The sequence below is a fragment of the Mesoplodon bidens genome (assembly GCF_964165515.1).
Source record: "Mesoplodon bidens genome assembly, chromosome: 3".
Taxonomy (NCBI): domain Eukaryota; kingdom Metazoa; phylum Chordata; class Mammalia; order Artiodactyla; family Ziphiidae; genus Mesoplodon; species Mesoplodon bidens.
Genome location: NC_138178.1, coordinates 63,245,163 through 63,314,007, shown reverse-complemented (window position 1 = coordinate 63,314,007; position 68,845 = coordinate 63,245,163). Strand labels below are relative to the sequence as shown.

Sequence of the window (68,845 nt, the reverse complement as noted above, 5' to 3'; positions counted from 1 at the left end):
ACCGGGGCACGAACCCGCGTTCCCTACATCGGCAGGCAGAGTCTCAACCACTGCGCCACCAGGGAATCCCTTCACATTCCTTCTTGCTATTCCTTAAACATGTCACGAAGTCCTTTAGGGTTTTTGTACTTGCTATTCACTTTGCCTGGAATGTTCTTTCCCCAAGATATCTGCATGACTAGCTATACACACACACACACACACACACACACACACGGGAGACTTCATATTCCCCTACCTTGCTTTATTTTTTGCTTCTACTGTAGTAGTTTTTGCTATACTACATACTATATTTTTAATTTGTATCTTTTTTGTCTCCCTGCTAAAATATAAAGCCATTAGAAAAGGGACCCCTGTGCCCTGCACCTGCCAGACACATACCTTTTGTTCATTATTATATCAACCTGGCACACGGTAGGAACTCAAAATTATTTGGTGAATGAATAATAACACGAGAGGGCGCTGATGGGAGTTAAAGCATTCTAAGGTCCTTATATTGTTTGGAAGGAAGGTAGCAATATTGATTAATTTTAGACTTTGCTAAGCTAAATGTGCACGCTACATTTTTCAGGGTTACCACTAAGAGAACAGAAATAGAACTGTGACTTCAATGTCAATAAGAAGGGAAGGGCAAAAGAGAAAATTTCAGCCAGCGGAAGGCAGCAATGAAGAGAAAGCAGCAGAGATATGATAAAAAGAAATCACGGAACTTCCTTATTCCTGTAGAATAATGGCAGATGCCTAAATCCCTTCACAATCTTCCAAAACCCACACAGATCAACAAGGAAAGCAAATTACATCACCCCAGTCCTCACCTACAGCATCCTAGGAGAGGGAGAGTACCTTGAGCCTCAATTTACATGTAAATGGAGAGAGAAATATCTGAAACCAGCAGAGCCACAACATCAGCTAGAATTATCCCAGAGGGATAATTGTGAATCCTATTGTGAGAGGGGAAACACTGAGGACAGGTCTGAGACTCGGTGGATCAGAGCACTGGCTACTGGGTAATCGAAAGGAACATTTGTGGAAATTGATGACATATTAGGTCGCAAAAGAAAATCTCAGTAAATTTATTTATTTATTTATTTTAATTTATATTTTACTTTTGGCTGCATTGGGTCTTCGTTGCTGTGCGCCAGCTTTCTCTAGTTGCGGCGAGCGGGGGCTACTCTTCGCTGCAGTGTGCAGGCTTCTTACTGCAGTGGCTTCTCTTGTTGGAGAGCACGGGCTCTAGGTGCACGGGTTTCAGTAGTTGTAGCACGTGGGCTCTGTAGTTGTGACTCGCAGGCTCTAGAGCGCAGGCTCAGTAGTTGTGGCACAGGGGCTTAACTGCTCCTCGGCAAGTGGGATTTTCCCGGATCTGGGATAGACCTGTGTCCCCTGCATTGGCAGGCGGATTCTCAACCACTGCGTCACCAGGGAAGTCCTCAATAACTTTAAAAAGAGCAATAATATAAACAGCATTCTCCAATCACAATGCAATAAAAGTATAAATTAATAACAAAATTAAAAGCAAAAAGAAACTTTCACCTAGAAAATTTTAAAACTCTGTATTAAGCAACTCTTGTGTTAATAAGATAATACAAACCAAAATTGCAGAATTTTATAAAATAGCAATAATGGAAACGCAGCTTATCTGAATCTATGTGATGCTGCAAAAGTAGCTGTTAGAAGAATATTACACTAAATATCTAGGTAGAATTAAACATCAATTTAAAAGCTACAAAAATAAAAGCAAAGCAAACCAAAAGAAAGCAGAATGAAGGAACTATTAAAGATATAAACAGAAATTAATGATTTTGAAAACAGAAAAATAAAATAAAAAGAATAAATAAATCCAAATGCTAGTTCTCAGAAAAAAAGGAAAAATCAGTCAAATGGACAAACTACTAGCTAACCTAATCAGGTAAAAAAGGGAAAGAGCATGAGTATGCAAGATAAGAAATAACAAGGAGGAAATAACCATTGAAAGAGAAGAAAAATTAAAAATCTTAAGATACTACTTTTCACGAGTCTAGACAAACGCATCTGAAAATGTAGATTAAATAGATAACTTCCTAGGAAAATATTGTTTACCAAAATTGACCCTAATAAACATAAAAATTTTAAGCAAATTAAATAATTACTCCTCAAAAATTCACAAGGCCCAGAAGAATTCATAGGAGAATCTACCAAACCTTCAAAGCTACTTAAAAAGTTCCAGAGATAGAAAAAAGAAACTCCCACATTATTTTTAAATAGCCACATGCAATTTAAAGAAATCAAGAGGGAAGAGTAGTCTTTGACGTTTATCCACATACTTACCATTTCCGATGCTCTTCATTCTTTCCTGAAGATTAAAGTTTCCATCTGGCTCCAGGCAAGAAAAGGAGAAATAAGTGAAAAGGAGAGAAGTAGTGATACTTATAAACAGAAAGCAAAGCTTTTTGAGATATCTTTGGGAGAGTTTTGCTTATGTCTCAATGGCCAGAAAACTTTGATGTGATTTTTAGATGGGCACATTGTTTTCCTAAACAAATTCAGGGTTCTGATGGTAAAGAAGACATGGAGAATGCTTATTGGGTAGAAAGAAAGCAGTGACTGCCACAGTCCACCCTTTTGGGTATCCATCCTTCCATATACAGAATATGCTCCCTCCCTGATGGGGACAGTTCCAAAGTCTCAGCCAGACACTGCAGCCATCTCAAAAGCCAGAGTCTCTATCCCATATGCAGTTTTCTCCACTTAGCCCTGATGTGAATCCTTATACAAAGTCCAGTAACCTACAAACTAAAAGCCAAGTTATCTTCCCCCAACATATCCCATATATAATATTGGAGAAGGAAAAAAAATAAACTCCCACATGGGAAAGGGAAGAATGGGAAACACATCAAAGCTACTGCAAATATTAGAGCTATGGGCAAATACCGGATTCTGCTAGACAGAAGCAGCCAGGACTCCCTGCCGGACAGTAATTTCCTTACTCAGCCAACCTACTCTCTGGGTGGAACTTTTTCGATTGTGCTCCATGGTCCAAGTTCCATCTGCTTTTGAGATGACTTCTTGTGCATTATCCTCTTTAACCATATCTGAAGTATAACTTTGGAGTGGATGCTCTTTCTGTTGTGTGTGTTCGGGGGCCTGGGGTTGAAAAATGATAAGGTTTTGCTGGTCAGGTCCTTAAATTTTCATTTTTGGTGATATGATTCCCTCAAAAATGTTGTAGGCTTCCAGTCTATTTGCTTCTTCTTCAATCCTATGTTGCGAGTAACCACAGCTGAAGCTCCTATGTAGCCATAGTCTGTAAACCTGAAAACCCTCCTCTATTACGTGTTGGCCTCTGTGCTCTGCTTATCCTTCTAGCCTTCAACTTAGTGCTCACTGACTTGAGACAACTGGAAACAAAAGGCTCTAGGAGGAGGAGAACACTTTGCAGACCCCACTTCCTCTGTGGAGTGGTGATTCTTAAAGGAAGGTGCTTAGGAAAGGCCCAGGACACCAGTCTCATCTTCTAAGCTATTGCTTGGTGGCCACCACTCTTATTTGGAGAACAGAAGCAATGATCTTTTTCAGCCCTGCAAGCCTCCAAATTATGAGATATTCACTCAAAGGAAATTTGCAGGCCCTAGCCAGAGAGCCTTCCTTAGTGAAGCAGTACTTCCTTACCTTTTTTATTCAGCCTGCATAACTCTAGCTCATTGGTCTCTCTCAGGACTTTGTTGAAAATAGAACGAAGTCACCAGCTCGTGCAAACATTCTGAATCATTCCAGCTATTTTCCCTAACACAACAGACTTGATTGGCATGTGGGGTATCTCCCATAGAAGAACAAATTGACGAAATGTTCCACCACTGACTAACAAGGTCATTGGTATTCCAGTATGTAACGCATGTACACTCAGAACCCAAAAGCCCATCTCTACCACTCAACAAATCCACGTTTCAGATTATATTACTTGCAGCATCCCACTTCAGTTACTGAATTCTCTAAGTGATAGAACTGCATTTGGCTGCATTTAACAGAAACCCAACAAAGTGGCTAAACCTATAAGGGGTTTATTATTCTCATGTTACAAGGAGTCTGGTATAGGCAGTCTGGGAACTGGTACAGCTGCTCAAGGAATCAGGCTCCTTCTATCTTCTTCTGCCATCTTTAGTGTGTGTCTTTCGGCTTCAAGATCATAATTTGGCTGTTACTCTTCCTGCTTTGAAGGCAGGAAAAAAGGGGTTGGGAAAGGCACAATGCATGTGCCAGTTGAATCTGCCCTCTTTCTTTTTTAATCAGGAAATAAATCACTTTTCCAGAAGTATCACCAGGGACTTTCAGTAGTATCTTCTTGGCCACATTGCCATGCTTAGCTCCAGGGGAGTAGGGGAGACAAATTTTTTTTTTTTTTTTTTTTTTTTTTTTTTTTGCGGTACACGGGTCTCTCACTGTTGTGGCCTCTCCCGTTGCAGAGCACAGGCTCCGGATGCGCAGGCTCAGCGGCCATGGCTCAAGGGCCTAGCCACTCCGCGGCATGTAGGATCTTCCCGGACCAGGGCATGAACCCGTGTCTCCTGCATCGGCAGGCAGACTCTCAACCACTGCGCCACCAGGGAAGCCCAGAGACAAATATTTTTAAATTACTAATAAAAAGGGGGTTCTGTAAGTAAAGAAGAGACTAGGGACTTCCCTGGTGGCGCAGTGGTTAAGAATCAGCCTGCCAATGCAGGGGACACAGTTTCGAGCCCTGGTCCGGGAAGATCCCACATGTCACGGAGCAACTAAGTCCGTACGCCACAGCTACTGAGCCTGCACTCTAGAGCCCGCAAGCCACAACTACTGAGCCCGCGAGCCACAACTACTGAAGCCTGTGCGCCTAGAGACTGTGCTCCGCAACAAGAGAAGCCACCGCAATGAGAACACTGCACATCGCATGAAAGAGTAGCCCCTGCTCGCTGCAACTAGAGAAAGCCCACGTGTAGCAACAAAGACCCAACACAGCCAAAAATAAATAAATAAATAGATTTATTTTAAAAAAAGAGAGAGAGAGAGACTAGATATTGGATAATCAGTTAGTTCTGCCAGACAAATGAAAACTGTTTTACACAAGAAAAGGAATATCTTGGATCAAGTAACTAAAAAGTCCGGAAGCTGTGCTTGCTTGATCCAATGGCTTAAGAAAATCACTAAGACTCCGGTTTCTCTTCAGCTCTCCACTCTGCCTTCCTCCATGTCAGAATAAACTGAGGCTGATTCCCCTTGTGGTCCTCAGATGGCTCCCAAGGCCACAAGCTTTCTCATTCATGCCCAGTGGGAAATATAGAGTATCAGCATCCCAGCATCTGTAGCTGCTCAGTCCATCACTGAGCTCAGAGGATGGAATGCACGGATTGGCTTGGCCTAGGTGGTGAGCTCCAAACCTACATCTAGGATGGAACCATTGCAGGAACTGCAAGGATCGGATGCCCCAATGGAAAGTATGGTCTGTTGAAAGGGGGCCAGGGACCTCTGGGGAAGGAGGTGGGGAAATGGATAGTAAGAAGACAACCAACATATGTCCTTAGGGTAGCTAAAGAAGAAGGAGTCAGTCAGAAGGGGGATTAGTTAACAGTGGAAACTGAAAAAAAGGAGGGTTTCTGAAGCGACATTGTCATTGTTCATCTGAGCATTGGCTGGGGAGAGGGAGGTCTCATCCAAGGTCATATCCTGTCCAGTTCCAGTGGCAGATCCATTTTTACTGTGAGGGTCTTGGAAGCACACTCCTGCTATTCTCGGCCCCCGACTCCCATTCTGGTGCTCTGGTTTCAGCTCACCATGCAGCCTTCTGATTATATTTGACTTCCCAAGTTGTTTTCTTACAGGGAGTGAGTATCTTAATCAGAGACGAATGCTTGGCAATTCTGGTTCATGATGGGAATTAATACATCAGCATTCTGATTTTTAAATTTGCTTTTTTTTGGCTGCACTGTGCGGCTTGTGGGATCTTAGTTCCCCGACCAGGGATTGAACCTGGGCCCTCGGCAGTGTAAGCATGCAGTCCTAACCACTGGACCGCCAGGGAATTCCTCAGCATTCTGATTTTTACATTAATTGCTGACTCCCTGTGTCAGCAAAAGCTCTTTTCTGAGCCTGTGTGGCTGAGGACCAGACCCCGAAGTCCTGGTGTTTCCAGAACATCTGACAACTTGTGAGTCTATTAGCAACAAGCCAATGGGTTTTCCTTGAAGATCCCCACATTGCATGCGTCCAACCCATTGTCTACTACTTGCGTACTGATTTGAGGTTTCCTAGAGTTCAGGGTCTTATGCTGGAATCCCACTGTATCATTCCTGATGCTGGAATGATGCAAAGGCTGGGTTAGAGCTGATGCAAAGTTCTTTTTCATCTTCAGGATCTCTTGCTGTGAGCCTCATGACCTGCCTAGCTGCCCTTTTGATCCTACAGTAGAAGAGTCTATGCAGTACAGACTTGCATCTTACATGAACAGACACTTCACACAAGAGGATATACAAATGTTCATATGAAAATATACTCATGCTCATTAGTCATAAGGGATATGTAAATTAAAATCAAAATGAGATATTACTACATACCCATCAGAATGGCTAAGATTAAAAAGACTTGGGGGGCTTCTCTGGTGGCGCAGTGGTTGAGAGTCTGCCTGCCAATGCAGGGGACGCAGGTTCGTGCCCCAGTCCGGGAAGATCCCACATGCTGCAGAGCAGCTGGGCCCGTGAGCCATGGCCGCTGGGCCTGCGCATCCGGAGCCTGTGCTCCGCAATGGGAGAGGCCACAACAGTGAGAGGCCCACGTACTGCAAAAAAAAAAAAAAAGACTTGGGAATTCCCTGGCAGTCCAGTGGTTAGGACTCTGCACTCTCACTGCTGAGGGTCTGGGTTCAATCCCTGGTTGGGGAACTAAGATCTCACGAGCCACACGGTGTGGCCAAAAATTTAAAAAAAATTTAAACTAAATTAAATTAATCATTTATTTATGTATTTATTTATTTTTGGCTGCGTTGGGTCTTTGTTGTTGAGTGCGGGCTCTCTCTAGTTGCAGCAAGTGGGGGCTACTATTTGTTGTGGTGAGTGGGCTTCTCATTGCAGTGTCTTCTCTTGTTGCAGAGCACAGGCTATAGGCATGTGGACTTCAGTAGTTGTGGTTCGTGGCCTCTAGAGTGCAGGCTCAGTAGTTGTGGCACAAGGGCTTAGCTGCTCCGCGACATGTGGGATCTTCCCGGACCAGGGCTCGAACCCGTGTCCTCCGCATTGGCAGGTGGATTCTTAACCACTGCACCACCAGGGAAGTCCCAAAAAATGTTTTTAAAGACTTGACAATACCCAGTGTTGGCAAGGATGTGGAGAAAGTGGGACTCAACATTTCTGCTGGGAGTGTAAAGTGGTACAGCTACCTGGGAAGTCTGTTTGGCAATATGTATTAAGCTGAACATACATTTATCCTATATCCTGGCAATTCTACTCTTTTTTTTTTTTTGGCAATTCTACTCTTAACTATGTATGGAACAGAAATGCATACATATGCTCACCAAAAGACATATGTAAGAATAGTCATTGCAGCATTATTCCTAATAGTTCTAACTGGAAAATAATCCAAAAGTACATCAACAGTAGAATTAATAAATACATTGTGTTATATCCAAACCATGTTATACTATAAAGCAATGAAAATGAAGGAACTACTACTGCTATTCACAGCAAACTGGAAGAATCTCATTAATATGATGTTAAATGGAAGAAGCCAGACACGAAAGACTATATATGGTATGATTCCATTTAGAAGAAGTTCAAGAGCAGGCAAAAGCTAATCTATGGTTAGATGTCGAGGTAATGGTTACCTCTGGAGGAGGAGGTGGGTAATGACTGGGAAGGAGCCTGCGAGCTGCTTCTGAGTGCTGCTAAATTCTCATTTTTGTTTTGGGTAGTGATTATATAGATGTGTACACTCTGTAAAAAATTCATCTGGTTACACAAATGATAATTTGTACACTTTTCTTGGCTGGGCTGAGTGACATGTCCATAGGTCGTCTGATAGCTAACCTAGGCTGGCCTCTTCTAGAGCAGTTTAGGAGACTCAGCTCTGCAACATGTCCTCCAGCAGGCTAGCCCAGGCCTGTTCTCCTGGTGATGGCAGTGGTGCAAAAGGGCAGCTCCCAATGTTCAAGTACATTTCAAGCCTCTGCCTTCGTCATACCTGCTAACATTCCATTGGCCAAAGAAAGTCATGTGGTGAAAGCTAGAATCAAGGGGAAGGCAGGTTACTCCGCTCATGGGCACTGCAAAGTTATGTGGTAAAGGGCATGGATCTAGGGAAGATGATGAATTGGGCCATCAACACAATCTACAACTTGTGGGAGAAAGAAAAATGAAGTTAATGATAATATAGTGAAACATATACGATAATTGAGAGAAGTACAGGGTGCTTTAAGGGTGCAGAAAAGGGCACATTTTATATTTTATCTGATATTAAAATTATTCACGGAAAAGTTTATGCATGGACATTTTCCCTTCTAGACCATGAACTTCTCGTATATGCTTCATTTTCACACCTTCCACAGCTCCTGGCATAAAGTAGGCATTTGAACATTTGTGAAATAAATGTTCAGTCATAAAGGTAGTAATTTCTTCTTCGCCCATTTTTATTTCAGGCTCTAGGAGAAGAAGGAGACCCACATATGCAGCAAGACATATTTTTATATTTTACAACCATTTTAGTGAACTCATAATCTCCATTACAGAATAGGCTCCAGTCAAGCGAAGGGTTGGAGGAGTTCCAGCAGAGAGATGGGTGGAATCATTCAAATTTTGATGTGTTTCCTTTTTCTGGTGGTGGTTGGGTGTCTTCTATGTATTTTTTAATATTGCAGTTAAATATACATAACATGAAATTTACCATTTTAACCATTTAAGTGTACAGTTCAGTGGCATTAAGTACACTCACATTATCGTGCAACCATCACCGCCATCCATCTCAAGAACTTTTTTATCTTCCCAAACTGAAATTCTGTATCCATTAAACAACAACTCCCCATTCTCCCTGCTCCCCAGCCCCTGGCAACCACCATTTTACTTTCTGTCTCTATGAATTGCACTACTCTAGGTGCCTCATAGAAGTGGAATCATACAGTCTTTTTGTGACTGGCTAATTTCACTTAGCATAGTGTCTTCAATGTTCATCCATGTTGTAGCATGTGGCAGAATTTCCTTCCTTTTTAAGGTTGAATGATACTCCATTTTAGGTATATACCACATTTTGTTTACCCATTCATCTATTGATGGACACTAGGGCTGATTCTACCTTTTGGCTATTGTGAAGTAATGTGCAAAGCAAATTCCACCCAAGTATGGAATTCTGGGGTGGAAAGTGCCTCAACACTCAATTTGAAAGTGAGATGAGGGGCTTCCCTGGTGGCACAGTGGTTAAGAATCCGCCTGCCAATGCAGGAGACTCAGGTTCAATCCCTGGTCCAGGAAGATCCCACATACTGCAGAGCAACTAAGCCCGTGTGCCACAACTACTGAGCCTGCGCTCTAGAGCCCGCATGCCACAACTACTGAGCCCACGAGCCACAACTACTGAACCCATGCACCGCAGCTACTGAAGCCCTTGCACCCTAGAGCCTGCGCTGCAACTACCGAGACCGAGAGCTGCAATTACTGAAACCCACGTGCCTTGAGCCTGTGCTCCGCAACAAGAGAAGCCACCGCAATGAGAAGCCCATGCACTGCAACGCAGAGTAGTCCCCACCTGGGCGCAGCAACAAAGACCCAACACAGCCAAAAAAAAAAAGAAAAAAGTGAGATAAATCATAGCTACATTAGGACCATATAGCTAAGACTCATGGCCTGATTAACTTTCACCAGAGTTTTCTGATAATGATACCAGGAAGAAAATAAGGATTACTTTTCTGAGGGGACTTCCCTGGTGGTCCAGTGGTTAGGAATCTGCCTTCCAATGCAGCGGACACAGGGTCCATTCCTGGTCGGGGAACTAAGATCCCACATGCCGCGGGGCAACTAAGCTCACATGCCAGCACAGTCAAAATTAAAAAAAAAAAATTGCTTTTCTGAGGGTGATAAAACTGTCTGAGAATTTAGGTATAGGATGAGACATTAAGCCAAGCTTCATTATTAACCCCAGCAACAATATCCAGAGTGTGGCAGACACCATGATTTCAAACTAGTCTCAAGGGTGGAATGTCATAGGTGGACTGACATAGGCCATTTCTAAGGTTGGTTGCCTCTGCCTGGACACCATTCCCCCGCAACCAAACACCCCTTCCCTGCCTGGCTAACCTCTAACTAATTCTTTGACAGTCACTCCAAACACCCCTTCCTCAGAAAAGTTTTCCCTGACCTAGGCCCTCACCTCAAGCCTGGGCGGGGCTTCTTGCCCTGTTGCTCCCTCACTGCAGTAACTGCCTGGCACCCCTCCATGGCAGGGATGAGCACTGGCTCGTCTCTACCCCAGGAGCTGGACCCCGGCCCGGTATATACATGCTCAAGGCTCAGTCCCCGCTCACAGAATGGATGAGTGTCTCTTCAATTAAAACTGCCACAAGTATTCAAGCCAGGTGGTCAGCGGAGCCGGCTGTGGTCACTGGGTGCAGGAGTGGAAGCCACAGGGACAACTGCCCTTGCTGGGAGCATCCTCTCCTGTCACACTGCCATCCCCAGCTGTTCCTGGAGCAAAGCAGGCCAAGTGGGAAGGGCCTCCAGAGAGCAGAAGCAGGCTCAGTGTCCAAAGTAACTAAGAAGCCATGTGAACATCAGGAGTGGGGAAGACTGACCTGAAGGCTGGGCTGCCCGGAGGCCTGCAGCGCATGCTGTAGAGCTTGGCTGAAGAGATCATTGGTGATGGGCGTCCCTGACTGGACGCCGGATGACACTGGGGAGGTCCCTGAGGAATGGCCCTAGAGACAAACCAGGGTCAGCGCCACGCTCAGAGACACCTCAGCCTCCCAGCGCATACCCACTGCTCTCACATCACCCCAGGGTGCCCCTGGGTGCCCCACGACTGCCTCCCAGCAGGGGCCTGCACGAGACAACCACACAGAGGTACCCCAAAGCTCTCTATGTGGGCAGGAAAGGTTCTGTTCTCTTTTGCTCCAGGGAGATGGAATGGAGCCCCCGACCTAGCCTAGGACCCAGCACTGGGAGAGACGGCCTTGGAAGCTGGAGTGACCGTCACCAGGAATGCTTAAGCCTGTGATGTCTGGCCACTTTCAGGGACAAGTAAGGGGATATTGTGTGACGGGAGGTTCTTCCAAAGTGCTGGCAGGAGTTAATCAGGCCTGTGATGAACCCCAGACTTCTAAGCCCTGAAGGCTGGTGACAGGTGGTCGCCTGAGCTGCAGCGGGAAACCCACCAGGGCTCCAGGTAGAGTTTGGCTCAAAGCAGATCCAGCTCTAGGATCAGCAAAGGTAAATCCATTCTACCACTGGGCCCTTCTCCCTTAGGGGCCTGGCCTTGATCTTCCCGCCCTCTCTCCATACCTGGGTGCCAGGAGTTGGCGTGTGAGAGCTGCTCTCTGGAGTGCTGGCCAGGGCCAGGGCGGTGGCCAGCTCGCTCTGGGTGATAGGCCGGGGCCCGGCAGCTCCACTGTACCCCAGGGAAGCTGGGCGGGAGCTGGGTGTGCTGCTCGAGGGCGTGGACCTGGTGCTCTGAACGAGAGAGGCACCAAGAATCAGGGAAGCAGCCCTGTGACGTTCTCAGATGAACCCCACCCCCGCTCCAGGAACAGTTCTTGGGGAACCTCCCCTAGCTGCCAGGTTCAGACAGCAATAGTATGACATAGCTGGGTCACCAAAGGGCCTCCGATCACCTCCCAGCTGGGGCGTGCCAGGTCCCAGCAAGGGGTGCATCCCCAGCACCATCTCCCCCAAATGGCAGGCAGCCAGGCCACTTACTGGGTGAAAGTCATCCTCATCATCAGAGAGCCCTTCAAACAGGAAGCCACCTGGAGGAGGGAGAACAGATTTCAGGAGGAAGAACAGAAAGGCACAGGCGCAGCTCCAGAATCTCAGCTCTAGTTACTCTCCAAATTCATATTTTCATCTCTCCCCTTGGAAAATTACAGGACAGATGCACTCCTTGACTCAAATTGAGAGTTCCCAAGGAACGCCCTCTGCCAGCACTATACATAGCTGCTGAGTAAAGCAAACCCCTGGACCACCGCCCACTCCCGAGGGGGCCTGCGTTCCACTGTCCTGGGGCTCACCTGGCATATCCCGGTACGAGCTGGAGGGCATGCCCCGGGAAGAGGAGTCGCCCCTGTGCTGTGGCTACGGGCTGCCGGCAGACTTTGAGCCTTACAGCTCTCTCTGGCGTGGCAGCTTGCACACTTACACACTCACCCAGACCCACACGCTCCCCTCCCCGTAGCGACAGCCCTGGACCCGCAGAGCCATTTGCACGCACTTCCTGCGGCGCCGCACACTCCTCACTCACCCAGGCAGCATCTAATCCTGTGTCCCGCCACTTGCGCCACGCTTCCTACCTTTCCAGATAGTAGAGTATAAAATATATTTATAATTTGGTATACAAAATATCAATTTGCAGAGATGTGGATGGACCTAGAGACTGTCATACAGAGTGAAGTAAGCCAGAAAGAGAAAAACAAATATCATATATTAATGCATATATGTGGAATCTAGAAATATGGTACAGATGAAACTTTTTGTAGGGCAGTAATAGAGATGTAGACGTAGAGAATGGACATGTGGACACCGTGGGGGAAGGGGAGGGTGGGACGAACTGGGAGATTAGGTTTGACATAAATATACTATCATGTGTAAAATAGATAGCTAGTGGGAATCCCCTATTTTCTTGAGAACTAGGATTCTCAGTGTGGAAAAGGAAAGAAACATGAATATACAAAAGGTTACATAAACCCCTGTAGTCTTGAATTTGAAGTAGCAGTATAAATTATTTCTATTTCGATCTTTATAAGCATAGATCTATATATAGATATAGATCTAGCTCTCTCCCTAGCTCTCTCCACTGAAGCAGCTTAGAAATAATGACCAATCCAGTAGAAATAGGCATCCCTAGTGCCCAGATTGTGGTTTTGAAATTCAATTTCCCACTAAAACCCATCTGAGCTTTTAATTAAAAAAATTTTTTTATTCCCCCCACCCCCTGTCCCCTTTAGAGCTAATCAGGCTCTAATCCACGTGTAGAGATGTATGCTCAGGCTATGAAGCTCAATACTTTGAGAACTGCCCTGAATGTTCAATTTGGCCCTGGGTTAACCTCAGCCTGTTGGATACCCAGAATCTCTGGTTCATTGAGGGGTGAAGGTTTGTTCACATGTGAGCCTGGAAATGCAATTCAGTTTGGACCTCTTACTGTACTGTACCGTTAAAAAAATTTTTTTTAATTGGGATATAGTTGCTTCATTTATTTTTCATAAATTTATTTATTTTATTTTTGGCTGTGTTGGGTCTTTGTTGCTGCGCGGGCTTTCTCTAGTTGCGGTGAGCAGAGGCTACTCTTCCTTGCAGTGCGTGGCCTTCTCACTGCGGTGGCTTCTCTTGTTGTGGAGCACGGGCTCTAGGCGCGTGGGCTTCAGTAGTTGTGGCTCTCGGGCTCTAGAGCGCAGGCTCAGTAGTTGTGGTATATGGGCTTAGTTGCTCTGCGGCATGTGGGATCTTCCCAGACCAGGGCTCGAACCCGTGGCCTCAGCGTTGGCAGGCGGATTCTTAACCACGTGCCACCAGGGAAGCCCTATAGTTGCTTTATTTATTTATTTTTATAAAGATTTAATTTATTTATTTTTAGCTGTGTTGGGTTTTCGTTGCTGTGTGAAGTCTTTCTCTAGTTGTGGCGAGTGGAGGCTATTTTTCCTTGCGGTGCACGGGCTTCTCCTTGTGGTGGCTTCTCTTGTTGTGGAGGATGGGCTCTAGGTGTGTGGGCTTCAGTAGTTGTGCCACGCAGGCTCAGTAGTTGTGGCTCGCGGGCTTAGTTGCTCCACGACATGTAGGATCTTCCCGGACCAGGGATCGAACCTGTGTCCCCTGCATTGGCAGGCGGATTCTTATCCATTTCGCCACTGGGGAAGTCCCCATCTGAGCTTTTTGAAAAAATGGCTCTTTGTTGTGTTTGGGGCAGGAAATGTAAAGATGAGCCTGGAACTCTTGTCATGCCAGATAGTAAGGCAATGATCAGAAAATTTTAGGTTAAGTGTTAAAATGATGCAGCCTCAAGTTGAAGAGGCTTCACTGTGATGGTTACCATGGATTTCAATATAAGCAAATGCAGGTAAATATATTGTGGAAAATGGGAGCCATTTTGGAGAAAAAAGGCAAAATTATAGAGGAAGGGAAGACTAGAAAAGAATATGTAGGGTTGAATGGAATTTGAAGTATTGGTATTAGAACTTATGTAATAAACTATACTCCAACAAAAATTAATGAAAAAAAGAACATATACATATTATTTCATATATGTAACATATATATGAAACAGAAATATAGATGAATGGGTTTGTGTCTGTAAATATGTATTTCATAGGTCTATCCACTGAGAGGAACTGGAAAATGATGACATCTCAGTGACAATAAACACACCCAGACTTGGATTCTAAATACTATTCACCACTAAAAGGAACCAAAACTGTTTGGATTAATGACTGATATGAGAAACTTTGTGAAAATCTCCCAAATAATTTATGAAAACAGCAGTGAGGTGATCAGTCTCCACCTACCTGGGACAGTTGATGAAATTTAAATTACATCTGTGGATTAGATGGTAGAACTGTATTAATTTCTTGATTCTAATGGGTTGTACTGTGGTAGGTAGGAGAGTGTGTCCTTGTTTTCAGGAAATAGCCACTGAAATATTTAAAGGTAATGGGGCATCATGTCTACAACTTGCTTTCAAACAGCTTGGGGATGGGGTGGGAGAATAATATATATAGAGAGAGGGTGAGAAAAAATGATAAGGTAAATGTTATAAATGTTGACAGTTGGGGACTTTGGGTGGTTAAGAGGGAATTATTTCATACTATTTTTGCAACTTTATTGTAAACTTGAAACTACTTTAAAATAAAAGTAAAAATATCACATTCTCAAAGACAATTTGAGCACATGGGGAAATACTCAAGTTAAGTGAATTATGCAGTTTACTAACATATGCAGTATAATCTAAATTTTGTTGAATATGAAATTTATTTAATTCAATAAAATTATATTTTTAGAAACATTAAAAAAGTTAACAATTGTCATCTATTAGTGATAGAGCCATGTTAAAGCAAAATAAATTTGGAGGACTTATGCTACCAGATGCCAAGACCTACTCTAAAGCTACAGAAATCAAGTTGTACGGTTAGTGGCACAAGGATATAAAAATACATCAGTGGGACAGAATAGAATCAGAAATGGACCAATAGATAACAGTCACCTTATTTATGACAAAGCTGCCAGTAAAATTCAGTGGGGATGGGATTAAAAAAATAGTAGTTCTCATCAATTGATACCCTATGGAAAATAAGAATCTTGATTCCTATCTCACTTTCTACATAAAAATTAATATGAAATTACTCATAGACCTAAACGTGAAAGATAAAATTTACAGAAGAAAGCATAGGAAAATATCTTCATAATTAGGGCAGAGATTTTTTAAATAGGACACAAAAAGCTCTACCCATCAAAATAAAATTTCATAAATTAGACTTTCAAGAAATTCTTTAAAAATCCCATTAAGAGAATAAAAATACAAGCCACGAACTGAGAGAAGATATTCACAATATACATTTTTGACAAGGACCTACATCTGTTAAGTTCTTAATTTTAGTGACAGTACTTCTTATTTCTAAAAGTTCTTTTTGGTTCTTCTCAAATCTGCCTGTTCTTTTTTTTAATCATGTGTTATTCTTTCTTAAGTCCTTAAGTCCTTTCTTAAAGTCCTGATAGCTTCTTCAGTGACTTTTTTTTTTTTTTTTTTTTTTTTTGGTACGCGGGCCTCTCACCGCTGTGGCCTCTCCCTTTGCGGAGCACAGGCTCCGGACGCGCAGGCTCAGCGGCCATGGCTCACCGGCCCAGCCGCTCCGCGGCACATGGGATCCTCCCGGACCGGGGCACGAACCCGTGTCCCCTGCATCGGCAGGCAGACTCTCAACCACTGTGCCACCAGGGAAGCCCTTCAGTGACTTTAATACATTTTTTCATGCTTATTTTACATCTCTTTTTAAATTGACTTCCTAATATCCAACATTTTTGGTGTTGTGACTTGTTTGTTCTGCTCTTTCTTGTTTGTTCTGCTCTCTCTTCCATGAATATTTGTTAATTCTTTTTGTGAAATCTTCAGTTTAGCTTTCTTCTTTCCTGTTGGATGGCATGAGTTTTGGTAGTGTTGCTCCAAAAAGGATTTATATTTGCTTTACCAAGAACCCCAGGACCAATTTCTTTTAAGCATACTTTTAAAAAAATAAATTTATTTATTGAATTAATTCATTTATTTTGGCTGCGTTGGGTCTTCGTTGCTGTGCACAGGCTTTCTCTAGTTGCAGCGAGCGGGGGCTGCTCTTCATTGCGGTGTGCAGGCTTCTCACTGCGGTGGCTTCTCTTTGTTGTGGAGCATGGGCTCTAGGCATGTGGGCTTCAGTAGTTGTGGGTGCGGGCTCAGTAGTTGTGGCTCACGGGCTGTACAGCACAGGCTCAGTAGTTGTGGCACATGGGCTTAGTTGCTCCACATCATGTGGGATCTTCCCGGACCACGGCTTGAACCTAAGTCCCCTGCTTTGGCAGGCGGATTCTTAACCACTGCGCCACCAGGGAAGTCCCAAGCATACATTTTATTGTATGTAAACTATTTCTAAATAATGTTGACTTAACAAAACTTGAGAAAATACCTAAGATAACATTTTGAGGGACATCCCTGGCGGTCTAGTGCTTAAGACTCCACGCTTCCACTGTAGGGGGCACAGGTTTGATCCCTGTTTGGGGAACTAAGATTCTATATGCCACACACCATGTGGCCAAAACAAAACAAAGATAACACTTTGAGCATGCTAACTTATTTTATTTTCATGTCTTTAGTTTTTATATTTTTTATTAATACAGATCTGGTTTTTGTTGCTTTCTGTAAAAGAATGAACTGGATTAAAAATTTTAAATTGTAGACCTCAAGTGACATGTTATTTGCTTTTCCCCCTTAATAAAAAAGCAGACCAGCTAGTCAACTTCACTTACCCAAAAGTCACTGACTACACATTTCCTCCTGCCACTGAATATTTAATTTCTTAATAGAATGCCCTAGTTTAACTGTATGCTAAAATGCAGACCCAGGGACCAATTTTGGACGTTTCTGGGAAAGTTTGGCCACAAACTTACACAAAATACAGGTCTAGGGTTTCAAATTCTCAGGGAAGGCTGTTCTTTCACACGTCAACTCCCCTTTCACTGACCTGCCTTCATAGCCAAGCAGAGAACTTTTCTTATCTTCTCTTAGTGCTGATGCATGGGTTTGGGTTTTTGGTTTTTTGTGCTCTGCCCTTTCACTTAGGAGGCAAATCTTTTAGTTTTTAAAAAATATTTATTTATTTGGCTGCATTGGGTCTTAGTTGAGGCATGCAGGATCTTCGCTGTGGCATGTGGGATCTAGTTCCCTGACCAGGGATCGAACCTGGGCCCCCTGCATTGGGAGTGCAGTCTTACCCACTGGACCACCATGCAAATCTTTTAAAGGTTTAAACTTTATGTAGTGGTATCAGTTTCAGTTGCTCAAGGGCCCAGCCCAATGTTTTGGTGTTAAAAGAAAAATCTCCAAGCAAGGCTTCCAGGACCACTATTCTCTCTGGAAAGGTGCTCATCAGCTTCCAAAGCTCACTGCTTTTTTCCAGTTACCCCTTTATTTCTAGCATCTGAGGATTTCCCATTTCTCCTGTGACCACGGTTACATGATTTTTAATAGATGTATTATTTTATACATTTTTGTTTGTAGCAGGACTGCTTACAGTTGATTTTCATTTGCTGTCTTGCCAGACCCAGAAATCCCCATATTAATTTTATAGTCATTTTAAAAATGCAAATGTACACTTTTTAAAAATAAATTTATTTGTTTGTTTTTATTTTTGGCTGCGTTGGGTCTTCCTTGCTGTGCGCGGGCTTTCTCTAGTTGTGAGCAGGAGCTACTCTTCGTTGTGGTGCGCGGGCTCCTTATTGTCGTGGCTTCTCTTGTTGCGGAGCACAGGCTCGCGGCGCGCAAGCTTCAGTAGCTGTGGCGCATGGGCTCAGTAGTTGTGGCGCGTGGGCTCTAGAGCGCAGGCTCAGTAGTTGTGGCACATGGGCTTAGTTGCTCTGTGGCATGTGGGATCTTCCCGGGCCAGGGCTTGAACCCGTGTCCCCTGCATTGGCAGGCAGATTCTTAACCACTGCACCACCAGGGAAGCCCAAATGTGCAGTCTCATAATTTGTTTTCCAATAGCAAACGATTGGGCAAATAGTCTCTTGAAGGTTTAATGAAAAATTGTCCACCACTTTCTCAGAGAAAGCTAATGAGGGTATATGTCTCCAAATATAGATTGATGGAAGGACTGGGCCTGGACACTTTCTTTTTTACCATGTCTGGTCATTTGTCTTGTGTCCAGACTTCTAATTTTATCTAGAATCTGACCCTTGCATCTGGCCACCGTACCTATTTGGTAAATTGGTTCCCAAAGAACCTGTTTGGTCCTGGGTTATTCCTTCATTCATTTACTCAGTTAATAATTTATCATTACAATGTACAATTCAGAACTTAGAGAGGTGTACCTCCTTTCCTGGGGGCAACAAGCTACAGCAAGACAGCCACATTTGGTAGATGAATTCTTTATTCAACACATATTTATTGCTCACCTACTATGTGCCAGGTCCTGGTCAATTGCTGAAGACAAAGTGCAGGGTAAGATAGTCATTGCTTATTCTCCTATGGAGCTTATAATGAAATGAATCAAAACAAGAAACTCATAAGCACCTAGTATATTCAGTTCTGCTATGAGGAAAACCAGATGAAGACAGGATCCCTGTCTTCTCCGGCAGGCAGTCAAGGCACAGTATTGAACAAAGTTTAATAAAACACTAAAGTATGTGGTTCAGGTCCAAGTACCTTAGTAGATAAGAGAAGAAGGAGCTTAAAGAGGGCTGGATAGTTAGGAAGGATTTCTGAAAGAGAGGTTATATCTAAAAATGGGTAGGATGGGGGAGAGGCTACTTTGGGGACAACTATGAGGAACCTAGGGTTCAGCAAGAAGACAGTGACAGACTTTCGTGAAAATCTCCCGTATTAGAAGAGCAGAGGAGTTACTAGCCTCCAGTGTCAGGCCCTCCGAGACCCTGCAGTTTATCTGCTCCCCTCAGTCAAGCTATCTTGCTCACAGTTGCTGGCTTAGTCCCAGGCTGTACAATGGGACGTTGCAGAGTCATGCTTTTACGTTTGTGCACATCGGATCAGCCTTTAGTTGCTAGGACCAACCTCATTATATTTTTTATTCACCTGTGGTTTTTTTGGGTTTTTTTTGCTTTCCTTAGTCCTTGAATTAATTCCTCGAGTAGAGTCCAATCAGAATAGTTGGCTAATCCTAACCTCTGTGCAAACACCATCTATTCTAGTCGCGCATCTAACAGTCAGCCCTGGGTACCGGCGGGCTCCGCTCGGATGCGGAGGGCCGACTGTACTATGCCATTTTATATAAGGGATTTAAGTATCCGCGGATTTTGGTATCCACGGGGTGGGGTGGGGGTGGGGGGTCCTGGGAGAAAGCCCCCGCGGATACCGAGGGACGACTGTATGCAGTTTCTCTAAGAGTTCAGTGGAAATTGCCCTCCCCGAATTGATTCCCACCATTGCACGCTGGGGCGTAAGAGGAACCCGGCTTGGTAACTTCTCTCAACGAACCAACTTTTGGAGGAAGTCATCGTTGGGTTCCTGGTATGCCCTCAAAGGTAGGGTCGCCACGAGAAGCCAGAGGCGAGAAGCACAGAAGAGGCCGACTTCACCCGAAGGCAGGCCGTTTTCTGGTGAGGGCTGCAAGGTTGAGGTGTGTCTGAAGAGGCCGTTCGGGAAAGGGCCCTCTGGGAGCGAAGGGTCGAGGCGGGAGGGGATCCGGTGTCCGCGATGTGCCCAAGAGCCCGGCAGTGGGAGTTCCCACCTGCGGCGCTGTAAGGACCCGGAGTAACCGAAGGACTCTGCATGCGTCCCAGGACAGTGGGGGAACCGCGGGGCTGTAAACTTCACGCCAAGCCCCGCTCTCGTGACCTGTGCCCTGGAACATTGACAGCTCTAGACTCCTCTCCGACGAAAGCACGAAGACATTCTCGCGCCGGAACTTTCAAACCGCAGAGGAGCCACGCCCTCCACGGAACCGGAAGCTTTACAACTAGGGCCACTGGCAGGCTGGCTATTTATAAAGGGGCGGGGCCACAATAGGAACTGCAACTCCCAGAATGCAGCGCGGAGCTTCCTGTTTCCGGCGAGAGGACCTGAGTGAGTGTTTACGCCGGCGGCCCTGCGGCCGGGTTCCTTCCGCGGGACGGGTGAGGGCGCTGGGTCCTGGGTCGCGCGGGCTCGACGTGTGTTGACTAGTTAGCTGGTCCCGTGGGAGCGGTTGGGTCGTTACCCAAGAGGTAGTGTCCCTGTCCCAATATAAACTATCAGTGACCTTGGGCCACTGACTTCACCTTTCTGAGTCTTGGTTCCTTTGTCTGTAGTATGTAAATGAGAATTCCTGTCTCAGGGAACAGTTGTGAGGATTAAATGAGATATGGTAGATTAAAAGCCCCATTTCCTTCCCTGCCATAAACCTGGAGATGGACGGTTTGAGGATGCCTTAGGGTCTGCTGGGCAGCCTCTGAAGCCTTTTCTTTCCTCTTACAAAGAAGCCACTTTGGAAGCAATAATGATTATAGCAAGGACTTATCTTGCCTTACAAGATTCTTCCCTCAGGTTTTTGATTCATTTTCTGGGCACCCATAAGTACTGGGCATTGTGACAGTAACGACCAAAAATTCTGGTCTTTGCTTTCAAGAGCCTCTAAGAATGGGATGCGGGGGAGATTGAGAAGTAAATAGATATTTGTAACCCTTTGCCATGAGGGAATATGGCAACAATAGAGGGAAGAGAGAGGGGACAGGAGAGGTTGTATTTGGGTTGGTCTTGATAGGAGTTTGCTTAGAGATGGAAGAGGGAAGAGGAGTTACATGCAGAGTTAGCAGATGAGCGGAGGTATAAAGTGGGGGAGAGCTTTGTTTTGAATCCAGGCTTGGGGAGGGGGGGGCAGCCCAGAGCTCTTGAGGAGGAAGGCTGGCAGAGAGAACAGTTGTGAATGTTTTTGAAAGCCAGGCTGTGCCATTTAGACTTATTCATAGAGGTGGTCTGGAGTCATTGGAGGGATTCTAAGCAGAGGAGTGACTTGATCAGATCTGTGTTTTAAAATGATGGCTTGGGTGGCAGCATGGATATTTGGTAGGGAGAGGCCAGAGGCAGGGAGCTTGTTGTAAAGCTGTGTGGTAGTTAAAGCAAGAGTTGATGAAGAAACACGGAGTGTACATAAGGGAGAGTGTTGGATGATCTCATTTGAACCTCACAACATTCCTATTAGCTGGCATGACATTTTTATGTCCACTTTAAAGCTGAAGAAACTGAGGCTTAGCTGAAGTCCCTTGCTGTCTGTCATAGGATGAGTGAAGAGAGGACCCCAGGTTCTAGTTCTGGCCTCCTGATGCTGCATCTTGCACTTTTCCAAGTGTCACCCTGAATTACCTCTCATTCAGCCCCCTGGTGGGGTGGGGGCGGTGTAGGGTGGTGGTCTGTCCTTTAACCACTAAGGCTTTGTTCCTTTACAGGGAGAAAGAGAGAGCGCGAAAGAGAGAGGATGTCTCTCTCAGATTGGCACCTGGCGGTGAAGCTGGCTGACCAGCCACTTGCCCCCAAATCTATTCTTCGGTTGCCAGAGACAGAGCTTGGCGAATACTCACTGGGAGGCTATAGTATTTCATTTCTGAAGCAGCTCATTGCTGGCAAACTCCAGGAGTCTGTTCCAGACCCCGAACTGATCGGTGAGTCTCTGTGGACTAGGGATGGGCTGCTGCTCTGATCTCTTTTGGGGGAGAATAATTCTGGAATTAAAGGGTAAATTAAGAGTTCGGGATTTGTCTCCTAATGTTAACGCTCCAGGGAAGTGATTGTTGTTGGGTGAATAGAAACAGAAATCATAATGGAAGTGATTGTTGTTGGGTGAATAGAAACGCAAATCATAATGAAACTATTGTTGCCATTTTAGTTGTTGGTTATACTGAGCTACTTTATCACAACATTCCTTAACTATGACATTGTTGAATTCTTTCTCTGATAGAGCAAGAGTTTAGGGTAGGGAGACTTCCCTGGTGGTCCAATGGGTAAGACTCCGTGCTCCCAATGCAGGGGGCCTGTGTTCAATCCCTGGTCAGGAAACTAGATCCTGCATGCATGCCGCAACTGAGAATTCGCATGCCCCAACTAAGAAGCCTGCGTGCTGCAACTAAGACCGGGCACAGCCAAAAAAAAAAAAAAAAAAAAGAATTTAGGTTAGGAAGGAGGAGCTGGCTAGGGAAAGCCCCTCAGTATATGGCATTTGAGCTGGGTATTAAGGGGTGGTTAGAAGGATTTTTGGTTGGTTGGTTGGTTGGTTAGAGGGAAGGCAGTGAAAAAGGACAGATGGCAAGGGCATTCTAGGTGGAGGAAGAAGGAATTTAAATATCATTTCTTCCTTCATTCCTTCCTTCCTTCTTCCCTCCCTCCCTCCCTCCCTCCTTTCCTCCCTCCCTCCCTCTCTCCCTTCCTTCCCCTCCCTGCGTGGCTTGCGGGATCTTAGTTCCCCCACCAGGGACTGAACCCAGGCCCCGGCAGTGAAAGTGAATATAATTAAATTATATTATAAACGCAATGTCATATAAACTGACAAAATGGTATAAGCTGGCAAAAAGTGTGTTTTCAGTCATAAAAATATGGGGTTCATCCTTTTTTATTGTTGCATTTTTCCCGTTCATTTAAATTGAGCAGTCTCCATGGTGTTAAGCTCTAGAGTTTTCCTGCATAGATTCTGTGTTTTATCAGTTTGTGCTCACTAACAGTTGTTATTCAAATGCATTCATTGGGCTTCCCTGGTGGTGCAGTGGTTAAGAATCCGCCTGCCAATGTAGGGGACACGGGTTCGAGCTCTGGTCTGGGAAGATCCCACATGCCACGGAGCAACTAAGCCTGTGTGCCACAACTACTGAGTCCACATGCCACAGCAACTGAAGCCCGCGCGCCTAGAGCCCATGCTCCGCAACAAGAGAAGCCACCGCCATGAGAAGCCTGCGCACCGCAACGAAGAGTAGCCCCCGCTCGCCACGATTAGAGAGAGCCCGCGTGCAGCAACGAAGACCCAACACAGCCAAATAAAAAAAATAAAAAATGTATTTATTAAGTAAGAGTACTTTTAAAAGCATATATCACTCTCTAGCTATCTGTCCAATCAAGATAAGGTTCTTAGGGGACAAAAATCATTTAAATTGTTTTGAGGAGCAAAATATAAATGAACAGTTCTTTTTTTTTTAGATCTGATCTACTGTGGCCGGAAGCTAAAAGATGATCAGACCCTTGACTTCTATGGCATTCAGCCTGGGTCCACAGTCCATGTTCTGCGCAAGTCCTGGCCTGAGCCTGATCAGAAACCGGGTGAGAGAGTGCTGTCTCTTAGACAGGCAGGGCTTCTGTAATATCTACAAGGGAAGGAGGGTCTGTGTGCGTTCTTGAGGCAAGGGCCTGCAAGGAGGGTCTGTGTGTGTTCTTGAGGCAAGGGCCTGGGTGGAACAAAGGGGTGATTTACTGAGATGATAATAGAGGATATCTTTATTACTTATTGGATTAGACCACATTGATTAACAGAGTACAATTTTGATCTTGCTGCCAGTGCCTCTAACAGAAAGGGATTTGTTTCTCTACTTTTAAGTTCATCACCCACTGTTTTAATGGGGTGGGGAGGATGTGTCTATTTAAATTCCTTTAGGGAGTGAACTTTGTATTTTTGTTATTGTTGTTGTTGTTCTCATTAGAAAAAAGCTGGAAACTCCCTGCTTTCCTCTAAATGCTGTAGTGTGCTCTCATGTTAGCAAATCTTCACACAAACTGTTGCAGGCGGTGATTTGTTCAGTCACCTCACTCCTGCTATACTGATAATTTATTTTCCTGATGTTTGAAAATATTTGAGTGGTATGAAAGTAGCTCTTGGAGAAAACATACAAAGCCTCTAATGCTTTTTTGACTTATTAATAAAAGGTGCTGCTTGGAATTCATAATTTAAATTTTGCATCTGTGTTTTAAAAGCCTCCCCAAAGATAAAGCTAAGCTGTATAAGAGATTCGCTTTGTTAAAAACGGGCAGTTTGACATATTTTAATAATGTTCACGATTGCTTTGACTGGTTATTAGCTTGAAATTTTTCCTCTTTTCAATTCTAAGCATAAAGGACAAAAAGATCTTCTTTTGTACCCTGATGGGAAGTGAGAAAGAGAAAGGCAGTCTCTGACATCTGGGGGCTGGCCTGGCCTTTAGCTAGGCCTTGAAACATGAACAATTTCACAGGTCACCAACATCTACAAGGGCCACTCACTCTGGGACTGTAATGGATCAAGAGAAAAACAAGATTCTTCTCATTTCTGAGCAGAGACAAAAACATGAACATTGTCCAAACCACAGAAATGACCAAATATCCCTCTATCCTGGCTATTATGAGTGACTGCTGCTTCTTTACCAATTACAGCTTTCATCTTGCGCTAGTTTTCCTTCCTTCTAGATAAGAATTATTAAGATACGTGATCATAAAATCACCCCCACTTCCTGACAGCCTCCAATCCAGAGCAAAAGGCTGCTTCCTTAAACTTCACCCGCCAAGTCACCCAACCAAAGCCCAAATCCTATAAGTTCTTTCTGACTCCCTCTTACTGAGATGCGCCATGGTTCTGGTGGTGGCATTCTCTCTGTAAGAGCAGTAAACGCAACTTGCTCAACTGTAGGTGTCCCCCTCTGATCTTTGGCTGGAGGGGATTGACAGAAGGAAAGTAGCATTTGTTGCTTCTTCCAGCCAGATTGTTTCTCTTTGATATCTCATTTAATCATTACAGTGGCTCAGCAGGGTAGGGTAATAGCATTAGCATTTTATAGACGAAGAAAAAGAGGGTTAGAAAGGTATTTATTCAAGGTTACCTGCTTAGAAAATGAATGTAAGAGCTGGGATGTGAATCCAGGTTTTCCTGGCTCAAGAGCCCATGTTCTTTCCACTGGGCTGGCTGCCTCTCACTTCCAAAGGGTGAAACTAGCTCAGAGATGTTAAAGAGACAAGCATAACTCTTAGCTGATGGTGGGCTTAAGATTTTGAGTCCTTTTCATCCTCCTTCTGCCTGGAGATTTATTTTTGAAACAAACGGACTTTTTACTGGGAGGTGAAAATAAACTTTTAGATTTGAAAATAAACTTTTGTGACAGCATTTTAGGTATTTTATCCTTGAGTGTTCTTCCAAAAGGAAGCACATTTCTTTTTATCTCCCACCAGATTAGCTCCTGTAGGAGGAGAAGGTGTCAGTTTCTTCCTTCCCACCTGGATCCTTTTGGTGGTTCTCCGCAGAGGGTTACAGATCCCTTTAGGATCTCACTTAGGCCTGCTGTTTGAGCAGGGGTGTGTACCCCGGGCTCCAGACACCAAGAATGACTTACTGTTCCTTCGAGGCACCTCTTATATTCTTCCATGCCTTTGCACTCGTTCTCACTTAGGCCTGGAATACCTTCTCTTCCCAGTGAACGTCTGCATTACCTTAAATACCCTTCTCAAACGTTCTCTTCTGGGAGGCAGCTCTGTGTGGTCCTCCCACTCAGTAATGGCTGTCTGCCTCCATGTTCCTAATGCCCTCGCTGTGGTCCATGCCTCTGTTGAAGTCCTCAGCATGGTATTTTGTAATTATGTGTGTGTGTTTAATCCAGTCTCATTTCTCCTACTGTTAAGTTCCTTGATGGCAGGGACTCTCTCTTTTTGTATTCCTGTGCCTTGCACAAAACAAGATTTACTCCAAAACCATGGAGTAAATGCTTAGCACAGGTTTGTTGAATGAATACATTAGGTAATTTACTTGAGGTGAATATTTTTCAAAAGAGACAACCCTCATGATTAGAGCTATAGGTAAGGATGTGGTTGCCACACTGAACCCTAGGGGTGCTGTTCACCTTGCTCTGGGAATGGTGCGTCTGGAGTTGGGCAGTACACAGTGCATATAATCACAAGTAGCCGTTTTGGGTGAGGGTCACCATGCTTTTACAAGTGTGACCCAGGGTGGACTTCCTGCCTACTCCCCCTTCTTTTACCCAAATTTCTCTACCTGTGAGATGGGCTGATGTCCTAAATAGTAAAGTGACCAAGTGAAACTAAGACAACTGCTAAACTTTCCCATATATATGAGTCATTGTGTCCAAAGATCAAAAAGGAGCTTTGGAAAAAAAAAGGAGCTTTGAGTCCCAGTGACATGCTTGTTTTTCGACATGTGATGAGTTTGTTAAGAACCCTAGAAGTACAGTGTTTTCTTGGTCGTTGTTGTATTTGTTTTTTTTAATCAAAATAATATTACAGAGGCCTGAAAGAAAATATCCAAAAGAAAAGAGTTACCCCTGATCCTGTCACCCTAGCTTGTTCCCTTCCAGCCTTGGCCCACGTGCACACTGACACACATCACAAAGTTTTACTAGAGAATGCACATACAACTATGTTCTATTTCTTTCTCTTAACATATTGTGTCAACATAGCTCCATATTGTTCAGATGGCTTGCAGCATTTATTTTAAATCATTGCACAAAAGTCTGCTGAGTTCCTTATACCCTCCTCCTTTTCAAATGTGAAAAGCCTAGAACTCCTGCAGTGGGATATTGATCAGAATAGTCTTTTTCATGTGATAAGATTCCCCTCTGCTGGAACTTGAATTTGTTTATCTACTGAAGATGCTTAAAAGAGAGTGCAGTTTTCACATCTATGGCATAAATGTTTTTTTCTGATCGGGTGCCCATTTTTAGTGGGGTGATGAGGGAAGGGAACCTGCATCTGGGCACTTGCTGAAGTGATGTTGTGCGTCTACAGCAGGGGCAGGGCCCGGTTGTAGGGTAACTGAGTGTCTTGTCCCCAGAACCTGTGGACAAAGTGGCTGCCCTGCGGGAGTTCCGGGTGCTGCACACTGCCCTGCACAGCAGCTCCTCCTACAGGGAGGCGGTGAGTATGTGCCGAGCCCCCTACGAGATGCTTGCCAGGCCTGCTGGAGAGGGGTTGAACTCGAGTGGTGTAGAGAGGGAGTTGGAAGCCGGTTGCCATGGCTCCCAAGAGTCCCTCGGGGAGTTTTTGCCATGTCTGTGGGTCTCAGTAGAGCCCTATCTTCCCCCAAAGAGGCTCTCAGCTAGACACTGTTGATTTCCTCTAATGATAATGATACAACCTCTCCTGACATTGGCCTCACGGAGTGAATATGGTTACAGCAAAGGATGCATATACTGTTTCTGCTGGGCCTCATTCTTTGACTTTGGCTGAACTGCCTGCCCCCCACTCCTTACCAGGATTTCCTCACTGGGAAAATGCACTGATGTCTTTCTATAGGAGAGTCGATAATCAAGATTAATACAACTGCAAACTTCCCAAAATATATAAATGTGAAATGGTAATTGTGTGGAGATTGAAAAGGACTTTTGGCATCTAGAGAAACCTTTGTTATTGGGCTTATAATGAGAGCTTTTATTTTGGAAGCACTAGAACTGTAAATGGGGGAAAAGACTAGAGATTGAAGGTTTATTGTGCTCTTGCTTTTATATTGTTTGTTTCCCCTCCAGTAAGCCATGATCTCAGAGAAGAAAGAGGTTCATCTGTTTCCTGGGGCAACTGTCCCATTGCGGTGGTGTATGTGCAAGCACTTAGAGGGAGGAAGTACTTCAGCAGAGTGTGGGTATTTGCTGAGTGCATTGAGCTAGTTGGAGTGTTCAGCCCTCCCCACTTCTCTTGCAGGTCTTTAAGATGCTCAGCAATAAGGAATCTCTGGATCAGATCATTGTGGCCACCCCAGGCCTCAGCAGTGACCCCATTGCTCTTGGTAAGTGCAAGGCTGAGCTTAAGGAAATAGGAGCTGTTGGAGAAGGAGAAACCAGGAGGAGGCAGTGACCTTAAAGAACCTTTGACTATCTTGTGAAGAATCACTGGTCTTGTGGCTGGAGGGGGAATAATCCAGATGTATTCCATACACCCAGCCCTCCAAGACTTGTCAGTCCCACAGCGAAAATATGGCCTGACTAACATCCGAAATGAGACTATGAGGAAGCCATGTGAGGGCAGCTGTTAGCCCAAACCATAGCCATCAGGGAAGACTTCCTGCACACCTTGATGGATAAGGGAAGAACCCAGAGATAAGGGGAAAACAGGCTGGTGTAGTGGTACACAGCATGTAACCTAAGTGCGGGGGGCAAGCAGGGAGCAAGATGGAGAGCACGTGGTTGTGCTGCTGGGGCTTTGTTTCCCCCGCTTCTCTTTAGGGCTGCTTTGTAGTCTTGCATCCCTGTTAAGCCGGTTGCTCTGAGGCCTGAAGTCTCTTCTCCCCACTGGATCTGGCTAAATTTCCAGTCTCTGAGGTGAGCCCTGTTCTCCTTCAGGGGTTCTCCAGGACAAGGACCTCTTCTCTGTCTTTGCTGATCCCAACATGCTTGATACGTAAGTATACCCATCTTATTAAGGGGACCCTATCTCTCCTCATGGTTGGGCCAGAAACCTAATTGTCGCCCTGGATTCTGCTCTTGCAGCCCATCCCCCAAATCTGTCTTCTAAATGTGTCAGGAGGTGAGAAGGAGCAAGGGCTATGGGGGGAATAATAAGCCCAAGGGCAGGGGCATGCAGAGATGTTGGGATGAAGCAGGGTTCTGAGGCCGGTGATGCTCAGTTTAGATCTCATTCAATAGATATTAGGGAGCCTTTGAAGGATTTTAAGCTGGGAAAGAAACAGGTCCATACATCCCAAAATTTTAGAGCTGGAAGGGATAGTAGAGGTTATGTCCCCTTATTTGCAAGTGAAGAAAACAGCCAAAGCCTGGAAAGAGAAGGGACCTGTCAAAGATTGCCCAGTGAAGTAGTAGTGGAGTCCAGACCAGAAACTGACCCCTGAGCCTCCTGGGCTGTGCATGTCCCATCATGCATTGCCGGAGGGGAAGGTGAAGCATCTGCAGTGGGGCCCGGGGGTGAAGGCCTTGCTGTTCCTGGGGACAGAGCAGCAGGAGCACAAGCCGACTGGAGGGAGGTGCTGAAGACTGGGAAATTGAAGGGCAGGCGTGGGTGACTTGATTGTTGTGAGGGGCACCCAGAATTCCTGTCATGGCCAAGGGTGCTCTTTCCTTCTTAGTCACCCTTGGGTTTCTTCCTGCCCCATCTCAGGTTAGTGCCTGCTCACCCGGCTCTGGTCAACGCCATTGTCTTGGTTCTGCACTCGGTGGCAGGCAGCACCCCGCTGCCGGGGGCCGACTCCTCTTCCCGGGGCATGCCCTCCAGCTCGTACCGGGATATGCCAGGTGAGCCCCAGGACAGTGGAACGCAGGCCCCCTCGGGAGTGGGCGGTGGTCCAGGGGTTTGCTTTACTCAGCAGCTATGTATAGTGCTGGCAGAGGGCGTTCCTTGGGAACTCTCAATTTGAGTCAAGGAGTGCATCTGTCCTGTAATTTTCCAAGGGGAGAGATGAAAATATGAATTTGGAGAGTAACTAGAGCTGAGATTCTGGAGCTGCGCCTGTGCCTTTCTGTTCTTCCTCCTGAAATCTGTTCTCCCTCCTCCAGGTGGCTTCCTGTTTGAAGGGCTCTCTGATGATGAGGATGACTTTCACCCAGTAAGTGGCCTGGCTGCCTGCCATTTGGGGGAGATGGTGCTGGGGATGCACCCCTTGCTGGGACCTGGCACGCCCCAGCTGGGAGGTGATCGGAGGCCCTTTGGTGACCCAGCTATGTCATACTATTGCTGTCTGAACCTGGCAGCTAGGGGAGGTTCCCCAAGAACTGTTCCTGGAGCGGGGGTGGGGTTCATCTGAGAACGTCACAGGGCTGCTTCCCTGATTCTTGGTGCCTCTCTCGTTCAGAGCGCCAGGTCCACGCCCTCGAGCAGCACACCCAGCTCCCGCCCAGCTTCCCTGGGGTACAGTGGAGCTGCCGGGCCCCGGCCTATCACCCAGAGCGAGCTGGCCACCGCCCTGGCCCTGGCCAGCACTCCAGAGAGCAGCTCTCACACGCCAACTCCTGGCACCCAGGTATGGAGAGAGGGCGGGAAGATCAAGGCCAGGCCCCTAAGGGAGAAGGGCCCAGTGGTAGAATGGATTTACCTTTGCTGATCCTAGAGCTGGATCTGCTTTGAGCCAAACTCTACCTGGAGCCCTGGTGGGTTTCCCGCTGCAGCTCAGGCGACCACCTGTCACCAGCCTTCAGGGCTTAGAAGTCTGGGGTTCATCACAGGCCTGATTAACTCCTGCCAGCACTTTGGAAGAACCTCCCGTCACACAATATCCCCTTACTTGTCCCTGAAAGTGGCCAGACATCACAGGCTTAAGCATTCCTGGTGACGGTCACTCCAGCTTCCAAGGCCGTCTCTCCCAGTGCTGGGTCCTAGGCTAGGTCGGGGGCTCCATTCCATCTCCCTGGAGCAAAAGAGAACAGAACCTTTCCTGCCCACATAGAGAGCTTTGGGGTACCTCTGTGTGGTTGTCTCGTGCAGGCCCCTGCTGGGAGGCAGTCGTGGGGCACCCAGGGGCACCCTGGGGTGATGTGAGAGCAGTGGGTATGCGCTGGGAGGCTGAGGTGTCTCTGAGCGTGGCGCTGACCCTGGTTTGTCTCTAGGGCCATTCCTCAGGGACCTCCCCAGTGTCATCCGGCGTCCAGTCAGGGACGCCCATCACCAATGATCTCTTCAGCCAAGCTCTACAGCATGCGCTGCAGGCCTCCGGGCAGCCCAGCCTTCAGGTCAGTCTTCCCCACTCCTGATGTTCACATGGCTTCTTAGTTACTTTGGACACTGAGCCTGCTTCTGCTCTCTGGAGGCCCTTCCCACTTGGCCTGCTTTGCTCCAGGAACAGCTGGGGATGGCAGTGTGACAGGAGAGGATGCTCCCAGCAAGGGCAGTTGTCCCTGTGGCTTCCACTCCTGCACCCAGTGACCACAGCCGGCTCCGCTGACCACCTGGCTTGAATACTTGTGGCAGTTTTAATTGAAGAGACACTCATCCATTCTGTGAGCGGGGACTGAGCCTTGAGCATGTATATACCGGGCCGGGGTCCAGCTCCTGGGGTAGAGACGAGCCAGTGCTCATCCCTGCCATGGAGGGGTGCCAGGCAGTTACTGCAGTGAGGGAGCAACAGGGCAAGAAGCCCCGCCCAGGCTTGAGGTGAGGGCCTAGGTCAGGGAAAACTTTTCTGAGGAAGGGGTGTTTGGAGTGACTGTCAAAGAATTAGTTAGAGGTTAGCCAGGCAGGGAAGGGGTGTTTGGTTGAGGGGACATGGTGTCCAGGCAGACACAGCCACCTCTTTGACTGAATGTGGAGGTACAGGTGACAAAACTCAAATAGGCAAGCCCAGAAGGCGGTGTCCTTGTGGGGAAGATCCTGAGATGGAGCCAGAGTAAAGGAGAGTAGGAGCCTGAGTGTGAGGGCCTCATTGAGTGCCTGCGTAAGGAGATTAGTCTTGTCCTGTGGTCACCAGGGAGCCGTGGAAGATTTTAAGCAGCGAGTGACACCATCTCCCCTGCCTCACGGAATGTGGAAGCTTAGCTAGCAGCTAAGTGCATAACCCAAGGGGTTCACATTGTACTGCATGCCCCTGTGCACAGGCTGTTTGCTTCACTCTCTTTCCTTTGCTCCTAAGCCTGGGGCATGAAAGTCATTTCTGGAACTTGTCCACGGTCATCAAGCCATTAAGTGATAGAGACAGGGTCAGGCCCCTGTGGTTTTCGCCAGCCCACATGGCCCTGGTGGACAGTGAGGGGAACGGGAGCAGGACCCGTGGACATCTGGTCTTTTCCATTCCTTCATCTTCCCCATCCTGATGCCTGTTCACTCTGCTCTCCAGCTCAGAAGCTTTCATGTGTCTCCCTGGCCTGTAACATGAGTTTGAGTTGGTTTGTGTGGTTTTTTAAAAGCCCAGCACATCCTCACCCTTGCCTGCCTGCTTCTCTGAATTTGCATTTCATCCCCACTGCCTTCTCCTTCCCATAGTGTGAACACAGCCTTTTCCCTCAGGTGTGCACTTCATTCTGCATGGGATAGAGATATTGATGAAGCTTTGAAAATACGAAATTTCTTTAAACCCTTATGGTAGAGAAGGACTTTTGTAGCTGAAAGTCAAAATCAAGGAACCATTGTATAAAGAGTAAAAGATATTTTGAGTTAATAAATGTGAACGTTGCTGCATAGCAAATCAAACCCAACCAATCAACCAACCAACCAACCAACCAACAAAAAAACCAAGCGAAGTCTGAAAGCTAATAAAAAACTGGGAAAGAAATCTGCACGTATCAGACAAAGGGCAAAACCTCCCTGAACTATAGAAGTTCTTGTGGTTTAGGACCAAGAACGCCATAGAAAAATGGGCAAAAGACACGAACAGACTATTCATGAAGAAGGAAGTACAGATGGCCCTTAAAGCTGTGTAATTCCTTGCAGTCCCGTTTCTCGAAATTTATCCTGAAGATGTATGTGCATGTAGAGGATGACATTTGTACACAATCAGTCACTGCAGTGTTGTTTGTAATGGCAAAGACTGGGAACAGCCCAGTTGTACATTTCAGGACATCCACAAGTTGGAAGGTTACACAGTTATTAAAAACTTATTTATGTATTGGCATAGGGAGCTCTCTAGGATACATTAATACGTTGGAAAAAAAAAAGGAGGCATGTAAGAAAAGGGTAAATATAGGAATATATATTCATATTTCTTCAAAGAAAATAAAATACGTTATCAGGGTGGGGAGGGGAGTAGATGAGGGTGAGACTTTTCACTGTGTATCATAGTAAAAAGCGAAGTTAATTTAAAAATGTACCCCCCACCCGTTTGTGTGTGTTTGTGTGTGTGTCTATACAAACAGCAGGAGAAAGAAAGTAACTTAATCTTTTGAAATTTAGACATTGAGTACTTCGTGATTTCTCTTTTGATCCTTATGTTACATTTTCCCCTTTTTCATTGGAAAGACTTTTACTGTAACTTGTTCTCTAAACCCTCAGTCCTCTCTCCTAGAAGCGCTGTGTTGTATGGAACTTCACATCAGCAGCTTTACTGGGGGAACCCACCTTTCTCTGTCCCCCTGAAAGGACAGACATAAGCAAGTCTCCGTAGGAGCCTAACTAACAGCTTCTGCCTGTCCTCTCTTTCTGCAGAGCCAGTGGCAGCCCCAGCTGCAGCAGCTGCGTGACATGGGCATCCAGGATGATGAGCTGAGCCTGCGGGCCCTGCAAGCCACTGGGGGGGACATCCAAGCGGCCCTGGAGCTCATCTTTGCCGGAGGAGCCCCATGAACTCCCTGCTCCTCCTGAGCCCCCAGCAAACTGCCAAGGCCGCTGCCCATGGGAAGCACTCTTGAAGGTGCCCCATCCCTCCTCTCCCCAATACACCTGATGGTCGACCTTCTGCTTTGCCCAGTGCTTGGCCTTTCTGGCTGATGTGAGCTGGTAGAGGCAGTGGGGCAAGCATGGTGTGCAGGTTTTGGTGCCGTGGCATCAGGGAGCACAGCTGGTCCCTGCTTCTGGGCCCTGGGTGGAGAATTTTAGATCCACATCCTGAGATGCTGCGTGATGCCCACACTGGTTTTTTGGCAGAAGTTTCCAGTGGTAGCCCCCAGAACCTTTGGTGCTTTGGGTGTGGCATCCTCAGGATGTGCCCAAGGACTGCTGCCCAGTCTCCATGTGGCTGCTGTGTTACAGTTGTGGCCAGAAGAGGCTGTGCTTCTGAGGTGACCGGTCTCAGGAGGGGCCAGGTGGACTTCCGGGGCAGCAGGTCGGGGAAGCTCACCCTCCACATCGCTCCCTCTCCCAAAGGCTTTCAAAAGATTCCTTGTCCCTCCCCTGGCCTAGTCTCACCAGGCACTGTTTGATGCCTGTTCTGTAATGATGCCAGAATCCAGGCCTCAGAGCCGTGCCAGGAGGCAGGGCCCTCTTCTCTCTCCTGAAAGCGTAAATACAAGAGCAGTTAAATAACAATACTAAACAACAACACCAACACAAACAGGGCCCAGCTTTCATACTGAAGAGAGGGCACGAACCCCCAAGCTGCTGCTCCATCTGCCCGAGCTCTCATTCCCCTGGCACAGTGTTCCCTGGCACGTCGCAGACATGTCCAAGTTGAGCGAGTGGGTTTCATGTATTTTGAATACTTTTGTCAGGAGAGAAATCCTTCAGCTGGTGTCTCGGTGGGAAGTTGCTCAGAGGTCTGCTCCTGCTGTGTCCCTTTGCCAGAGGTTTCATCCACAGCATCCACAATCACGGTCATTTGTCTTCTGCTTGTCACCCCCTGGGATAAAAGGTTTACTGTTGATAAGGACTGCCTACTCTGTCCTTTGTTCCCCAGAGCGTTTACCCCTTGGCCCCCTTTCTGTCTTGAGGGACCACACAGAACAGGCCTGCTCCCTCTGCTCTGTGAGCTGGGCTCTGTGAGTTCAGGAGAGTGGTAGCAATTCACTTGCCCTTTGACCTGTCCTCCTGGTTTTGGTCTCCAGCACGTCCTGTTCCTCTCTCTGGATGACCACCAGTCTATCAGTGATACTCTTAAAGAGAGGTACTTGGGAGGCCCCACTATTCCAGATATGGCCTGGACGGCAGGCCATATCTGGAATAGTGGCCTGCCAGAAAATGTGAAGTCTCCACATTTCCCTCTCCATCCTAGAGTTAACGTTGAGGGGTGTTTGCATTGGCTGAAAAGACTCAGAGCTCACCAGGCTTCTAGGTGCCAGGCCTCTTGGTGCCTCAGTGGTCTGCCTGGAACCCAGCTGCCTCTTCGTGGTCGGGAGCAAAGACCAGGAAGTGCTGTCTTTGAACCTGATGTCTCTGGTTTGTGATGGAAACAAAGGCCAGTTCCATCCTCACAGGCCTGCCGTGGTCAAATGGGGCTGACACAGCCCTTTCCGTCCCCGTGATACAGCCTGCCTAGAGCTGATTTCCATTCTGTGGCAACTTGCAGCGTGCCCCCAGGGACTGTGCTGGGGCTCCTTAACTCCCCCGGCCCATTATGCTGCGAAACTCTTGGGTAACCTTGCCCTGTCCCTGGAACTGACTCCCAAATACCAAATATACTGTTTCCCAGAATTGAACTGTCCCCACGATTTCCCTTTCCCTTCTTTGTCAGCTCTTTCCTCCAGGGTCTTGGCATGTTGGCTTTGCTTCCTGTAGCCATGTTTTAAATAATATATGTTGAGTCTGGTTAAGTTTCTCCACCGAGCCTGGGGCTTTCCATGGGCCAAGGACTCCTTCCTTGCCATTGTCTGCTTTACCCTTTGAACAAACATTCATTCAGTCTCTGCCCTGTGCCTGGTAAACATGACAAGGTCCTCGCTGTCACAGGGCCGTGCCATTGGGAAGACAGACCAACAGATGTTTACACTAAAGCCTGATGAGAGTGGGCCAGGCTGGTCCTGTGGGCTTGGAGCTCATAGGAAGGGGTGCTCCCTTGGGTTAGGGTGGGGCTGTGTGTGAGGGAGAGCTGCTTGGAGAAGGTGGCATCTGACAGACCAGCAGGTGAGGAGGAATTGGGCAGGGAGGTGTACGTGCAGAGTGGGCTGGGAGCGGAGAGGACACAGCTCCTGGAGCCCTGTGTGTGAGGGTGGACTTCAAGGTAGGCAGAGGCTAGATCACTTTCAGCTATGCAAGGAGTTTGGACTTATCCTAGGGGCAGTGGGAAGTCACAGGAGAATTTGAATCAGGGGAGAGAGTCAGGGTTGCATCTTAGAAAGGCAGCTGGCTGCTGTGTGTGAATAGATGGGGAGTGGGACGAGCTTGAGGAGGGGAGACCAGCGAGGAAGCTGTGATCCTCTTAGAACTGACAGTGTGTGACGGGCAGTGTGGCAGCTGGGGAGGAGAGGAGTGGCGGGGGGTGGGGAGACTTCAGGAGTTAGTGTTGATAACACATCTTGGGAAAGGTGAGTGTGTTCTGATTAGCTCCGCTTATCCCATGGAGACACCAAGGATGAGAGGTGAGATCATCTGTGCACAGTCTCATGGTGGGGCAGTGGGCAAATCGGCCTTGGAAACTCGGGTCTGTCTGACTCCAGAGGCGGCACCCTTCCCGCTGCTGCCTGTGGCTTCTGAGTGTGGAGAAGTGGGAGGCGGTGCGTGGGTCTCGTCAGGCTGAGGAGCTTGGGCTTCATCCTGAAGGCAAAGAGCACCCCTTGGATGGCTCTAGGCAGGGCAGTGGAGGACCAGACTCGTGTGTGAGAGAATCTGACAGCTGCGTGGAGGCTGGATTTGTGGGAAGTGAGATTGGGAGTGGGAGACCAGCTAGGAGGCCCATTGCCTCCGGATGGGACACAGTGGGGGTCTCAACTAGAGCTGCAGTGGGGGAGCTGGGAGGAGGAGAGGGAGGTGAGATGTGAAGGACTCGATCTGGCGGGCAGGCAGGATGTGAGTGGGTGGATGGTGGTGCAGCAAGAATGAGGGAGTGGGGTTGGGATCTGGAGTGCAAGACCAGTTTTGGAGATACTGAGCTTGAGGTGCCATGGGACGGCCAGGTGGGGATGTCTTATAGACAGGTGGAAGTTTCTAGGCTGGAGATAATTATCAGGAAGTTTCAGGTTGAAGGCCGGGCCTGTGTCAAGTGCAAAGGGAATCCAACTTTCCGGGGAAAGGTAGAGGAAAAGGGATGCCCACTAAGGAGTTAGACTTTCTAGGAGATAGTGCCTGATGGGCATGGGCGTGGAAGGGGGAGATGTGCTGCCTCTGGGAAGGCGAGAGCAGAGGTCATCAGAACTGGCGGAGTGCAGAGAACTGGACAGCGGGGCATGGTCAGTGGTGTGGAATGCCACAGAGAAACATCGTAACCCAGGGGCTGACCTTTGACTTCACTCCTTTAGCCATGGTGACCTTGGGGATGTATCACAGAGCTCAGTTGCAGGGGTTGAGGCCTTGAATAGGTGGGGGCAGTGGAGGCAGGGGGGGCAGAGAACTCTGGCGTACCTTTCCAGTGAGAGGGTAGTTGGAGGGGAGATGGGATTGAGAGTGAGCTTTTGCAGTTCAGCAGAGGTGAAGCTGGAATTGATCACAAGAACTTTTCTAGGAAGCTAAGGGGAAAAAAAAGGAAGAGACCCCAAAATAGAATATGCAAATATGCAGAGATGGGTGAGTTTTCTGAACAGATCCCTTCTCCTGATATAACTCAAATTTGGCTGGGCTGGCATGGGCTGGGCTGGCACAGCTTGCTGGGCACATGGGCCCTGGTTCTGCTCCTTGCCTCAGCCCCATATGGCCTGGGCCCCCGACCAAGCTCTGAGTCCTACCCTGAGGTGGCCTCTTGTTGCCTCTGCCACAGACTTTGGCAGTGAATGTTTGGTGGGCGTGGGGGGTGGTATTTAGGCTTCCCTCTGTCTGCTTACCCAGCCTCTGCAAACCCCCTCTGGCCCTGGGCTGGGGTCGGGTCAGCTTGGCTGTGCCCCTGGTTTCCCTGGGCTCAGCTGCGTTTGGCTCCTGTAGCCTCTGCAGTTGCTGGTAACAGAATTCGGCCTCCTCTATGCTTGAAATGCTTTTGCAGAGACCCAGGCACTGCCCTATTCTACCTTGGCAAAAGCGGCTCACAGCAATGCAGTGCAATGGTGCTCACTTACCAAGCACCCTCTCTGTGCCAGTCATTGAGCTAGGCATCAATATGCCATCTCAGTTGATCCTCATAACAACCCTGAAAAGTAGACATTATTATCCCCATTTACAGATGAGTGCTTCCTGTTAACCGGACGTGACTGTGCTGGGAAACTGGTCTTTCTAGGACTTGGGTGGGATTGTATCAGCACGATTCCACCAGTGCACCCACCTGGGACCTTGCCTGTCTGGCAGGCCGGAAGCTACTCAGGGACTGAGGGTCTGTTCACCACTCATCCTTCCTGGAAGTGGCAGCTTAAGTCCTGGAGGAAAATCAGGCTTCTAAGTCAGACTGACTGAGCTGTAGGTCTCTTTTCCACAGAGAACCTAACCTCTTGGAGCCTCAGTTGTGTCCTGTTTGATATTTTCCCTCAATTTATATAAGTGGATGTTGACAACGTGTATATCTGAGATGCCAAGGCACTCAGAGCTGGACTGGTGAATGTTCTAGATGACCGAAAGAGTCAGGATCCTGACAATTAGGCATCCCTAGCAAGAGGGACAGGAACAGGGACACTGAGGTCCTGTGGTGGGGACTAGAAAACCATTTGCTCTTCTGCAGGATGGGGTCTCATTTCTTCCCCTCTTGAACCCAGATTCAGACTCAGTCCTTCTCAGCCAGTATCTCAGAAAGCCACTGCTGATAGATGGGAATGGCTCAAGGATGACCCTAGGCTAAGATCAACAGGATTTAACAGCCTGGTGTCTCAGCCCAAGGAGGCAGTTCCTTTGGAGGGGCTGTAATAGGAGCAAAGAAGTCTCTCCAGCCCTTTACTCCTCCACCTCTCTTCTAAGTGCTGTGTTCTGATCTGACACCGACCTCTGAAGGAGATGGTCACAAACCAGACCGCCTAGCACCTAGGACAGTCTCAGTAGAAGTTTGTTAAATGACTGGCTGATGATGTCCTAGGAACCAACCAGGATTAGAGAGACCAAGCAAAGCCCCACAAGGGACCTAGTTGGAACTGGGGTTATTTACCCTGAAAAAGAAGTAGATTTAGAAGGACATGAGCTCTGTGTTGAAATCCCTGAAGGGCTCTATTCCAGGAAGAGGGATTAGACGTGGTCTGTGTAGCCTTGGAGGACAGATTTAGGACCGATGGGTAGAAGTCTTCCACTGGGGAAGAAGACTTTGTGTCAGAGCTAAACAAGAGGGGCAAGGCTGCCTTGGGGGTGAGCTCATCGCCACCGGAGGTATGTAAGCAGAGGCTACATGACGTCCAAAAGGGCTGTTTGAGGGGCTCCCAGGTTGGACTAAATGACCTCTGAGAGTTACTTCTGACCCCAGGAATTGGGATTCTTGGATCACGGTATCCATGAAAGAAAGTGAACTGTTTGTGGGAAACCACATGTCTGCATGCATTTCTTTTCCTCACTCAGGTGGCCCCAGCAGGCCCAAGGATCACATCAGAATTGGGTGGGTCCTGTGACGCCTTCCATCCTCCAGAGATTTAAAAGCATGTTTATTTCAGCCTACAAACAAGAAGGAAATGCAGAAGATAGAATGAGAAAGCTTTGTCTACTCTGGTCCAGATAGGAGATAGAAGAACTGCTGATTTAGCTCCTTTTTCTCATTTTGTAAACAAAGAAATGGAGGCCTGGCCTGGGGTAGGGTCTTGCTTAACTTGGGTCAGTGGTCAAGCTGGGGCTTGATGTTTGGCCTCCCAGCCATGTCTGGTCAGGAGACTTCATTAGTCTTGATGGGTTCCGCATGACTCCCACAAGATCCTCCTCTGCCTCAGGCCTTGGGCACTGAGAATGGAGGCTCAGAGATGGATTTTGAGGGGGATGGGCAGAAGAGGGAATAGGGTGGAGTGGAGGGAGGAGTTTGTCTCCAGAGAGGCTTGGGAGTATATAGAGTTGACCCTTGAACAAGCGGGGTTGGTGGTGCTGACCCTCTGTGCAGTCGAAAGTCCACATACAACTTACAGTCTGCCCTCGGAAACTGCTGTTCTGCATATGAGGACTCAACTGACCAGGCATAGGACTGTGTAGCACTGTAGTTTCTATTTAAAAAAAAAATCCACGCGTAAATGGACCCACGCAGTTGAAACCCATGTTGTTCAAGGGTCAACTGTGTTACCTACAAACTTGGTCTCTGCTAAGACTCTGTTCTTAAGTGGCCACCAGGTGGCACTCCCGCCACAAGCCCAGTGCCACATGGGCAGAGTTTTGGGGCTAAGGATGCCGGGCTGCCCTTGGAAGCCATGGGAGAACTTACCATGTTTTGGAGTGAGCTGAGTGCCCTGACAGAAGGAGAAAAGGTGTCTCTTCTGCCAGTCTCCTGTTCATCACTGAATATCCCCCTGTGGATTTTTACTTTTTGTCTCTCAACTTGGCTGGCCAGACTCCGACCGTAGCAGTTTAAGGTAGGGCCAGTCAAATAAAAATCCATCTAGAATGACTAGGACAGAGAACAGAGATCCAGGAATGGGATGCTGCTGTGAAGTATTGACCCTCAGAGCTAAGAAAGGTGGTGGCAATTCTGAGAAGTTCTTCATTTAGGGTGGCTCTGAGCTGGCCTAGAAGGAAGAGGCAGCCTTGGGTAGGAGGGGAGGGGCAGGCACTTGAGGGGACATCCTGTCAGAGGTTTAGGGGTCGGCAGACCACTGAGGGAAGGGTGAGATGTGGTATTAGCGTCGGTATGAGCCGAGGAGGTTTACTCTGCGTGCCTCGCTTGGTCCAGCCCTGAGCCCTGACACGGTCTTTCAAGAGTTGGGTCAAGTCCAGTGGTAGCTGAGGCTATTATGACCGTGCCTGTGCCTGTGAGACAGTCAGGGGCCTACACACCATGAGCACACAGTAAGTTGGAATTCCCAGATGTGGCCTACATGACCATCAATATCTTAATTTTGAATTATTTGCAAATATTTTTAAATTGGGAGTTTCAATAAAAACTCATTTTTAGCTTATCTTGAAAAATCAGCTGTCTGTCATACTGAGTGTACTTTCCCATGGCCCCCAGGGCTGGAGCTGTCTACAGCTGCCCTGTAGACAGATCACCCTGGTCTCTCTGCCCCTGCAATGGGTGGTGGTGGTGATGGGGGCACAGGAAGAGTTGGCTATTATTAGTAGCTGCAGGTCCTGGGTGGGCACCAAGCTCTGAGGCTTCATGAAGGGGCTGTCGTGGGCTTGGGCTCCTTATACCTCCCGAGGCTCCTTATAACTCCCACTCCTAACAAGGCCTCTTGTTAGGGGTGGGTCACTCCTTTGAAGACCAGGTGTAGCCATGGGATCAGGGCTGAGGAAGGGTCAGAGGAAGCCTGGAGTGTGAGGAATGCTCTGAGCATGGCCCTAAAAGGCCTTACTTGGAAGGCTGGGGAAGGCTTCCAGGGCCTCTTGCGGCTTTGGGACCTCAGGTCTATGTGTGTCCATTTCTCTGACTCCCCAAGGGGCTTCTTGGATTTGGCTGTGCCTCCATTGCCCACAGGGAAGACCTCTACAAGGTGGGTTTCTCCTAGATAGAAGCCCCCGTATCATTTCTTTCTCACAGCCTCCTCCCCCTATTCCCCCCATGTGGAGTGGCAGGGAAGGGGAAGGCAGGAATGTGCCTCCCCCTCAGACCTGTCAGCATCCACATCTGTTGCTTCCTCTGCTGATCCATTTCCCATCATTGACTCTGAGTGTGGAGTGTGCCCCTGTCCTTGGTTCAGGCCCCAAAGCCAGCCTTGGGCCCCAGTGAAGAAGGCAGGCTCCTGTCACCACCTACACCATTCTGGTTTGATTTCCCCATGCTACCTGAGGCAGGCAAGTCCACGCCAAACACTGGCCCTGTGCTCTCCCCACCCTGGGTACCCGTTCTCCTTCATGCCCTTACTCTAGCTGCACTCTTCTGCTATAGAGTTACTGTCCCAAATCACTTTCACGGGCTCGCTTCTCACCTCCCCTGGCTGCCTGTAGCCAACCAGGAGTGGGCTGCCATCTGGTGCTGGCCCTTTGCCCTTAGATTGGCTGGCTCGGGGTGTCCATTGGGGTGAAGCAGGTGCTGAGACGAGCATGGAGGAGCCCAGCCAGAGGCCCTCCCTGTAACATGAGGTGGGACAGTCTTCAGCACTACCCCCTCACTCCCACCCCAGCCTGGAAAAAAATTCCCTGGCACCTGCCCCAGTTTCCATCTACTGCCCTGTTTCTTGGGAGGCTGAGCCCAGCCCCTGACCTGCCCTCCTGTTCAGCACCTGGTAACCTGGGCCCCTGTCTGGGTCTTTCTGAGGATCGTTTGGATCCAGCCCCACACAGGAGGCAGTAGCGGAAGGGTGCGATGCATTGAGAGCATTATGATATAGAAGATAAGGGTGTGGGCCCCAGAGAGACTGCCTGGGCTTCAATCCCAGCCCTTCACTAATGAGCTGTGTGACCTTGGGCACATCTCATCCCCTCTCTGTACCTTGGTTTCCACATGTGCAAAAGGAGCCAAATAATAGCACCTACCTCTTAAGCTTGCGAGGATGAAATGAATTAAAACGAAGCTATGAAACGTTCACGGCACATAGTAACCTCAGCATTAGCTATTGCTATTGGAGTCAGAAAACCCAGGTTCCCACCTTGGCTCCATCAGCTGAGCTTGGGGAGATCTCTCTCCCTCCCTGTGCCTCAGTTTCCTTCTCTAATATAGGGATGTGCTCTCTCGCTCACTAAGGGAGAGAATGAAGGATTGGCAGGGAGAATGTAGGTGGAAGTGGGTTGTGTGTTGTGAGTTGCTGTGCACGTGGGCAGTGTTATCATCAATTCTGAATTCTCAGTTCTTAAAGGCAGGGCAGGCAATTTCTTAATTTGCTTACCTTTGCAGAGAGGGCGGACACTGGGGATCATAAAGCTCAGCAGATGAGGCCCTGGGCTGGAAACAGAGTGTCAGTCTTGGAGGCCAGCCTGGGCCAGGATGTGCTGCTGGCTTCAGGGCCACAGGCTTGGGTATAGGACTGGGGAGGGGCCGTTCGACTGTCCACAGCCTCCCTCTCTTTGTGGCAGTGTACCTCTGGGCATCATGAAGCTGTTGGCCCTACCCAGCAGGCCAGAAACCTAGTCCTGCACTATCTCTGGGGGCATCCTGATTTCACCTTTTGGCTTGTTGGGGTATCTTAGGAGCACTTAGGGAAGAAAGAGGGGATAGCTGGAAACAAAATATGGAATGGTAAGGCAGAACTTCCCGGTGATAACCTTTTCTTGGCTGTGGAGCTGGGCAAAGGGCTGGAGCTGGGGCTGGGGCCAGGGCAGCCTGTTCCCTGTCTTCGGTGGTGTCTGCAGTATGTGAATCGAGCCCAGCTAGGTGTGTGTGTCTTGGAGGTCCCAATGCACCTCTGCTCCTTCCTCCTCACCCTGTCCTCTCCGTGCAGTCCACCTGGGGATAGACATCCAGTAAGCACTGGAGAAGTGGATTTCCCATCCATGGTTACCTTGGGCCAAAACAGAGATGGAGGGTCTGGACCCTCTCTGATTTGAGGGAGGGGAGACTCCTTTACAAAAGGGCAAACACGAGCTGACAGCAGGGCTTCCCGGGGCTGTTCAGACGACTGCAGAGGGACTGGGTCGGACCCTGCCCGGGGGTCACCACCAGGTCATCAGGTTGCCTGCACAGCTGAGCCCTATGCATCTTGTGGGCAGAGATCCCTTAAAGCTGGTCTGATTCCGCCTCCCCAACAGTGAGTCCTGGGCATGCAGGATGCTCCCCTCTCCTTCTACTTGGGGAAGGGGCCTTCTTAATTATATCCCCCTCCACTCACATGGAAATGAGTTTGGATTTTCTGAGCATACACCAGCTGGCTGGGGGGGGGGGAGGCAGCCCAGAAGGCTGCTGCTGGCTGGGGAAGGGCGGAGAAAGGAGGGGAGGGAGGCAGGCCAAGATGAAAATTCCGTGTTCTCACAGCAGAGTAAGGATGGGGCTCTGAGTGCTCCCCACAGGTTATTGACCCTATGCCTGAAACCCACCACCCCCTCCTTAGGGAAAAGCATCTTGCTCCTGCTTATAGGCTCAGAGGAGCTGTTATCCACTCAGGCCAGTCCATCCTCTGAGCACTACAGCCTTCAGGGTCCAAACACTCAACTGACCATTAGCGAGGTTGTGCCCTCAGGAGAGGTCCTCCCTGACTTCTAGGCCAATCCGCTTATGGGGTGGAGGGAGTGAATCTAAGGCCCTGAGAGGGGACAAGACCTGGAGCCGATCACAGGAGACCACAAGTCTGCCTTGCTTCCCGCCCACCTGGGTTCTCCCCGTGGAGTTGCCCAGGAAGAGGTGGTGAAGGTTCCCCGGGCGGCGGTCACTGCGCCCCCCCTTGGCCAGCCGGGAGACGAGAAAGGCTGCGAGGGGCGGGGGAGGGGAGGGGGAGGGGAGGGGGAGGGGAGGGGTGGGGTCAGGCGTTTGACTCCGCCTCCTCGCGCTCGATTCTGCCTGCTGTCGGGCGCTGGCTCAGTCTCTGCTGCTCTCCGCTGTCGCTCCCGGGCCTCGGGATGACACCGCCTCCGCCCGGATGCGCCTCCCTCGGCGCCCCGCGCGCCCGCGTTCCCAGTCCGCTGGCTCGGTCCGGGCTCCCGCTGCGGCTGCTGCTGCTGCTGCTCTGGACGGCCGCCGCCTCCCAAGGCCACCCGAGGAACGGACCCCGCATCTCCGCTGTCTGGAAAGGTAGGTGGCGCCGCGCGAGCGGCGGGGCGCGGGATCCGATGCCGCGCGGCGCGGGTGCGGAGTGTGCGGCACCGGAGGGAGTGCGTGCGCGCGGCTCTGCGGGTCCTGGGCTGTCCCCGCCGATAGCGTGTGGGTCTGGGTGAGTGTGTGAATGTGCGCGCTGCTACACTGGAGCGGGCAGTAACGCTGCGGCGAGAGAGCCGCGGGGGCTGGAGACCTGGCTAAGTCACTCCAAGTCCGCCCGCAGCTGGGAGCCGCAGCGCCCGGGCGCAGGGGGGAGGGAGAGGGCCCCTCTCTCGGCCCCGAGGCGCTCCTGGTCCTCCAGCGGTGGGGCCTCTGTGCGGGATCCTTTCTCCCGCCGGGACCCCCACCCAGCTCCTCTCTTCCTGAGCTGCGGGCTCCGCTGTCGCGCGGGGCGCAGGCTGGGCCGGCAAGGGGGGCGCGGACCCTTTGCCGCCGCCGCCGCCGCCGCGCTCCGGCTGCGGGAACAAAGACCCCGCTGCCTGCCCCCCGCCCCCGCCCCGGCCCCGAGCGCAGGCCGGGTAAAGGGGGTGGGCACCCAGTGGTGAGCCGGGACGTGGTGCGGTGCGGAGGCTTCAGGCACCGGGGCGCTGCCTCTGCAGTGCCGGGACCGGCCGCTCCCTCCTTGTCCGCACGTGGCAGTTGTCACCAGGAATCGGGCCAGCGTGGGGGGCAGTGCCCGTTGGGTGGGGCGCGGCCATTGGGACCCCCAGGCAGAGGATCTGGGGAAGGGCTGCAGCTTTTAGGCCCTGGTGGTTATGTGAACTTGGGGGACCGGAGTCTCCCCCAGGGGCGCCTCAGTTTAGACCACACTGTACGATGGGTCAGAAAGCCGGCTGGGTGGGTTTTGAGGTTTTTCTGCCGCGAGGGGATGAGCTCCCCTCCCCTGCAATGCACACATATGCTTCCCCACCTCCAGGCTGACTGTGCTCTGTCCCCAAATTTGGCGGCGCTGGGCCCCCCTGTGGTGGTGGTGGCCTTGCAGTGGGGGGTGGGGGGATCTGGCCCCTCCGGGAGCCCTTTGATGCCTGAGGCGGTTTGCAGGGATTGCCAGAGCCTGAGCATTATCTGGGGCAGGTATTCTTAGCAGAGAGAGAAGAAAAAAGAAAAAAAAAAAAAAAAAAACTGCTCAAAAAGCGAGTGGCCCGAACTGCAGCTGCAGTGGAGGGGATGTGACTTGCCCAAGGTCACTCTGAATTGTGTGAGCTCACAGTGCAGTCAGGGGGCTCTGATCTGGCACAGGACCAGTGCTTGTTCTGGGTTAGGAAGTGGAGAAAGATTTAGGCAATTTTTTGGCCATGAAGAGGGTACTCTGGGGGCCAGCTCTGCTACCCAGCCAGAGAGGTATTCCTGGTGGAAGTGGAGCAGGGCATCTGGACCTCTGGCCATCTATCTACTCATGGTGGACACCTACACACCCCTCAGTCACATTAGCTCCAGTCTGAGCTTCCTCTGCCTTCCCAGCATCTTTGCCTTGCCTCAGTCCCCTTAGCTGTCTTGGACAGCACGGCATTTGTACACTCTGAAGCGGATGAATGGCCACATCTGAGTGTTCTGGAATCTCCCTCTGCGCCAAACCTTTGCATTTGGCTCTGCTTGTCCACATCCCCCATCTTCCCAAGATACCCTTCCACACACATGCTTAATGCACACCCACCTCTTAGCACCTAATGCTGCCTCCCCATCTCGGGCACTTAGTTCCCACCCTGAGGCTATTTAAAACTGCTTTCTGTCCTCTTACCCACTTTCTAAAGTGCTCTCTCCCCTGCACACAGTTCGCTATTGTAGCCACACTGGCCATGCCTTCTGCTTGGTAATGCACTATTGACCCCCACTGGGGTCTGCCAGCCCCTCACCTATCTTGTCCAAGAGCCGTCTGTGGTCTTCTTCACCAGTGCCAGGCACCCCACTGGCCAGACAGACCCTGCCACCCACCTGTCCCCCAGGACCACCAGCTGGTAATGGTATGCCTAGCTGACAGCTGCCTCCTAGTTCCTGTGGAGTGACACATGGCAGTCGGACGGGAATGGGCTTGGGCGGGGCAAACGAAGGAGTAGGGTGAGAGGAGGACCCTTGCTGTAGGCCTAGGTCACTGTATACCAGTGGGTTGAGGGGATGCGGATGGTGGCCTCCAAGAATGACTAGATCAAGGATAATGGTGGTTCTGGAGCTGCTTCTCCATGAGACCTAGACAGGGCTTTTAGTTATAAGACAGGACAGGTGTGGGGACTGGAATGGGTATGGAGGGATCTTCTCCATCATTTATTTTCTGCTGCTTGGACCTATAAGTTCTAGGGAAAGATTAGATCAGGGAGTTCTGGGAGGGCCCCAGCCTGCCCTTCTCAGGGCGGTTGATGCCTCTCTAGCCTGATGAAGGCCTGGCCCAGAACAGCTCTGGACAGAGAGAGGGATGTGTTAGTACGGACCTGACAGGTACCCTTGAGCTCTGTACCTGTTTCTGACCCTCAGAGCTTGCCAGGGCTCTGGAGGGTTATCCCCCAAGGGCTGTCACTGACACATGGGTCAGTCAAGGATGTGACTTTGTGGGCCTGATCTCCCTGCAGCAAAGACTGGAGCGGGGTGGTTTGCAGGTAAGGGCAGGAGGTTGGCATGCTTGTGTAAGCTGCATACCCCTCTCCCATTCCATCCCTGGTTGGAGGAGATGGAGAAACCCAGGAAGGCCCTGACCTTCAAGGTCAGAGGTGAGCCAGCTTGTCCACAGCAAGAAACAGAGCCCAGTCTCCACTTATCCAGCTGGTTCCGGCCTCACCTTGTCCAGTTAAACAATAGGATGCTATTGTTGACTTGGTGGCTGCTGGGGGAGCCATTATGGGGCCACTCCGCAGGGCAGGGGGTTGTTGTCACCTCCTCTAGGGGATGAGGTCACAGCTGGGGCTCTCCAGGCGTCACCATTTCCAGTGGAAATCCTTGCCCCCTTGGGAACTTACATGTATTCATCACCTTCAAGGTGAACTCCCTCTGCAGAACAGGGTGGCGGGGTGGGGGAGCAATTCCCAGGAGGAGGGGGGTTTTCTAAGCTGGGAGAGATAGGAGAGATGCTTGGTGATGTCACCAGGAGTTTCCTGCCAGGCTCTGTGGCCCCTCTGTCCTGAATAGTGACGATTCTAAGAGCAGGCTGGGGTGAGGTAGATGCTGGCCCAGGCCCAGGATGACCACGGTGTGGAGGAAAGAGATGGGAAGTTGGAAGCCTGGTTTTGGACCCAGCTCTGCTGATTTTCTGTGCCACTCTGGGCAAGTGCTTGCCTTTTCCTGAGCCTCAGTTTCCTCAAATTTCCAAAGCAGGTATAGGGAGGAGCTTATACTTATCAGAGCACTAATCCCTTGCCTCTCTGGGGTAGGTGGAGGCTGCAGTGGTCTGTTCAAACCCTAGCAGTGAGGAGAAATTGAAACCTGGGAAGTCGGGGAAATCCTTCAGCTTTGTGTTCTTTCTTTTCTTTTTCTCTCATAAGCGAAGGCTGATGATCAGCTGGAGGAAATGGCTCATTTGGATTGTGACCTCAAGGGTGGGCAGAGTAATTCAGCATTCTTGACATTTATCATTTGCGGGGGCCAACCTTGTGCTGGTCCTGGGCTTGGGGAACCAGGGATGAGAAACTAGATGTGTCCATAGTCTTCTCCACGTAGATGGGGAGACAGACAAGCAGGTCAACCTACAGTTACAATGACATGTGTCAGGGCCTGTAACAGAGGCAGCTGTGGGGGTCGAGGAGGTACCTAACCCAGTCTGCACAGTCAGAGAAGGCTTCCTGGAAGAGGTGATAAGTCAGGATGGCAAGAGGAATAGGAGCCAGCTTGGGGAGGGGAGGGACAGGAGGAAGTAACCTGGTGTGACAGGATTTCAGACCCCAGAACTTGCAACTAGGACCAAGGAGAGGAAAGGATCTGTGTGGGGGTCCCCAAGAGGGAGACATTGAGTCAGCCTGGGCCTGGGGGCTCCAGGAGGGTTTCATGCAGGAAGGGATATCTGAGCTATGCCACCTGACCTTCCACAGCCAGCCCAGAAGTAGGAAGGAAGGACCATGGCAGGCAGGGAAGACTTCCCCAGTGTCACAGCTCCCTGATGGAAATCTGGGGCTGGGTCCAGGGACACCAGGGCTTTCCGCCTGACTCCTGACCACAGGAGTTCTCCAGGTGAGGAGGCCCAGTCCTCAGCAGAGACTCTCCATGGGGTGAGGAACTCCCCCCAGCATCAGCCGGGCCCTGCTGGTGTGGGAGGGGCAGATGACCTTCCTCTGCCTAGCTTCCCCTTCCAGGAACCTTCACCTCAGCAGGGGTGGGTCACTACCCAGGCTGGGCACTTGCGAGAAGCAGGGAGAGCTGGACACTCTTCTTGGAGGAGGGCCAAGCCAGGGCCCCTAATGTGCAGGTGGGAAGCTGAGGCTCAGCCCAGGGGGTGGGGCGCAGAAGCCTACAGGGGGCAGTGGTAGGAGTGGGTGGCCCTGGAGTTGACAGCTAAGCCCTCACCTGATATCCTACCCTCCACCCCCAGTGCCATTTCAGCCACTGCAGGGCTGTCTAGCTATGTCACCAGAGACTGACCAACACTTCCCCTGCTCTGGTTGACAGCTCTGGGGCCAGAAAGCTTCCCCTTTTCTTGGTTTCCTTTTTTGGCAAGGCCTGGCTGCCCTGGAAGCTTCCTCTCTTGTGGGGGCAGGGGGGAGGAGGTAGCGGGGAGGAAGGGGTCCTCCTAGAGCAGGGACTGTGGCCCCTTGTTTGGCACCCCCATCAGAGAACATGGACTTCTCCCTTCCCTAGCCAGCCCAGGCAGTGAGGGACCGTTTGATCCATCTCTTTCTTTCCCCCTATGGTCTAGTCAGCCTCCAAACCTCTGGTTCCACCCCCACCCCCAGCTTGGCCTGGGCCCTGCTGTGTCTTCAGGACTGTGCCCCTGGCCTCCTCGAGGCCCTTGCATCCCTCTGGGTCACTGTGCTGAGCGTTCCAGCTGGAGCACACAGCCCACCTGATCTCCTACAGTTCTTCCCTCACCATTCCCCAGCTCCCCATCCTTTCCTGCCTCAAGGCCATTGCCCTGCAGGTTGTTGCCCTGCCGGTCATCCCTCCGTGTACCCAACTCACCCTCCTCCTCCTTTCTGCCGTTCTATCTCACTTCCTCCAAGGAACCTTGTTGGATGACTCTAACTCACACAGCCTGATGTCAGAAAACAAATGTCAGAGATCAGCTGGGCCAACATTCTACAGATGGGGAAACTGAGCTCTGAGATGACAGGGACTGGCCCAGCATCACCCAGTGAGACAGGCAGAACTGGGACCCGGCTACGTCTTCTGCCTGAGCCTGCCCTGGCCTTAGCTTTTGGCCTCCCTCCACTTGTCTGTCTGTCTTCATGCTCTGTCCCCAGGCTTATGGCTCCCTGAGCCCATTTCCTCCTCAGCCAGTTCAGCTGAGCCCAGACTCTCCCTGCCCCAGTGCTGTCTGCTCCTGGGAGCCTCAGCAGCCACGACCATTCTCCCTTCAGGACCTTAGATTTGGGCCAGCTCCATGCACTCTTCTGGTCTTTTCCTCAGGGCAGCTGGGCCTCCGGTCTCGGGGACAGGTTGATCTGTGTCATGGCCTGGGCTAATCTGGGTTTAACCGTCACAGCAGCCTGGGATTAGGCTGATGCTGTCGTGCCTCCTGCACCCCCTTCTTCCAGTCAGGGGCTGGGGCTCTGAGCCAGCACACCCCTGGGGGCAGCCCTCACAATGGAGGGCAGCCAGTCCCTGCCCCGTGCCTAGGTCTGTGTTCCACTCCTCTGGGGGAGGGAAGAGGAGAAGCCCCGGGTTTGCCCTTGGGGGGCATGCTGGTGCCTGGAGAGGTGGGCCTGCCGCCTGTGACGAGAGAGGGCACGTGGGGAGGTCAGGAACTTTGCGCAACCAAGGACTGTGACAGGAAGTGAGAGCATGAAGGGTCAGTGTGGGGTGGTGCCAACGGGGAAGACTTCCTGGGGAGGGGGAAGGGCCAGGCTACAGAGAGAGAGGCAGGGACGTGAGGTGGGGCAGAACGGGGCACAGATTGCTGCTCGTGTTCTTCGTCTTCTGGGCCCAGGGCTCTGGGCCAGCCTAGTGAGGGAGGAAGGTCACTGTGGTAAGCCCGGCACCCTAACAGTGGCCCAGGAACCTGTTCTAAGGTGTCTCCGTGTCTGACACTGGGGTTTGGCCTACCCCAGTCCTGCTTCTCCTTGCGCTCTGAGCTGACCCCTCTTGCCCAGTCCTGGCCGGGGCTTGGCCCAGGGACCACGGAGTAGGAGGAGGGCAGGCCTTTATCTTCAGGATCCCACAATCCAGGTGAAATTCCACCCAAACAGTGTGATCTGAGAGAAGATAGTGTGTGCCAGATGGTGTATAGCACAAGGTCAGAGGGAGGACGGAGCTGTGAGGGCTGGAGCAGTCTGGAACACTTTGTGAAGCCAGGGGGATTGAGGCTAGATCTTCAAGGACAGGTAAGAGCACGTGCCTAGAGAGAAGGGGAAAGGGCAGTCAGAGGAAGGGAAAGCACCAGCAAAAGGGTAGAAGCGGGACTCAGCCATGGCAGAGATGAGCAGAGACGGGTGGGCCTTGACTGCCAGGTAGAGGAGTCAGGCCCTGCTGGGACAGGCAATTGGGACCCATGGTGGGTTCTTTTTGTTTGTTTGTTCGTTTTTTTGCAGTACGCGGGCCTCTCACTGCCGCGGCCCCTCCCGCTGCGGAGCACAGGCTCCAGACACGCGCAGGCTCGGCGGCCATGGCTCACGGGCCCAGCCGCTCCGTGGCATGTGGGATCTTCCCAGACTGGGGCACGAACCTGCGTCCCCTGCATTGGCAGGCGGACTCCCAGCCACTGCGCCACCAGGGAAGCCCCCATGGTGGGTTCTTGAGCTGAGGAGCCAGGGCGGGTAGAAGCGAGTGTTTTTTGCCTGTGCGGGTTGGGTGGGAAACTGGTTGGTCAGATAGTAAGGAAGGGTCTCAGCACATCCTCCCTTCTCTATAGCCTGTCCCAGACTGCACAGCACTTCTATTCTGGGCAGAGACCATGGGATACTTGTACGCTGGTCAGCACTCAGTGCCGCACTACACCCCCAGATCCCTAGTCCCCTCCCCGCCTCAGGCCTGCACACGCACGCTTACTTACACACACTGTCTTTAGGGCATCGTGGATGAAGGTCAGGCATTCATTGGCCAAGCAGCCTCTGACCAGGCTCCACCCTCTCTGGGCCTCAGTCTCCTCATTTGTATGGGAGAGGCTGGCCTAGAAGCTTCCAAGGGCTCATCTATGGAACACAGTGTTATAAACACAGATTCCAGAGTCAGTCTGCCTGAGTGTGAACCTCCACACCACCACTTAGCTGTGTGATCTTGGGCAAGTTACTCAACTTCTCTGTGTCTGGCTGCCCTCATCTGTAAAATGGGCATAATAAGAGAAGCCACCTTATAAGAGTTCAGTGATGATTGAATGAGTTGATACACCTGACACTCAGAGAAGTGCCCGGCACATAGTAAATGCTATGGAACGGTTAGGTCGGGGTGGAGGTAGGGATATCATCGTTGTCAGTATCATCCTCCTCCTTTGGCATCTCTGATTTCTGATGAAATGCAGCCCTGGCAGCCCGGCCCCTGCTAGCTCTCCCTAACTGCCTATGTTGGCTGACTGCCCTTGCTCTCTGACCCCTCCCTCCTTCCCCACTGGCCCAGGCTAAGGCTGAGCTAAGGAACCTTCTGTTTCTCAGCAGTCTTCCTGTCCTGCCTGCGTCCTTCTACTTGGGGTGGTTTAGCCCTCCTCTGCCCTCTCCCTGACCCCTGCCCTGGCTCTGGGCCCAAGGGCAGGCAGGCCCTGCACCTCTGCCCATCCTTTCCTTTGAAGGATCCACCAGGTGACTTCAGCCTCACTCTAGGGCTTTCGGAACCTGCTGAGCTGAAGAATGGGCAGAATCTGGACGTGGCTTCCTGCCTTCCCTGGGCTTGGAGCCTCCTCCCCGCTCTGGCTGGGCCTCTGTGCCAGCCTTCCCTCCCTGAGCCCCCAGAATCTGTTTCGGCTCGGCCCTGCCCCCAGGACACACTCAGCTTTCTCTCCACACTGCTTCTTACCCACAAGCCTTTGCCCCAGCTGGTCTCCCCACCAGCCAAGCTTTCTGGTCTTTTGAGTACAGTGGCACAGTGCAGAGAGCACACAGCCCTTGCTGGCGTGGAAGGCCCTTAGTTTTCCTGTCTATAAAATGGGCATGCAGATGCTGTCCCGCCTTCTTTACAGGGTGGTTGGGGGATTTGGTGAGCTAGTTGGTGGAAGCAGATGAGGATATGGTTTATTCTGCTGCCTCCATCTCTAGGAAGCCACCTCTGACTTATCCAGTACTCACAACCCCATGCTTTCCCCAAACACCCCCGAACCTAACCCTGATTGTTTTGTTCCAAGAGTCATGGTGGGTCATAAAACCTAGACCTTAGCCCCTCCTGTCCACAGAGGAGGAGGAAGCTAAACTCAGGAAGGCCCAGCTCTTGGTCACAGTCACAGCCAACCAGCCACTTGGCTGAGAGAGGGAGCACAAAGCTTTTTAGAACCAGGGCTGAGCCCACACCTGAGATACGCTTCTCTCCCACCCACGGCTGACCTTGGTGGACGGGAAGACGCTCCCCCTCAGCCCAGCACACAGCTCACTGTTCCCATGGCTGATAAAGAGAGACACACCTCCCACACCCCCATGAGCTAAGTACCGCCTCAAGGACCCACCACCTGCCCCAGCACACCGGCTCTGCCCGTCAGGCAGCTGTGTCTGGAGCCTTGCCCTGCTGAGTGTCGCCAGCACCCCAACAGCAAGCACAGCCTTTCCTTAGCACGGGCCCGTGCCGCTCCGGAAACTGGGCTTCTGGATATGAGGAGCGGCTGCTCGTGCCCTCATGCCTGGCCATACTGCGAGAGGCAACATCGATGAAACATTTGTTCCTTTGCCCCCCCTCCCCCTCCAGTGAAAGGTTTCCGTCCACCGATCTGACACACGCAGAGTTCCACAGTTACTCATTCCTTTGAGTTTAAGGCTTTGATTGCTAAAGGCCCCCGGAGATCAGAGTCCTACCTGGAAGATTGGTGGGTGGTTGATTCCCTTCAGTTATCAGGTCAGTGACTTATCCCCTGACCTGCAAGAGAGAGTAGGGTGGAGAGCAGGAGATGACACAGGGAAGTAGAGAGAAGGTGATGTACAGCTTTTTGAAGATCAAGAGGCTCTCAAGGAAGTCCCGGCTGTGGTCCTGGTCTGGAGCCTGGTGATGGGCACCAGAAACCCTGAGCTGCTGCCTTGCTCTGCTTCTGTCTCCCTTGTTCTTTTTTTTTTTGGCTGCACCGTGTGGCTTGCAGGATCTCAGTTCCCCGACCAGGGACTGAACCCAGGCCACGGCAGTGAGAGCCTGGAATCCTAACCACCAGGCTACCAGGGAACTCCCGTCTCCCTTGTTCTGTGCCTTGGGCCAGTGGCACGGTCTCTCTGGCCTCCGTGCCTCCCTCAACTTAGTGACTATTCCCTTCCCTTCCACCTTGACCTGTGGGGTTCCAGAGGGTGGCGAGGCTGCAGGCTAGTTCCTGGGGCCCCGCACGGGCCCTCCCTCTTCTTCCTCCGGCGAGGGTGTGAGGGGGGACTGGTGATTCAGGTGGGGCACGACTGTGGGAGGAGACGCCTGCCTGACGTGGTTGGGCCTCCTGTCCGAGGCTGGCCTGGCTCCTGCCCCACGCCCGGGCCTCCCTGGCTGCCTGACTCAGGCACTCCCTGCTGGGCACGGCATTCCTGCCCTTCTCAGGGCCCGCCTCACTGCCTGCTCTCAAAGGGTTCCTTGAGGTTAGGATTCAAGGCCCGTCAGGTCACTGGGTCAGCTTGGAAGGCTGTCCCGGCCCAGATCAGACTGTGGGCCCCGTCCCTTCACAGATAACGACACTGCTCCCCATCCTAGGCACCACTCCACCCTCCCCCTGAGCAGCCCTCTTTCACAAGTAATGAGGATATGGGGTTGGCGGGGACCAGATGGGGACAGCACCCAGAGTGAATGAGGAGGAATGATGCTCCACCAGGCAGGCCTGCTTTAGGAAACCCACTCCACAGAAGTTCACACTTGTCCCAGCCAGTCGGTTGCTGGGATTGTGCTGGGAGGGTGGGGGGCACGAGAGGAAGGTCTGATTCGTTCCAACATGATCAGAGCCCCATGGATGGCCTGGCTGGGGGCCTGTGATAGGGGAGGACAGCCCCTCACACCCAGCCATCTTCTTGACCCTCATTTCTGGCGGGGCTGGGGCTGGGCCTTGTTGGTCCTGCCACTGTGAGGAAGGTGGGGGCTTCGGGGGCCATGGACTCTAGCTGGGTACGTGGCAGCCTGATTGTGCCCTTTCTTGGTCCAGAAGGAGCCAGGATTGGCTCAGAATCACACGGGGGTGGGGTGGAGGCTTGTGCCTGGCCTGCCCCTGGGGCCATGCCCACCCCATGTGTCCCTAGCCCCCTCCCCTGCCTGAACCCCTGGTTATCCTGGGAGCTTTTAGCTCCCACTTAGTCAGCCACTAATGCGTCGGGCCGGGGAGTGAGCGGGGAGACACGGTGCCAGACGGTGCTCCTTTTAGACATGGAGGATGGGAAGCAGAGGGGCTGGTCAGGCAGGGGGACCTGGGGGGTGATGCTGGAGGAGAGGAGGCTTTCTGGATCCTGGCCCTGCTCATAGATAGGAGAGGGCAGCTCCGCAGACTGACAGGCAGTGGGTTGGTGTATCCTTGGGCCGCTGCTGCTCCCTTCCCCCATCACACTCGGGGCTTCAGCCCGCCTTCCTGATTCTTCTCTCATTAGGTCTCTGTACCCACCGTACCCCGTCAGCTTCCCCAGCTTCCCCACCGTTGCTCAGGCTGTTTCCACTGCCCGGAATTCTCTTCCTGCCTGTTTCTGACCCATCTAGCTTTGATCCGCCTTCCCCATCCTTTTGGATTCCTAAGGAAGCAAAAAGACGCATTTAGGGATGCGGCACTTGCTCCCTTGGCTGGGCCTCTTTAGGAGCAGCCCCCAGCCTTGCTCAGCCTCTGCGTGGGTGGAGCCTTGAATGCCACCACCTCCCCTCTTGGTGCCAAGGGGCCACAGATCCTGGCTGTGGAGGCTTGGTTCTGCCTTCACTTCCAGGCAGCCCTCCTGCCCCTGAGCCCCCAGCCCCCGGCTCCTGTGACCTGAACAAAGCTTCCTTTCATGTATTCATTGAGCTGCTGCCGCTCAGACACTTCCCCGGCACAATCAGGCCCTTTGAGGGCCTCGGGCAGTACGGGAGCCGGGCTGGGGCTGGGGTAGAGAACGGGCCAAGGCCTCGTCCTGGGGCCGAGCTGGTGCCATCTCCCCCATGCACATCAGCAGGCACAGAGCCGGGAGGGGCGGGTTCTTCGGAGTTGAGGGAGGCAGTGCTCCTGGGCTCCTGTTTGTTCTTCTGCAAAATGAGGTGAGCAGTCCCTTCCTCTTTCCAAATCCTGACCCTGGCAGCCACAGCCAGGATTTGAGGGGAACAGGGCTCAAACTTGCAGATCTGTGCAGGACTGTCCTGGCTGGGCAGCCCCCCATGCTGCACCCAGCAGCAGGCAGCCCTCACCCTCCCTTTGTGTCCTCAGCAATACTTTGTGAGCAGCTCTGGGGTCTGTACCAACAGTTTTGCTTGAGTGCTATGGAGGCTTGCTTTGGTATGGCTGTTTCACCCCTCCAACTGGATTCCAGGATAGGGCCGGGCCTCCCCCTCAGGCCTTGCTCTCCGGGGCCAGGCTGAGTCTCTCCCATCAGACTAGAATTCCCAGGGCAGGACTGCATCTCCTCCTCACTTTGACGGCCCTGTGACCCCAGACAAGGGCTCCCTCAGGGCCCCTTCACGTACCCCTTTCTCCACCACTAGAGCTGTGCATTGGCTGTGCAGGCCCCTCTTCTGAGGCCTAGGGTGTGGCCTTGATGTGAGCCGAGGTGACTGTTTGGAGGTGGCCAGCATGACCTGGGCCGTGGGGCTCCTCCCCTGTGGCCTCTGGAGGGCTTCAGATCTCAGGCCCCAGCCCAACATCTTCAGACACAGACATATATCTTTTCCCAGCCGCCTGGCTGTCTGGGAGAGTAGGTGGGGAGCTGGGGCTACAGACTGTCTAGATTCCGGGCTAGGCTGTGGGGACAGTGGCCGCTGCTCAGGCTGCAGGTGAAAGGGGAGCTGGAGCCATGGAGCTGAGTCAGGAAGGCCCTGTGTCTGTCCCCAGCACTCTAATTTTATCCCAGCTGGTGGGGAGGGGAAACCTGGGGCCTGAGACCTGTCAGCCCTGCCCGAGCCTTGGCCAGCACCACACCCCTACCACCCAGCAGGAAGCGGGCTCTCAGCTCCCACCTCGTGCAGCCTTGGGGTCCTGGGAGGCCTGACATCCTAAGCTGTCGGGCTATTTGCGGAGCACCGGAGGAGACCCAGGTGAACCCGAGGGCAGTGAGCTCAGCAATGCTCTGTGGCCTGTGGTGCTGGTATCTCCCTGAACACACCTGAGAACCATCCCTCAGTCTGGTGAGCCAATCTCTCCTGCCTCCTAGTGTGACCTTGGGCTAGAGTATCCCTGAAGGCCCTCAGTTTCTGCCTCTGTACAGTGAGCTGGGCCACAGCTGAGGTGGAGAGTAAGAATAGCCCACTTCCAGGGATGACTTGGCCATGCGGGGATGTATCTGAAGGAAAGGGAATGAAGGTGGGGGTCGCATGGTAGGTAGTGCTCTTCGTCCCTGCTGAATGCAGCATCAGTAGGAATGGCTCAAGTGGCACCAAGGGGAATTGGGGGCAAACTCAAGGACATGGCAGTTCTGTTCTCTCTGGGCTTGGAGGGTGTCCTGCTGGGATGTCACTGCTAAGTTGGCTGCCCCTGAGTTTGCTGCAGCTGAGTAAACAGTGGTCAGGCTGAGGACCCAGGCTGGTCCGAGGTGGGAAGATGGCTGATTGCTGGGGGCACAGCCACAGGCTATCGCATTCCTGTAATTTAGCCCTGCAACCAGGACAACCTCAGCAATGTCACCGGAGATGAGACATCTTCTCCCCGGAGACAGTGGCTACAGACAGTTTCTTTTTTGGGCAAAATTGTCCCGGTCAGCCCTTCTACTTAAAGGCCCAGGCTGTGCTCTATGAAGGGCCCCCTGTCCCAGAGTTGCTGGGGAGGGAGGGCTGATCTTTCCCCCTGGGGTGAGCTGGGATCTCTGTGAAACCAGGCCAGGGCAGGCCAGGGTGCAGAGTCCAGCTTGGGGGCAGGAGCTCTGACTCCTGGCCTGCTACTGACCATGTGAGCTTGGGGTGCCCCTCTCTGGACCTTTGTTTTTCCATCTGTAAAATGGGAGAGAGTGGACATTAAGATTCCTTGCCAGCTCTGATCTATACTGACCTGCTCACTAAGGGGATAGAGTGGGCTGGGAAGGGTCAGAGAGGGCTTCCTGAAGGAGGGGATAGGGTTCTGAGCAAAGTGATTCCTGGGAACCTGAACTGTACGTGGGGTTCTTAGAGGCCTCGCTACCCGCAGGGGGTGGAAGTGGCTGCTTGCTCTGTCCTAGATAGCAGAGAGCCTCAGAGCAGAGTTGGGAGCCCTGGTCCCTCCTGCCCAAGCCCAGCCCCTTAGGAACAGCAGAGTGTGTGTGTGTGTGTGTGGGGGGGGTGGTCTGTTCTCCCCAGGGGTCCCTAAATTCTGTCCCCACTCTGAGGTCACACATATTGTAGGGTAAGAGGTCATGGCTTTGGGGTGAGGACATCTGGTTGCTGGACCCCGCCAGAGGACCCCTGTCTTCTCCCGCTCACGGCTCTTGAGTTCAGGCGCCGCCCTAGCCAGATCCAAGCACTAGTTGCTCGGGGGATGCTGGTATGCATGGGGGGCGGGTCAGGATCTTCCAGCCCAGGGTCCAGCCTCAACGTTTCTGCCAATTGTTTCTTCCTTAGGCCATGCAGGGCAGGACCATGTGGACTTTGGCCTGGCCGAGCCGCACACGGTGCTTTTCCACGAGCCGGGCAGCTCCTCCGTGTGGGTGGGTGGACGCAGCAAGGTCTATGTCTTCGACTTCTCCAAGGGCAGGAACGCCTCCATGCGCACAGTGAGCCTGGACCCCTCTCCCGGCCCCCTTTTTCTCTTCCCCCTTCCCCGTCTTCTTATCTCCCCCCTGGCCTTGGAGAGGAGCCTCAGGGAATCCGGGGGAACTGGCATTTCTTCCAGAACTGGTCAACCCCCTATTATATCCCATAAATGGTCCCTGGGGGAGGCTCCCTGAGGGTGGTCCCAACTGGCGTGGGTGTTGGAGCAGTGTGGAGAGAAGTGCGGAGCTAACACGCCTGGCTGGGCGGGTAGTGCTGACTGCGGAGGCCTAGCAGGAAGCTGGGCTCCAAAACCCCATGGCCCCTGTCTTCTGAGATCTCTGGGCTGGCTCATGAGCTCTGGGCTTTGGCTCCGGGTATCAGGCTGAGCAGCCTGTGTGATGTTGGGTAAATCACTCCTCCTCTCAGAGCCCTAGTTGCTCATCTGTCAAATGAGCCTATCCTGAGGATGCATGGAAAGCACTTACGGGGGCATCTTGCCCCTGGCAGAGTGGACTGACGCTCCCCCTGTTCCCCCCAGGTGAACATTGGCTCCACGAAGGGGTCCTGCCGGGACAAGCAGGTGAGTGGGGGAGAGGGAGTGCAGAGGGGAGGCTGGGCCCCTTGGAAAGGTTCCTGAGAGTCTGAGGAAGGAAGCCTGGCCCCGTCTTGGGAGCCCCAGTCCGGGAGGAGAGAAGTAGCCCTGCCCCAGGGTTCCCAGTCTGAGGGGGAGACACTCCTTCCCTGAGGCCCTTCCTCTGTTGTTGGAGGGGTTGGAGTCAGCTGCACCCGCTCTGGGCCCTCCTTAGACTTTTCTTTTTTTTTTTTTTTTGCGGTACGCGGGCCTCTCACTGTTGTGGCCTCTCCCGCTGCGGAGCACAGGCTCCGGACGCGCAGGCTCAGCGGCCATGGCTCACGGGCCCAGCCGCTCCGCGGCATGTGGGATCTTCCCGGACCAGGGCACGAACCCGTGTCCCCTGCATCGGCAGGCGGACTCTCAACCACTGCGCCACCAGGGAAGCCCTGGGCCCTCCTTAGAGGCTGCCTTCTGTGCTCAGACTTCTGATGCCTTCTTCCCCAAGACCGAGGGTCCCAGTGCTAGGCCTGCCAGGGCCTCCCACCAACCAACCTCTCTCCCTCCCCTTCTCCCGAGCAGGACTGCGAGAACTACATCACGCTCCTGGAGAAGCAGGGTGAGGGGCTGCTGGTCTGCGGCACCAATGCCCGGCGCCCCAGCTGCTGGACCCTGGTGAGAAGGCCCCTCCCCATGTGCCTGGTCAGCTCACCCGTGTCTGATGGGCTTCTGCTCCCCATGGTGGGAAGGAGGTGGGGGGACTCTGAGGCTGGCCTCACCTTGTACAGAGTTCCTGGGAGGATGGGGACCCTAGCTGGGCAGCTGGCACCCATGGGAGACAGTGACCGTGGGATCACATGGCAGTCTGACACCCTTGGTCTCCCCCAGGTGAATGACACTGCAGAGTTGCTTGGTGAGAGGAGAGGCTATGCCCCCTTCAGCCCGGATGAGAACTCCCTGGTTCTGTTTGACGGTAGGGCCGTGGCTGGCGCAGGAAGGTTCCCAGAGGGCTGCTGCCCTGGGCAGGGGGAGGGTGGTCAGCTCTGTGCCTGGTGACCCAGGCCCAGGGGAGGGACTTCCAGGGCCTGTGTGCCCTTACCCGTGCCCCTCCCACTGTGCTCAGGCTCTGAGGTGTACTCCACTATCCGGAAGCAGGAATACAATGGGAAGATCCCTCGGTTCCGCCGTATCAAGGGTGAGATTGAGCTGTACACCAGTGATACCGTCATGCAAAGTGAGTCAGGCTCCAGGTGGACTGGGCTGGGCTGAGCTGGGCTGGGCTGGGCTGGGCTGAACGAGGCGGTGTGAATGCTCAGGGCGGCAGATGGGATCCTCATGTTTATGGGGAGGCTCCCCTAGGGCCGCTAGGGCCACAGGCCAGTCGGGAAAGCGGGAGCTTGGTACAGCCCTGCGAAGATAGAGCTGAGGAGGTTGGCCTGGCAGGGAGCTGGGGAACAGCAGAGAGAAAGATGTGGAGGCAGGATGGGCCCAACACCCTCTGGGAACAAATCAGAGGAAAGCCCAGACCCAGTGTGGGGTCCCCGGGTGCCATAGCGTATCCCTCTGCTGAGCTCACGTGAGGGCAACACCCACTCCCTCCTCTTTAGGGCTCTGCCAATTAGGCAGAAGTGACATAGGGGCCCCTAGGGCTCTCCCCCCAGTCCCTAGGCCTGAAGTCATTGCTCCCGGGCCAATGACATCTTTGTAAGAGAGGGCAAGACAGGTGTGGGGTGGGAGTGTAGAGTCTCAGGCCCCTCGGGGTGTTAGACCTGTTCTTCTGAAGTTTATTCCAGGTGTGATTTGACCCAGGTTTGTTTGTGCAGACTCAGGGGGTGGGCAGGGTGTGGGTGGGTCCTCTGAGAGGCTCCCCGCCTCACACCCTTTCACTCCTGTCCCCGGTAGACCCGCAGTTCATCAAGGCCACCATTGTGCACCAAGACCGGGCCTACGATGACAAGATCTACTACTTCTTCCGAGAGGACAACCCTGACAAGAATCCCGAGGCCCCTCTCAACGTGTCCCGAGTGGCCCAGCTGTGCAGGGTAAGCAAGTGCTGAGTGGGCAAGAGTGTGTGTCTGTGTCTAAACAGGAGCGAGTGAGTGTGTGACTGCCTGTGTGCAAATGTGCAAGCGAGTCTGTATGGGACTGTGGGAGGAAGTATGCGTGCACAGGAGGATCCCTGCAACCGTGAGTGGGTAAAGATGGCTGGGCTCACATCCACATGTGATAGTGTGCAAATGTGTGTATTCATGGAGAGTGTGCATGAGCGTGTGCGTGAGAATGAGAGTGCATTGATGTGTGTGTGTTTCCCCTGTGTGGAGGTGCTGGGTTGTGCAGGTCTGTGTCGTGTGTGTCAGCGTGAACGTGTGAGAGTGGGCAGACGTGTGTCTGAGCCGGTGTGCTCTGTGGGGACCTGGTACCCGCACCCTGCAGGTCCCCACTGTGAGCCCTGTGCCCTGGGTCAGCCAGGCCAGCCTCCTGGAGCCTGGCCCAAGAACCTGGCCTGAGTGGTGGGGTACCTCAGCCTTGTCCCCTCACAGGTCCCGACCCCTTTCAGGGCCTCCCTTCCTCCTCAGAAGCCTGGGTGCTGGCATTCCCGGCAGCAGGTACCCCGGGTGTGTGGGGCAGCCCAGGCAGGTGCTGAGGGGCCTCCTCTCCCCTCCACCCTTCCAGGGGGACCAGGGTGGCGAGAGTTCACTGTCGGTCTCCAAGTGGAACACCTTCCTGAAAGCCATGCTGGTGTGCAGTGACGCCAGCAGCAACAAGAACTTCAACAGGCTGCAGGATGTCTTCCTGCTCCCCGACCCTAATGGCCAGTGGTGGGACACTAGGGTCTATGGCGTTTTCTCCAACCCCTGGTGAGTGGCCCTTGTCCTGGTGCTGGGGCTGGCATTAGTTAAGTGTCCAGTGGGGATCAGAGGGCTTGGGCCCTGCCCAAGGGAGGGCTGGTGTGGCAAGAGCAGGGACCCCAGCTCAAGGGGCAAGGCTGTTGCTGGGCCTGGGGTGGGCGGACACACAGTGCTCAGGGAGGTGTGTGTGCTGGTGTGTTTGTGAGTCTGTACACATGGGTGTGTGCGCATGCGCCGTATGCATGCTCATGGCTGCACCTGTGCCTGTGTGCCCTCCAGCTGTGTACTCAGAGCGGGTGCTGGGCCCCGGGAAAAGGCTGCTGCGGCCTCTGGGGTGCTGGGTGCCGGGTGCTATCACACCCGCTCAGGCACTGCCTGCGCCTGATACTTCACGCCTCTTAATCACTCTCATTGATTGAAAACAAGGCAGGCAAAAGTGTCAGGTGTGTGTGGGGAGAGGTGGGCGGCAGGGTAGGGAAGCCAAGACCCTGCTCTGGGGCTCCTGTGTGCATGGACAGTCTGGGAAGGGGATGGAGGTCTGGCCTCCTTGGGCATCAGCATTTCAAGGATGCATGTGTTGGGATTTCTCCTGCCCTGGGGTTGGCCTCTGAACTCAGTGATTCTGTGACAGAATACAAGTTGTGGTTTTACATTGCAACAGAAAGAAATTAGGTTGAACGTCCCTCCCTCCCTCTTCCCGTCCTCCCTCCCTCCTTCCTTCAATGGTATTTGGTAATGCTCAGGCACTGGCCTTGGCCCCCAGGATAGTCCCTGCCCTCATGGAGCTCAAAGGCCAGGGAGCTTGGTCGGAAGGCTGCAGTTGTACCCCATCTGGTGCTGGGCTTGCCTGGGTGAGTGGAGGTGGGTGGGTCCTGGGCCTCCCACTGAGGTGGCCTGTGTGTCCCCCAGGAACTACTCTGCCGTCTGCGTGTACTCCCTCGGTGACATTGACAAGGTCTTCCGCACTTCCTCGCTCAAGGGCTACCACTCAGACCTTCCCAACCCACGGCCTGGCAAGGTGAGCGGTGACACCCACCATGGCCCAGGCCCCAACCCCATCGCCCAGCCACCCCATTGATCTAGACCTGTTCTCCTTGCCCAGTGCCTCCCAGACCGGCAGCCGATACCCACAGAGACCTTCCAGGTGGCCGACAGTCACCCTGAGGTGGTGCAGAGGGTGGAGCCTGTGGGGCCTCTGAAGACGCCACTGTTCCACTCTAAGTACCACTACCAGAAAGTGGTTGTCCACCGCATGCACGCCAGCAACGGGAAGACCTTCCATGTGCTTTACCTAACCACAGGTGAGGGGCTACCCGGGACCAGCCCCTCCTGCCCACCCCCCGCCTCGCCCCTGGTCTGCTTTGTAAAAATGGGTATAAAGAATAATGTAGTTAACATCTGGTTGGGAGAACTGAGTGACTAAGAGCTGTCAGGAGTTAATATGTGTGGCTGTGGAAGAGTCAGGCAGTGAGAGCTTCCCGGAGGAGGTGGGGCAGAAGGGAGAGGGAAAGGCATCGTAGGCTAGAAGGTGCCAGGCTTCAGAGGCAGAAATGTTGTAAGTCTGAGCAAAGCTGGGTACAGCTTTGGTCCAGCTGTCTGACTCCTGAAGATGGTAGGAAAAGATGTGGAAATCAGGAGGAAGGACCTGGTCCAGGGTGTCCTGTGGGCCTCTGCCAGGCAGAGCGAAGAAACTGGACCCTCTCCCTGTCTTTGGGATTATGCAGATGAGAGGAAACTTTTGATGTGGGGTGCAAAGAATTTAGTGAGATGTGAGGAGGGACTTCCAGATGGCAGGGCCTTTGCAGAGAGATACTATTCTGGAGTCTTCAGCAGGAAGGATTGGGGCTAGATATGCAATAGAACTTTCTGAGCCCTCTGCAGAGAATGGGAGGCTCTCACGGCTGGGAGAAGCGATGGGAGGCTGTCACCACGCTGTGTGGCAGAGGTGAAGGGCACTGTGTGTATGAAGGTAGTGACTGGACTGGGAGCTTGTCGGACCAGAGGAGCAAGGGGCCACATCCCAGAGCCTGCAGAGGGGGTCACAGACACATAGAGGAAAGGTCCTAGGCAGGCAATCATCTGGTCATCTGACTGCTTTTTTGGGGCAAGTGATACCCTGGGAAATTGGGAGGGAGCAAAAGGGAGGTAGGCTATTCTAGAAACTGGGACAGCCCGTGAGGTGGGATTGGGAGGACCCAGGGGTCAGGATGCCCATTAGTCCCCGACAAGTGTGAATGGAGAGAGCACTGGCCTCTGAGGCAGGCAGCCTAGTGTGTGACCTTAGGTTCCCCTATGCTGAACCTAAGGTCCTTACCAGATCTAAGATTTTATAAAAATTTAAAAATCCCCTAAGACTACATGCAATGTGGAATCCTGTATTGGATCCTGGAACAGATGAAGGACATTAGTGGAAAAACCCGTGAAATCCCAGTAAAGTCTGTAGTTGAGTTAATATTATGTACCAGTGACAACTGCTCAGCTGTGACAAAGATCACAGTTATCTAAGAGGAAACATTAGGGGAAACTGGGCAAAGGCTATACGGGAACTCTTTGTACTATCTTTGTAACTTTTCTGTAAATCTGAAATTATTTCAGAATAAAAAGTTTATTTTAAAGACAACAAATCCCAAAGAGTCCAGGAAGCAGAGGGGTTTATAGAAGTTGAGGGGTAGAGTTCTGACCCCTCTGGGTTCCCGTCACCAGCTGTGTGACCTTGAGCAAGTCGCTTAGCCTTTCTGAGCCTCATTTCCTTATCTTTGAAGTGGGGATGATAATACCCACCTCCCAGGGGTGTGGAGGATTAAACGAAGTAATGCTAATGCAAGTAGCTGGAGGCTTAGCAGTGCTTGGGCATGTGAGACTGCTGGTTCTGTTCTTCATGCTCCAGCTTCCCCTGCGGCCTTGGGGAGCCCAGGGCCTCCTGCGATAGCCTCCCTGGCCCAGCCTTGGAAACTTCCTGTGATGCCTTTGGGCTCTTAAGACCCTCCCCAGTCATGCTGTCCTCTCCCCATCCCACCCCAGTCCTATGACCCTTGCCTGAGCCATGACTTCCCAGCCCTCCCCACTGGCATCTTTCCTGGTCAGCTCAGCCCAGAGGGAGACTGCCTGGCTCTGGTGGGACTCCCGCCTGCTGACCCTCTGCCTTTCACCTACAGACAAGGGCACCATCCACAAGGTGGTGGAGTCGGGGGAACGGGAACACAACCTTGTCTTCAGCATCTTGGAGCTCCAGCCCTTTCGCCGTCCGGCCACTATCCAGGCCATGTCACTGGACGCTGACCGGGTGAGCCTCCCCCACCAACCCCTGCCCTATGGGGCTGCCCAGGGATGGCCAGGTGAGGACAGAACTCCTCTGCGGGTGATTTGCATGTCCTTTGCTGGGTCTCTGGGCCCCAGGGTCTGCCAGGCCGCTGGACCATAGCTTAGGGGCTTAGAACTCAGTTGGGATGGGGGCCCTGACCTGACTCAGTCCTTTTCTCTTTCCAGCGGAAACTATATGTGAACTCCCAGTGGGAGGTGAGCCAGGTGCCCCTGGACCTGTGTGAGGTCTACAGTGGGGGCTGCCATGGCTGCCTCATGGCCCGAGACCCCTACTGCGGCTGGAACCAGGACCGCTGCGTCTCCATCTACAGCTCCCCAGAGTCAGAGTATGTTGGCCGGGATCCCTTGTCGCTAGGAGACAGCGAACACAGCAGTGGGGGGTTGATGGGCTACAGGAGGCAGCCCTTCTGGCCAGACCCTCCTCTGGGTGGGCACCACTGCTGATGCTGGGTGGGGAGGAGGACAGGGAAGGGGCCGGGCCTGTGGCCTCCTGTCTGCTTAGCTTCTCTCTTCCTTCCGACTCCAGGCCAGTGTTGCAGTCCATCAATCCAGCCGAGCCACACAAGGGGTGCCCCAACCCAAAGCCAGGTACCTGACCTGGCCCTGCCCCCGTCTCATTAGGGTGGTACCACCGTGCCCCGATTGCCCTGTCTGAGGGAGGCCTGGTCTGGTCCTGGGGGCTCCAGACAGATGGGGCAGGACAGTCCTGTGGAGGGAGCCCCCTCGGTGTGGGGTGGTTGTGAGAGGAGTGGGGTGAGGGCAGCAGGGGAGAGTTGAGACTGGGCGCTGGTTTCCCCGCGTTCATTTAGAAGCCTTGGCCTTGGAGGCCTATCAGTGGGGGAGGACACAGCCTGCCCTGGGAGCCCTCAGCCCCTCCTCATGGCTATCTCCCCATCCCTCCCCAGAGCAAGCCCCACTGCAGAAGGTTTCCCTGGCCCAGAACTCTCGCTACTACCTGAGCTGCCCCATGGAGTCCCGCCACGCCACCTACTCGTGGCGCCACGAGAACAGTGTGGAACAGAGCTGTGAGCCCGGCCACCAGAGCCCCAGCTGCGTCCTGTTCATCGAGAACCTCACGGACCTCCAGTACGGCCACTACTACTGCGAGGCCCAGGAGGGCTCCTACCTCCATGAGGCTCAGCACTGGGAGCTACTGCGCGAGGATGGCGCCGTGACCTCGCACCTGCTGGGCCGCGCCCGCTCCCTGGCTGCCTCCCTCTGGCTGGGTGTCCTGCCCACGCTTACTCTTGGCCTGCTGGTCCACTAGGGCCTCCTGGGGCTGGGCATGCTGCGGGCTTCTGCAGCCCCAAGGCACTAGAAAAGTCTCACACCCAGAGCCGGCTGGGCCCGGGAGCTCCTTGCCCACCACTTCTTCCAGGGGGACTGCATAACCCGACGGGGGACGCCAGGCCTGGAGATGGCCAGCCGCAGGCGGCTGCTGGGCCCCGGTGGGGCAGGGGAGGGGTGTGGGCCAGAGAACGAAGGCTCCGACTATGAAGCTGGGGCCTTGCGGACCCGAGACTTTATCTTTTGGAGACTATTTTTCAAAAACTGCTCCTCAAACTGACTAAATGCAATGATGCTCTTGGCCTAGGAACCTGTGGCCCAGAGAGTGGGGTTTAAAAAGGGGAGTTGGGACCCCATCTCTGGACCTTTGGGCTGAGGCCTGAGTCCTTCTGGACTCTCTATACCCAAATTGCCCCCTCATCCTCCCTCCTGCCATGGCTGGGGGTGGCTAGTGTTCCCGCAGGCCCAGGGCTGCCCTCTGTGGCCCCCTCACCAGCCCTGGGTCTCACTAGGCAGCTGCCTTGCATGTTTATTGAAGGATGTTTGCTTTCCGGACGGGAGGACGGAAGAAGCTCTATTTTTATGTTAGGCTTATTTCATGTATAGCTACTTCTGACTGCATCTGTATGAAATACCAAAACTGCGTGCTGGGTTGGGGTGGGGAGGGAGGGGCTGGGGAAGGGATGGGTCACGGGCGGGGGGCTCCCAGTCTGCGGCTCCCGGGAATGGGATAAGAGTCCAGGGATGGGCGTGGGTTTGGCGAGAGTGGCATGAGCTGGCTCTGCCCTGGGAGCCCAGTCTGAAGGGGACGTCGTCCAAGCCCCTGATGTGGGGTGGTTATGGGAGGGGGTGGGATGAGGGAGACAGGGGAGAATGAAGGAGAAAACTGAGTGCTAGCTTCACCGTGTTCATTTTGAAGGAGGAGCCAGGTCCTCAGGGGGAGGTTCCGGGACTCTGCCCTTTTGGCATTGGGGGTTGGGGGGCGGGGGGGTGGGGTCCCCCCTCCCCTCCCCTCCCCTCAGCCCCCTTCTCCAGGGGCTGTGCTTCCATGCTCCTAGCCTCCCACCTTCAGCTCAGGACATGTTATAACTTAGGCTAAACTGTGAATTCCTGTAGGGACGGCCTGGGCCAAGCTCTCCAGGTGGGTGGCTCTGCCCCCAGTCCTGTCCATGGATTTCAGCAGAGAGCTGGACCCTTCTCTGGCTGTGTCTGGCCAGCCCGGGGCAGGGCCTGGGGCTAGTGGCCTTCCAGCTTCGGCCCCTGCATCTCTTCTCAATGCACTTTAATAATGTAACATATTACTAATAAACAAGCTATTTATTTACCTGTGCCTGCTTCTTGCCTTTAAAGCCATTCTGGTCAGGGGGTGAGGGTGAGGTTGAGGGCACCTGCTGCCCCTGTGAGCATCACACACTCTCACTGGCCCTCTGCTTAGAGCCTTAGAGCTAAGGAAACACACAGCAGGGCTCCCAGTTAGTGAGAGGCAGGAGTGGGATCTAAACCCACAGCTCCTGAGCAGGGCTCTGCCTGCCAAGCAATGACCCTGGAGCCCAGACAGCTCCTGCACCCCACCTTTCCTCGCACCTCAGGAGCGGGCCTTTCCCCCTTCCCAGCCTCCACCCCCTGACCATTTCCCCTGCTAGACCTGGCCATGCTAGAAACAGCCTTGGGCCTCCCTGCCTTCAAGGGGTCCATTCTGGGAGGGAAAGCTGATCAAATAAGACCCTGTGGGGTAAACCTGTGGCGATGGAAGTGTGTGGGCAGGAGGCTAGAGGGCAGGGGAGGTGGTGGTGCCTGAGTGGAGATGAGGTCCTTATTCCAGGTAGGGCCAGCAGGAAGGGCAGGGGTCAGTGTGTGTGCAGAGGGGACAGCTGGAGAGCAAGGAGGGACCAGTGGGCAGGCTTTGTGTGCTAGTCCCAGAGCTTGGCTTTTCAACCCGCAGGGCAGTGACAGGGCTGAGGTGGGATTTGTGCCTTAGAAACTCTTGAGCTCCCTCCAAGATAAAGCAAATCAAATAGATTTAGAATCCCAAAAGTTGTGTGAAAAGGAGCCCTGACGTAGGTGTGGGAGGTGGGGAGGGGAGCTTGAGGCTCTTCAGGGGGATAGTGGACAGAACTAGGACAGGACCAGGGATGGAGGGTGGGGCATCCTGAGGGGAGATGCAGAGGGAAACCCAGACTTTCTTCTCTCCCCTCCCCTCCCCTTTGTTCCCCTCTCTCCTGCCCCTTGTGCAGGGATCCAGGCCTTTTGAGATTTGCTGGGAGATTTTCCCGAGCAGTAACTACCGGG

The 68,845-nt window shown here is 51.8% G+C and overlaps 3 protein-coding genes across 7 annotated transcripts; 2 read left to right on the top strand and 1 right to left on the bottom strand.

The window, feature by feature from the left end:
- Positions 1–10,643: 10,643 nt before the first annotated feature.
- LOC308614027 (ubiquitin-like protein 7) lies at positions 10,644–12,249 on the bottom strand (the record flags this gene model as incomplete). Its single annotated transcript, XM_081228245.1, has 5 exons — positions 12,206–12,249; positions 11,895–11,944; positions 11,481–11,648; positions 10,775–10,897; positions 10,644–10,667 (listed from the first exon to the last, which is right to left on the bottom strand). The coding sequence occupies exons 1-5, from the start codon at positions 12,234–12,236 to the stop codon at positions 10,644–10,646; spliced, it is 396 nt and encodes a 131-aa protein (XP_081084371.1). The 5' UTR covers positions 12,237–12,249.
- Positions 12,250–20,420: 8,171 nt separating this feature from the next.
- On the top strand, positions 20,421–33,637 carry UBL7 (ubiquitin like 7). 2 transcript variants are annotated; one of them, XM_081230129.1, is made up of 11 exons: positions 20,421–20,498; positions 21,807–22,019; positions 23,542–23,661; positions 27,146–27,228; positions 28,009–28,093; positions 28,647–28,704; positions 29,419–29,552; positions 29,814–29,863; positions 30,110–30,277; positions 30,861–30,983; positions 33,388–33,637. In XM_081230129.1, the coding sequence occupies exons 2-11, from the start codon at positions 21,836–21,838 to the stop codon at positions 33,523–33,525; spliced, it is 1,143 nt and encodes a 380-aa protein (XP_081086255.1). In that variant the 5' UTR covers positions 20,421–20,498; positions 21,807–21,835; the 3' UTR covers positions 33,526–33,637. The 2 variants fall into 2 exon arrangements, with proteins under 2 accessions (XP_081086255.1, XP_081086256.1); XM_081230130.1 differs by lacking the exon at positions 20,421–20,498 and adding an exon at positions 20,505–20,588.
- A 1,975-nt stretch (positions 33,638–35,612) lies between these two features.
- Positions 35,613–67,880, top strand: SEMA7A (semaphorin 7A (JohnMiltonHagen blood group)). 4 transcript variants are annotated; one of them, XM_081228545.1, is made up of 16 exons: positions 35,695–35,736; positions 41,238–41,291; positions 44,250–44,458; positions 58,397–58,548; positions 59,067–59,108; positions 59,682–59,774; positions 59,988–60,072; positions 60,223–60,333; positions 61,002–61,141; positions 61,773–61,957; positions 62,858–62,966; positions 63,051–63,249; positions 65,104–65,231; positions 65,435–65,595; positions 65,796–65,857; positions 66,175–67,880. In XM_081228545.1, the coding sequence occupies exons 3-16, from the start codon at positions 44,287–44,289 to the stop codon at positions 66,534–66,536; spliced, it is 2,001 nt and encodes a 666-aa protein (XP_081084671.1). In that variant the 5' UTR covers positions 35,695–35,736; positions 41,238–41,291; positions 44,250–44,286; the 3' UTR covers positions 66,537–67,880. The 4 variants fall into 4 exon arrangements, with proteins under 4 accessions (XP_081084670.1, XP_081084673.1, XP_081084671.1 ...); XM_081228544.1 differs by lacking the exon at positions 41,238–41,291 and having other exon boundaries at positions 35,613–35,736; XM_081228546.1 differs by lacking the exons at positions 35,695–35,736; positions 41,238–41,291 and adding an exon at positions 35,771–35,833.
- The last annotated feature ends 965 nt before the right edge of the window (positions 67,881–68,845 follow it).

Bases quoted from the DNA above. Each gene is read 5' to 3' on its own strand.
- UBL7 (XM_081230129.1), top strand. From the start codon at position 21,836: ATGTCTCTCTCAGATTGGCACCTGGCGGTGAAGCTGGCTGACCAGCCA. The intron at 28,094-28,646 runs GTAAGTGCAAGG...GTTCTCCTTCAG, and splicing joins CAGTGACCCCATTGCTCTTG to GGGTTCTCCAGGACAAGGAC. The intron at 28,705-29,418 runs GTAAGTATACCC...GCCCCATCTCAG, and splicing joins GATCCCAACATGCTTGATAC to GTTAGTGCCTGCTCACCCGG.
- SEMA7A (XM_081228544.1), top strand. From the start codon at position 44,287: ATGACACCGCCTCCGCCCGGATGCGCCTCCCTCGGCGCCCCGCGCGCC. The intron at 61,142-61,772 runs GTAAGCAAGTGC...CCACCCTTCCAG, and splicing joins GAGTGGCCCAGCTGTGCAGG to GGGGACCAGGGTGGCGAGAG. The intron at 63,250-65,103 runs GTGAGGGGCTAC...TTTCACCTACAG, and splicing joins TGTGCTTTACCTAACCACAG to ACAAGGGCACCATCCACAAG.